Raw genomic sequence first — 56,524 nt, forward strand, 5'->3', positions numbered from 1 at the left:
GCTCACCTATTTGTAAAATCTAAGTGACTTTAAACACAATAAAAACAGCACTATGTAGTTGGATACGACAGACATTACATTTTCTAATTGCATAGCTTTTGCACATAGATTTTCTTGATGGATGATGCGATGAGATATAAATAATTTAGAAAAATTCTGTTCTCCCATTTTTTGTTTGAATAAGGAAATTACTCGCTTATTTTTTCCTGTCATTGCTGCCACAACACTTCAGAAAATAATATTCAATTTAAACTAGACGAATTACATCGAAAAATATTTATTTATAATTTCTTTTAAACATCTCGCGGGCCGGATAGAAACTTTTCGCGGGCCGTAGCTGGCCCGCGGGCCGGGGGTTGCCCACCGTTGCCCTAGACCATCACTGACGTGCAATTAACTGATTGCCCCTGGAAGTCGGCTTTTACAGAAACACAGCTTCCCTATCATCAAATGTCGGTGCACGCCACTGTAACGTAATAATATTTTTGTAAATTTCAATGAAAAATAATACAACATACATTATAATATACAATTATATTATATATAATTGTTTTTATTATAACTTTATAATGAAAACAATGCATATTTACGATGTATTTATTATGTATTTACTTTAATTTATATATCTTTAAGTTTAGCAATTAAGATGCAACTAACTTAAGCATCTGCATTGCTTTCATTAATTATAATGAAAATTTTATTATTAATATATCCGAGGGAGAGTCAAAAAAGAGTGAGAATAAATTTATTAGGCAAGATTCAGGTTGACATGGCTTTTTACGAAGTAGCCTTCATCCAGTTGTATACACTTGACCCGGCATGTCTGCCAGTCCTGGAAGATGTATACTGGAACCCATCTTTTGAAATCATCTTTAAAATGTCCGTTCATGAGCCGAAACACTAGCCCCGATGCTCCGATTTCAGATGAGAGAACCAAAAAAAAATCACACAGAACAAGGTCCGGACTGTATAGAAGGTGTGGAACTCATTCGATGTTCGATGGTTTGATACACATTTCCCATGGCCAAAGAAGGCCAAAGTTGTTCGGTCTGTGAGAAAAATAATGGTGATTTCCTTTTTAGACTACAGTGGAATGGTTTAACAACATAAAATGCTCCTACATTCGGCGGTTACTGGGTATTGTCACGTGACAGTTTTGAAGATCCCGTCTAAACACATCCGATGAAAAAACCTTGAGCTGCATCCATCTGATTAGCATCTACACCACAATAATGCAAGCCTTCACATTCCAACGTTACTGCACTGACAAAACATCGAATGTTTGCTTCACACTCTCTACAGCCCGAACCTTGCTCCGTGTGACATCTTTTGTTCTCTCGTCTGAAATTGGAGAGGTGGGACCAATTTCGGCTCATCAAAGTCTGTTCTGAAGAAGGAGGCGGTTCTGAAGACGTCAAAAGACGGTTCTAGCATGTCTTCCAGGACCGGCAGACATATAGGGCCAAGTGCATACAAGTCAGTGGAGACTACTTTGGAAAATGTCATATCAACTTGAATCCTACCTAATATATTTTGTGAGTATTAAATTCATTCTCACTCTTTTTTTGACTCGTCTCATTTAATTCAAATAATATGAATTAGAATACATTAAATATGTATTTTAATTTATATTATATTTCATTGCAATCTACAAGCACATTTTTAATCGTAAATTTATTACACTTGCAGTAGCTTAAAAGCTTAAGAGCTTAATGCACAGCACTGAAGAGGTGTCACTGCACTTATACTAAATTATTTCTTTATCTTTCTATAATTAAATTCAGCTTGTTTAAACAATTTTTTTTTTAATTGCTTACAAGTATACGAAATGTAGGTTACTTTCTGTTATCAAAAATATGATTGAATTAAGAATCCAATCAACTTATCCTCACTTTATGAACTAAAAATACGAATATAGGACGCAGTAAAAAGTAAAATAAGAGTATTAAACTTATACAAACAAATTAATTTTTTATTATTTATATTATAATACCTTACACCGTATAGAACCAATCACATATTCAGAAATAGCATTTCCATCATGCAAGTTTGAATATTTCTTTACATTATTTAGTGAAAGAATTGTGAATTATTAAGATTCATGTGAAAATTTTAGAAAATCTCATCTGACATCAGTTCCGCCCTTACAGAGGACAAAGTCATATTATAATTTTATATTTTTCTAAGTTACCAAAGAATTGTAAGGGATTAGTTGCCAACAAGTCTAGATTAATAATTAATCTGAATTAATAATAACTAATTTTGATTAAAAAATAAAATGTTATACAGTCGAACCTTCAATAACTAACAGCTCTAAACAGTGACCATTTTTTCAAGAACTTTTTTGTACAAAAAATGCATACAAAATAACTTCCAAACAATGGTCATTCTTTTATGTTCCCCGTCGGTTTGTTCAGAGGTTTAACTGTATTTAGTTATTGGAACATTTATTGAAATTATTCTAATATTTCTGAATAGAATAAAAAGTAGAGCAAAATATTAATTAATAATGATTATTATAAGTTAATAATTTTAATGCTAATCATACTTTTCCTAATTTTTTCCATCGCTTTTAATATGAATATAGACTAGTTAATAATCTTAATGATTAAAAGGGAAAACCAAAACCTACCTTATATTCTATCCCAGAGATTGAAAAAAAACCTCCTCGTATAACATCACGTAAGCAATTTTGTAAAAACAATAATCATTTGTGCGTGCGTGTATAAACTGACCGATCAATTGTATTTTTGATCCCACAGATCAGAAAAATACCAAAACGAAAGTTTTTAGAAAAAACAATGCTGTAAGGGGATTACACTTTTCGAATAAGATTATAAACTAGGCGTAATTTGTTTACCAGATTCCTGAAAAATGTAAATTTAATACTCAAATCGAATATATCCAAAGACACGTGCTTTGAGTGTAAAAAATATTATTTAACAATATAAAAATTCTACCATAAATGTTTTAAATTGATACGAATTTTAAATTAAATTAATAATGTTTTATTTTTAAGGTAACGTTTTCGGCATCTTGATGTTTCAATAATAATAAAAATATCGGTAATAATGGTATGATTTTATGGTTAGTTCACGAATTATCGAGTTTAACAAAGACTGAAGCTCATACAAAGCGTTCGAACAGAAATGTACTTTACATGTAGTTACTATTTAATATTCATTTTGTATTATTTTATATTACTAAAAATTAGAATTTGTACTACAGATCAAAATTACGGATCTAAAGCATAATATTTCAGTTTAGCTAAACACCAGTTTAAAGTACAAAAATTTGTTTATAGTAATGGCAGTTTAATAATAACACTTTGTTATCTCAAGTCCTCTATTCCGTGAAGCATTACAAATTATAATACATATATTCAAAATTTTATACATTAAGGCATACGGAAGAAGAAAGAAAAAACTGGCAAGGGCTCCTGAGCGACTTTCCCGACACTTATAATTTACAAAGTTAAATTTGTGTGGTTCGCCATCTGTTACGAAATTATATTTAAAAGTATTTCTATATTATTAATTATTATAAAAAGGAAAAATACTTATTTTAAGGTAGGAGTTAGTTTATAAACAAATTGTAAGTGGTGATAAGTAAAACGTTCATTAAGTCTAACACCATTTGAGATACGACAGGTGAGTCTCCTCCGTCTCGCCAATTCTTGATTTTTAACCGCTTAAATTTAATAGTATCAATGCCCCATATATAGGAATTAACCTGCCTAGTTTCAAAATTTTTGGTTCATTCAGTCCTGAGATATAATGCAAAATAGATGCACAGAAACACACACACGCAAATAATTTTGTAAGAGGCTTTTTTAAATGTTTTTAGATAAAAAAGCCATATTTAAAACACTTATTCTAACATTAAAATAATTGTTAATATATATGTAAATTATATAGCCTATATATTTTTTAATTTGCCATTTTTTACTTCTGTCTCTTGATAATTAATAAAATATTAAAAGAAATTCAGTTTAATAATAATTTAATAAAATATATCATACATTAAAATTTTATTCGATGTTCGATCCGAAAATATAATTTATTAATTATTATCGAAGATGACTTTCCAAGAAAACCTTCCAGCCACACCCTTAACAAAAGGGGAAAAAACACATCATAACATAAAAACAATCTTAATGAGGTTTTTTAATATTACATTGTCACTAATTATTAAGCATTGTCAAATTTTTTCTGGAATTCGTAAATATTAAATGAGTAAAATTTAAATAGTTGCGCAACACAATTTCATTAAATAGCTTACTATACAGGGTATAAGTCCGTGTGCAATTTAAAAAATTTTTAACTTTATTAGTATTTGTGAAACTTAATAAAATAAAACAATAAAAAATATAGATTTTCTAAGTTTCCACATGTCCAACATCATTAGTAATTCAAAGAATTTTGTAGTTCTCTAAAGTTTAAAGTTTCGAAAAATTGTTAAATTAGTGTTTTGAAGAGTTACTAAATAATTTTACTACTTAAAACTAGGTACAGTACATTAAACTTTCTAATACTTTTTACAGATTTTTTCTATCACAAATACTAATAAAATTATAAATTTTTAAATTGTACACGGACTTTATGGACACCCTGTATTTTGCTTTAGACGTACAGCACGTTAGACGTTGCTTTTAACGTTTCTCGATTTAACGTTTATTCTGATTATACGTTTATTTTTAATTGCCCTTACTTTATATTACTCTGTAAAAACCAAACCCCTGTTCTAAGTTTGCCTCAATTTTAAGCCGAAAACGCTAAATATGGGTTCCGCTGTACTTCGTTTCACATTAAGTTAGATGACTTTTATCATCGATTTTGCATCGTTTTCGAAATATCCGCCTCACTCTCATTATAATTTCATTAGTAAACGCTCTCGAAATGATTTAATATAAACTCTATATACATAATGTTAGGATCGCATAAATATAAATATTCACTATGTGAATATAACGATTTCTTTACATAAAACTTGTGGGGATGTTGGGATGGCCCCACCCGACACACGTATCATTACAGTGCAATCACACACACATATATCATGATTAAGTTTTACAGTTTGTTATGTTTATATGGTTTCGGGGTGGAGAGAATGGTGGGGTGAAGCCGTCAGCTAAAACGTCATTAAAGTGCAATGTCAAAATTTTCTTATAAGTTCTATTTACAACCTATATGTGTTTATTACGTACGTATACATATATACACGTGTATATATAAATGCATGACATTCGTGTTAGATGCTGGGCAAGTTGTACTTGATTTGCTAGATCTAAAGTTTGTAAACTATTACTTAGAGTTCTAAAAGCGTAATTAGTGACAGAGAAGTGCGGGTATGCGACAGTGATTTTTATCTGCCAATGATACTTGATTTCAATACATGAATCTGTATACAGTATTTAATAATTTTTGTGGTGTATTTTGGTGTATGATTAACAATAACTATATTAATAAGATCCGTTGTTTAAATAATCAGTTTAATCTGTTGTGAATAGTTGTCATATCTACGGGAATTTCTCTATTTTAAAAATTTGAGTTTCCCCCCTCTAAAATGTACTGTACATTCAAATGTTTTAGAGAAAACATAACTTTACGTTGCTTAGAACTTTTAGAAAGCTGTAAGTATATAGAAAGTTTAATTTTAACAAAATAATTTTTTCCTTCTTTCAATTATCTTCGTTGAGAAAAGAATTTGCTACCTGTTATGACATGCAGTTTATTTTATTGTCTCCTCATTGTTCATTAATAAGTATTGTGTTCTTTTTAAATGTATTTCCTATACATTTTTCTTGCTATTTTTCGAACGTTATGTTCTCGTTTATTTTATTAAATACGGGAGCACATCAAATTTTCATCCGTCTACCAAAATAATTATATAAAGACTTATTTGTAAGTAGGTTATCTTTAATTAAATGTTTTAAAATCGAAAGCGAGAACCTTCATAGTTTTTCTATGTAACTATTTGTTTATTAAATTAATTTAAGAATACTGCCTGTTTTGAGTGACTCAGCAACATATATTTAAATATAGAATACTGTATTAAACTAATATTTCTTTATATGAAGAATAAAAGTTCTTAATTTTAATGCAAGTTTTCTATTAAGTATCTGTTATCAAAATAATATATATAACGTATATTTTTATCGATTAATAATTAAGTCTTTAGGCCCGAATTATGTTTTATTTTTTAAAGCAAAACTCGCTGATGATGAACTTTGTCCTACTCTGATATTAGCAAAGATATTAGGCCTACATCTACATTTTCTATAGTTTTCGCCTTTCAAATTTCAATTTCGTAGGTTGGAAAAATTAGTTTTACCTAATTTTTAAAAATAATAGTCACTAATTTAAGTATTTTTGTTGTAAAATAATCCACAAAACGAAAGACAATGCGCCTCACTCTCATTATATCATTAGTAAACGTTCTCAGAATAATTTATTATATACTCTATACACAATGTTAGGATTACGTAAATATAAATCTTCATTAAATTAAAATTAATTTATTTTTAAGAAAAAAAAAGAGACAAGGGCTTTACATAAAGTTTGACTTCTCTTTCTGATTTTCCTTCAATGAGGTTTGAGGAAACCAAAGTAAAAAAAGAAAGGAAAAAAAAAATAGTTTTCTTTAAACTGGTTCGCTGATAAGTATATGGGGAATTCATTATATAATTTTCAAAAGGAAAAAATATTTATAATTCATTTTTATAAATTCAATTTATTCAACAGAAAAACGCTGAAATATCGATGGTAGTGCCATCTGTCGATATCTTTTCGGAATATTCTGAACCATTTGAATATACTGTATTGATAATTAAGTCAAAATTCCGTGGTTAATATTAATAAATTAATATGATAAATCACTAAATATAATTTAGTGATTTATCATAAGTATAAGTAATAGTTTAAGTAGATTGCATTGACACAAAACTTATAATTCTGTTAAAGCGGTAGAAATGTATCCAATTATTATCGAGATATAATNAATACTTGTCATCTTTGTCTCCTCCGCCACCACCAACGTACGAATGGACCCTAGACCATCACCGACACACGATTAACTGATTTTCCCTAAAAGTCGGCAAGCTTACAAATTTGACGCAAAAAGCCGTTAAGTTCGTTATCCGAATTTTGTTCGTTATCCGAGACAAAATTTTTGCAAAATAATAGTTCGTTAACTGATTTGGTCGTTAACCAGGGCGTTCGTTAACCGGGGTTCCACTGTATTCATGTTGTAGCTTATTTTATTAAAAAAATAATACTGTAATAATAAAAAACAATAATAGTGGAAAGATGTTCTCAAACTGTAGAGGTTCTGTTTCGTCTGTATAATGAATCTTTTGAACAACGAATGGCTTAACTTTCCCGGCAACATGTAAAATTGTGTGTTGCGCCATCTGTTATGATATTTTATTTAAAAAACTTTTTATATATATTTTTTATGTACAATATAGAAAAATGCAAAAGCATTTATTTATTGAACAGATACACTGTAAATATACAGAAAGAGAAAATTATGTACAGTACAAAACTTGCATACACAATACGTACAAATATAATAATTTTAAATTGTAAATAAAACGAGCAGTTATTTATTGTGACATCGTCACAATGCCAAGCTGCAATTTTTAATCATATTTTTAATTTGTTTAATTTAAAATACTCTCCACCTCAAATTAGTAGTGTCTTACCCTGTACATCATACTTTTCCTGTTAGCAATAGAGTCATGCCAGTCATCTATCTAACTCTTTTCAGGGGGAAACTTTTTGAATTGAATTAACGTGACTTCCGGTTTGCATCGAAAGTTCGTAGTTAATCGGGCCACCTGCCCCCAATCTTTCCACATCTTGTCTCGGCTTTCATCTATCTAACTGTTCTCGAGATTAATAAGGAAGGAAAGACAACCGGACAGACGACAGTACAGTGGTAATTTATAGTCTACAATGTTTTCAAATTGCAGCCAATTAAAAACTATTAAATATATATATATAATAATTCCGTGGTTAATATTAATAAATTAATATGATAAATCACTAAATATAATTTAGTGATTTATCATAAGTATAAGTAATAGTTTAAGTAGATTGCATTGACACAAAACTTATAATTCTGTTAAAGCGGTAGAAATGTATCCAATTATTATCGAGATATAATTAACAAATTTTCAAATTCATACTTAATTGAAATAAAATATATACAATATAAACGATATATCGTTCACTTTTTGTATGCTTTATCTGTCGATACCTCCAGAGTGTTTATTGCTGCTTGTCATTAAATGTCATATATTATACAAGGTATGAAAACAAATTAGAAAAGTTGTTTTTTCCCCTAATTTTTACGAATTGCTTTCAGATAAATTTAATAAAAATATATTTGAATTAATGTTGAGTTGATATTAAAATACCATATTCAGTTTCTATTCATATNTGACTTATAAGAATTTAATAGTAATTACATTGATGGTTTAAATTATGAAATTTATCAGAATGTCTCATTTCAAATTATTAAAAATATATTTTATTAGGTTGATAAACACGAAGATTCGAGGAGGAGAAAAAAAGCAGAAATTGTTGATCATTTTAAAAGGCTATTTCCTGGAGTGGTAAGTAAATGTAAATTTCTAAGTATTATTGATTAATGTAATATAAAGTGTGATTTAAAAAAAAAATGTAAAAAATGTGCAACTTTGAAGAAGGAAACCATTGGGTTGTGTTTATGCTTATGTTTCTAAAAATTGCCTGACTTTGTAATTTTTCTTCAAACTTGGATAGTCATACAAATACACAAAATGTGAAATTTTATGGACATATTACTGTGATTTTAAAAAAGCTGTTTTATGAATGGTTTGAATGATTCTTTAATGGATCTATATCGATTAATTGACGACTTTATTATTATTATTATTATTATTATTTGACTTTGACTACAAACCGAAATGCTTAAAAAATTAAATAATCTGAGAAGGCTAACTTGCTGAGAAATATCCAATGATTTGGAGATTTTTATTTGGCTTAGTTCAAGTAATGATGAAAGGGAAACCCAGTTTGATTAATTTTTCAGCTGTCCAAGTGGCTACATCAGATCCTTTGAGAACATTAATGGTATCAATTAATTTTCCATTTTTGACTGTTTTCTTCTTTGGACACTAAAAGGGCCTTTCTATTCATATCCATTCTGAGTTTGGCCAGGCCCATGTTGGGAGTGGCCAAATAGCAGGGGATGGGGTCCATCATATTCAGGTTGAGTCATGTAAAAAATCTCTGGAGAGTTAATTTTATAGATTTTGTTATAAATACCTGGAATAAACTGCCTCTGCTTCCATCAGACAACTTTTTTATAGTTGCTTTTGAAAGTGGCAGAATGGTAGGAATTGTATTGGAATATAGACATGTGGCTAGCAGAGAGAACTATTTTGAAAATAATTAACTTAAATTTGTATTATATTTAATAAAACTTTTTTAATATGTGTATTCACCATTAGTTTTTGATTACATTTAATATTTATATATTTACTACATGTTCATTTTATAAAATATTCAAAAAATTAAAAAGAAATACAAATATTGACAGAATGCATTAGTTTGTTGTTAATACAGTAGAACTCCGGTTAATGAACGTAATCCGTTCCACGAGTCCGTTCGTTAACTGAATTGTTCAATGACCGAAGCAATTTTTCCCATAGAAAATAATGCAAATACAATTAATCCGTTCTAGCCATCAGTATTTTTGTAATTTTATTTGTAAAATGGGTTATCTTTAATGAAAATATAGGAAAACGTGCTCATAAACAGTCGATCTAGGTTAAATTTTCGGAAAAGGGGAAAGATTTGACGGGTATTAAAACATCACACACGATCGTTAAAGTTTTAAAATGACAGATAGCAGAAACAATAGGCTAAATTATGAGCAAAAGGCTTATAGGTTTATCAACAATCTCTGATCAGAGTCGACGAACAGGTGTCAAATAAACGCCTCGGAACAAACCTCGTGACCTGATCTGGTTTCGGTTTTCACCTGGAGACAAAGAAGAAAACAATCGGGAAGGGAGGAATGGGACACAGGACTAATCGTAAGGTGATATTCAAGGGAAAAATACATAAAAAACCCCGAATCTCAAGGTCAAAATGCAGTTTTCCTAAAAATTCTATGGCGATTAATCTGTGTCGTCTTCATCTGGATTAAGCCTGAAGTCGTGCCCGCTAAAATTTGTGTTGTGTCTCGGACCGCTCAAGTCGTTGCAGCTCTGTCACCTATCATCGCTTCTGTGACCAAGCGAACCCATCTCGTCCGCTCTGGGGCTACGACTGATCAACTTGCACTATCGTAGGACCAGTGATATGTCACTACTCAGTGCCGAGAGAAAATACTGTAGATAAGCCATTTCCAACTACCTCAAATATGTAAGCATCTTCCCGTTCTAATAAATGATTTTTACTGTAAAATACTTGTCATCTTTGTCTCCTCTGCCATCACCAACGTACGAATGGGCCCTAGACCATCACCGACACACGATTAACTGATTTTCCCTAAAAGTCGGCAAGCTTACAAATTTGACACAAAAAGCCGTTAAGTTCGTTATCCGAGACAAAATTTTTGCAAAATAGTTCGTTAACTGATTTGGTCGTTAACCAGGACGATCGTTAACCGGGGTTCCACTGTATTAATAAAGAACTCTCAACTAGATACAAGTATGAAATTATTTGTATATAATGATTATTTCAAAGTAAGAATAAATGTTCAAAATACTTTAAATTGCTCAATTGGTATCCTCTACTTTATGAAAGTTTGTGTAATTAGTGAATCTGCACCAGAATACTTCTGGTGCAGATTCACTGGTTACACTGTACTTACATTTCTACTTTATATAGGCTGTGTATTTATCATATTATTCCTATTATTTCTGTTTTTACCATGTGTTAGAATTATTTTAGGTTTTGTTGGTTATTTGGTATGATTTATAAGTTAATTTTATCTCTGGAAAAACTCAAATTTTCTCATATAAGTTAATCATAAATTGCTTCTTCACTTTATGCTGTTTTGACTTATGAAAGGTTTCATGGGAATACTCTATTTTCAGCGGGAAAACCTATAGTAAGTTTGAGTCCATCTCAATATACAAATTGAAGATTTGTAATGTCAATACAAATATTAATGATATAAATTATTGATGGAATTTATAAATTTATCTTGAAAATAATTTATATTGATAGGATAGATGTAATGTCTAAACTTTGTAAAGTAACAACTATATATTATTCTTACAGATTATTTGTTTAAATATATTAATTATCAATTCATGAATTCATTTTGTCTTGTCTCTTTAATTTTTGACATTTTACAAAATTATCTGTAAGATATTTATTCTTTGTTACTGTATATTTTCCAGTATGATCGACTTGTAAATATGTGTCAACCCATTCATAAACGCTACAACGTTGCCATCACTAAAGTACTCGGGAGGAATATGGAAGCAATTGTCGTGGATACTGAACGTACGGGAAGGTCTTGTATCCAATATTTGAAAGAGCAAATGTTAGAAGCAGAAACATTTCTTCCATTGGATTATATTGATGCCAAACCACTTAAAGAAAGACTCAGGTAAATGCAAGTAGTGATAAACGTGAGAAACAATTCTTATTTTATTTCTGAAAATATACATGCTCAAATATTTTCAGAAATATTCAACAACCAAAAAATGTGAAGTTATTGTACGACGTTCTTCAGTATGATCCACCTGCGATAAAGAGGGCCATTCTTTATGCAACTAACAATGCATTAGTTTGTGAAACTGCAGAAGATGCGTGTAAAGTAGCTTACGAATTAGGCGATGGAAAACGTTATGATGTAAAAGAAATTTATAATTAATTTACAATTTCATTTTTCTATTTCAAATGTCTTTATTTTGTTTAATTATTTTCACATAGGCAGTTGCGCTCGATGGTACTTATTATCAAAAGAATGGATTTATATCTGGTGGTAGCACGTAAGATAAATTGGCATTTATATATTTCTTGCTTTAAAAATTTTATTTTACTTGAAAATAACTTTTAAATGTTTCAGGGATTTAGCAAAAAGAGCAAGGAGATGGGACGAAAAAGCTCTTCATAATCTGAAATACAGAAAAGAGAAACTGACAGAAGAACTAAAGGAAATGATGAAGAAAACTAGAAAAGAATCTGATTTAACCACAATACAATCTCAGATCAGGGGATTGGAAACTCGCTTAAAATATTCTATTACCGATAAAGAAAATACAGTAATTTAATTAATTTTCATATGTGTTTGTTTGAATTAATTAGATACAACAAAGTATTTAAAATTTTGTTCAGGAAAGAAGAGTAATTGCTAATTTAGAAAGAGACATAGCAGCTTTGGAAAAAGAAATCGAAACATTTGATGTAAATATGAACTATATTTTGTATTTAATTTAATTTTATAATAAATATGTTATTCACATTTAAAAATTATAAATAGCCTCGTATTCAAGAAATTCAAGAGAGGATGAAAGAACGAGAAGTAAAAATTCAGGAAGTAAAAGAATCCATGAATACTGTAGAAGACAGAGTTTTTGCTGATTTTTGTACTTCCATCGGAGTTGAAAATATCAGGTGATTGGATTATTTCAGAAAAAATAATAAATCTTGGTATTATCATCATTAAACATTTTATTATAATGTATATTTTGTTCTTCCTAGACAATATGAAGAGAGGGAATTAAGAGCCACACAAGAAAGGGACAAAAGGAGATTAGAGTTTGATAATCAAAAAAATAGAATTATTAATCGTTTAGAATATGAACGTTCCAAAGATACTTTAGGTATTTCAAGTTAAGATTATCTTTATTTTGTAAATTTTGCTAATAGACTTTTATTCATAAAATTGAAATTTTTTAATGTAGAGAATATGCGCAAGTGGACAAAAACAGTGGAAGAAGATGAAGAAGAACTTGTTAAATTGAAAAAAGCTGAAACAACTCAGATGCAAGTACGGATAATTGTTTTGTTACAAATTTTTAAAATTTGTAGTTTGTTTTTACAAAATTTTTGACATAATTCATCATTGATCATTTTTAGTTGATAGACGAAGAAATGCAGAATCTAGAAAGGTTAAAAAATTCAAAAATCAGTAAAAAGACAGATGTAGATGCGATGGAAGATGAAATAACAGAAGTAAGAAAGCGTTTAGCAACCGTTCAGAAAGAAATATCTGCTGCCCAAAAATTAGTCACTGGTTTAGAAACGAGATTGGAACAAAAGAGGGCAGACAGGCACAGTTTACTACAAGCTTGTAAAGTAAATATTTAATTCTATATTCTTTATTATTTAATTAATTTTTAAAAACCTATTGTAAAAATAATACAAACTGATGATTTTTATTTTTACTAGCTCGAAGACATTGTTATTCCTATGCAACAGGGTACAATGGAAGATATTGATCACGAAACTCCGATGCAGACTGACGATACTGAATCAACCGATATTTCTGGAAGTCAAAGCACTCAAAAAATATATGAACGAGAAGCTAAAATTAGAATTGATTATAATGGTCTTTCAGAAGAATATAAGGATGTAAGTATTTGTACAAGTATTGATGCATAATAATAAAATTAATAATTAAATTCCAATGAATTAAAAATATATTTTTTTAGTTGGATTCTCACGATGAGGTCAAACGTGAAGGAGATCGTCTATATAAAGAAATCTCTGACATGCAATCTCATTTACACAGAATTCAAGCTCCTAATATGAAAGCAACAGAAAAGTGAGTAGAAAAAATTAACATTTTATCTTGTCGTCTAATAAAAGTTTTGTAACTAAATATTTTTATGATCTAGTAGTCAGATTTTAGTTTTATCAGATAAATTTTGTTGCTTTTATGATAAAAATAATAAACAAATAGTCTCAACCAAAGTTTGAATTTTTACTCATATATATAAAATGATATTACTTAACAGATAAGTGAAGTTTCATTGGTCTCATTTGCTAACACAAAACAATGACTTTTTTAGTTATGCTTCTAATCAATGGTCCAGTGAAAATGGGACTTCCAGTATATTATATAAAAAAGCCAAAATCTCAAAGAAAATATCAATTATTTTGTATTCTAGTTTAATGCTGGATGTTCATAAAACAAAATGGAACACAACTGTCCATTTTAAATGGCTTCAGCCTTATTTTTGAAGATTATTATTATTAGTGTGTGCTCCACATTGTTTTAAATAATAATGTTTTCTGTTTTACTATAGTCTGTGCAGCAAAAGAGTAGACACAAGTCAGCATGAGCTGGAACTCTGTAAGATGAAAGGGATGGAAGGAGACATGTTGCTACCCCATGGGAATCGAGACATGGATCCAATCTCTGTTGTTTTGCATTTCTAAAACATTTTTATTCTGTATTCATTGCAATTTCACTTTTTTTTTTTTACTACTTACTCTTAATTCTAATGTTAATCATGCATCATCTTTCATTCATCATACCCTTCTGCGTCAGACTGACTCAATTCTACTCTTTTGCCGCACAGACTATGTTAATTATTTTTGTTAAAATTTATTGATATATAGATTAAATAAGTGTAAATAATATAAAAGAAATTGTTGAAAGTAATGAAAATATGTGAGATGATGTAGTAGTGCAGAATGTCACAGGCAGGACTCCTTGCATGTGTGATAAATTTTATAATTAAAATGGAGTGAGAGACTTAACTGCAAACTTGCAACTGTTGCATACTAGATCATATTATTCAAATTATATCTATCTAAGTTTAGAATTTTATCTAAAGTCATTTACTGCCATGTTGACTATGTACAGTGATACCCCGAACTTATGCGATAGGTGGGATCGAGCGATAACCGCGTAAGTTGGAGTATAATTTCGCAATTTGTGTAAAACCCAAGTCGGATGTATGTAAGCTAATAAATATTCTCGTTAATCTTATCTCGTCTTTTGATTCGTTCATGGTTAGAAGAAATCACCACATAGAGTCTCTCAAGTCTCCGTAGATATAACAAACACAGAATAATAACACAAAATAAATTGTGGCTATGTGTCGATTCCACGCGACACGTCTGAACGTGTAAGTCGAACAATAGTGTGGGGAGATTGAGTAATCGAGAGTTGCTTGGCGCTCAAACAAAAGACAAATCGATGAGATTTGAAAATCGCGTAACTCCGGGTTCGTGTAAGTCGAGGTATTACTGTATATATATTTACAGAATATTCACTTGGCCTCAACATATTATTTCCACTTTTAGTTTTATAGTATATATTTAGTTTTAAATACATATAATAAATAATTACAAAAAGGAATAATTTAACAATTACTGATAGTTTATTAAATTTTCATCTGTAGATTGGATGGAGTAAAAGAAAGGTTGAAAGAAACTGATACAGAGTTTGAAAATGCTAGAAAAAGAGCCAAAAAAGCTAAACAAGCATTTGAAAAGGTAAAGAGAGACAGATACGATAAATTTATGAGGTGTTTCGATCATGTCAGCAATAGGATAGATGAAATATACAAGGTAAGAACAGATGTTTTTGATGCATGATCTCTTTCTTCTCTGAGAAATAAATGCATTACTAATGTTTTATTAAATTATCATCAGGCTTTAACTAATAATCAGAGTGCTCAGGCATTTCTGGGTCCAGAAAATCCTGAAGAACCTTACTTGGAAGGAATCAACTATAATTGTGTGGCGCCGGGTAAACGATTTCAGCCAATGAGTAACCTGTCGGGTGGAGAGAAAACGGTAGCAGCATTAGCTCTTCTGTTTGCCATACACAGGTACAGAGGATTGATTTAACTTTGTTTCATTCAATAACATAAATTTACAGTGTTTTTCCTTTTTTCAGTTATCAACCTGCTCCATTCTTTGTTTTAGATGAAATAGATGCAGCTCTGGATAATACTAACATCGGAAAAGTAGGTTTAATTTAATATTATTTAGATAAAATATAAAACATGTAAAATACTCTATTTTTAAATTGAGTCTTAATTGCTATCTATATACAGTCAATTCCACTTAATTGGGACAGTTGGGATTAATCCATTTTGGCCTAATTAAACAAACTAATAATAAATTCTAAAATAAAATATGTAATACATAGGTACTTAATTATTATTTTTTTACCTATTTTAATGCTTTATTAAACTAAGCAGGGAACTCAGTTACAGTTCCCTAATAGTCTTCCAACTTGGTCGAGAGACCTTGAAAAATTGTCTGTGGGGGTGGTCTTTGTCCTGTCACTTTTAAGGGATTGTCTGGTCCAATCCGGAGCAGGGTCAATAGCTCGCATTCAGTCCACCTCAGACAGGATCCAAGTGTGATATGTCCTGCTATGCTCATCTCCAGAAAAACCAAACTGCCCAAGCAAAAGACAAAATTGCTTTGTCTCCGTCAACCATTAGACCTACATGACATTAGTGTATGTAGTGTCTACATATTTTTGGAAGATCCTAAAATATATCAAAAATTGCTAAATTCCTTTTCTGTTACTGTCCCAATTAAGCATTTAAATTATGTATTAGTTTATTAGTTTGGTTTCCTTTCTTTGGGATTTGGCCTAAAAAAAGAGGCTGCCCCAATTAAACAGAATCAACTGTATATAATTTAAAGAGTCTATTGCTCGACTGTTTTGTAGTGTATATTTAGGGATATTAAAATGGACTGCAGCAAAATGAAGTTTTGATTATTTGAATTGAATTCATTTATATTTTTTTAGGTTGCTCGTTTCATTCGAGAACAGACAGAGATATCTTTTCAGTGCATAGTTATATCCTTAAAAGAGGAATTTTATGGTCATGCTGATGCTCTAGTTGGTATTGTTCCTGATGTAAGTTTTCAGTACACAATTATGATAACTTTAAATATATTTGGTAATAAAATTTATTGTTAATTTTTAACAATTCTGATTTACCTTCCTATTGCCTGCCTAAGTTAATTATTCTTTCAACATAGCATGTGGAAATGTTTGAAATTTAAAAATATTCATTAAAACAATTGCAATTTGAAAAAATTCATAATTATGTAATTTGCATATTAAAAACATTTAATATCAGAAAACAAAGGGCATTGCATTATCAATTGTTTAATTTTATAGTTTAAGTAATATTATTATGATTGAACTTCAGCTGCATCATTTATGAGCAGTTGAGCTATGATTAGATTTTCGGAACAAATAAAACACAATATAGAGAAAAAAATTTTAAAGCATGCAATAGGATAAATAAATATCAGAATTGATAAGCAAGAACATAAGATTTATTAACATACGTATAAAAATTTGTGTTTTGGAATGTTATATGCTATACTAACACAGTAGAACTTAATGTAAAAATGTGCCATCAATGGTCCAAACCATATAGTTGTTTGGACCATTAATATTGAGGAGTTACTGTATGTTACTGGTGAGAGCCTTACCAATGATGACCTCCAAGAAATGACAGAACTGGAAAATAGTCATTCTGAAAACAAAGAACCCAAAGAACTTGCTACAGATTTCCTTAGTAAAAGTTTGGTAATGATAACCAAAATCGTTCATCAAACTGTAGCAATGATTCAGATTTTAAAAGGAGTGGAAAAGCAAGACAAGGAGTTTTGGATGCGATCTCCTGCTACTTACATTTGCTTAACGAAGGAAAAAAATGACAGATGACACTAGACAACTTCATCGCAAAAAAATCAAGAATTTCGGTAGAGCCAGACCCTTCATCACAAAAAATAAACTTGACATTTCTGTGTGCATATGTTTGTGTTATTTAACATAAACATATATTATTTAACATATGTATTATTTAACATATTTATTATGTAAATTAATATAAAAATAACTTAAAATTAAAGTAAAATCTGTTGATTTTTGGTTGCATATTCCCGTTTCTTTATTTACTGTGTTAAAATAACCTTGTTTAATGCTGTTTCATTTAGCACTTTGTCGTCTTTGAATGTATCACCAGTTAATGGCTGGAGTATGAGATCATATCCTGGAGCTGCATGACCTCAGTTTGTCAATGTGCACAGTTGCCATATGTGTTAGGCATGGTGTGAGTATCATCCAGCATTGTGTGACACATTGGATGCAGGACCAGTGCATGAGTGCACATACCAGCAGATTTTCCCATCAGAACTTATTTGTCACGGCATGAGATATCTGAAGCCACTTGTCATCATCAACAGGGCGCATCTGTGTCCATCCAAACCATTTGCATCAGGCTACATAAGCACAGCAACCAGCAATTGGGGTACCATTAACCACTCAACACAGGGATGCACACCTGACATGGTGTCATTGTCATTGCAACTGGACTGCTGAATGGCATTGGGTATGTTTACAGATAAGTCCCACTTCTGTCTGTGGAGGAATGATGTCCATGGACAAGTGTTGTGGTATCCCAGGAAATGCTGTGGTAATTCTGATGCTTGGCAAAAAGGTTAGCATTTAGCATTTCCTGGCATCATTCCATGAACCAGGCATCATGTTCAATCAGTGGATAGCCCTGTTGCACATTTCTGGTACTCTGACATCAGACCTGTATGTCATATTGTGGGGCTCATGGTGCAGGCTGCAGCCAACACTGTTTCAGCAAGATAATGTCCAACTGCATGTCACGTGGTGAACTCTCATCAACCTGAAAGAATTCATATCATTCCCTGGTTGGAAGTCTTGCCAGAACTCTCCTTATCTGACATCCATGGGCCCTCATCCAATGTGAGGGACACTGGTGACCACCACTACATACCATAGACATGTGCCACAGTGGATGCAGCTTGGTAAGTGGATGCCTCATCGATATTATGCCTTGCCATATAGCAACCATATTTGTTACTGAATAAACAAGTGTCTGTTGCATATCTTTGTTTTTTCTTTTAATCATTTGCATTTCCTGTCACCTGTACCGGTCCTGCAATGTGTATGTGGCTACATGCATTCGTTCTTGGTGTTGCAATTTCACTTTTGAGGTGTGTAAAATGTATTTCAATCAACATTCAAGATTGATTTAATCAATTATGTATTTTGTGCTGTTTTTTAAAAGCAAAATGTTCATTTTAATTTTTCCTTTAATTTATTATTGTGTTATTAGATAAGTGTCTTTAAAATACTAACATGTAGCTCCTCCGAGCCCAAATAAAAGCAACTACATGACATGGCATAGACTATGAGATGCCTTAGTCACAGATATTTCAATCCAGACACATTCAGTTGCATTTGTTGGATAGTTCTGCAAGGCATTGATGTTTGCATAGTGTCCCATAATTGCCCTATGGGAATCAAGTCTGATGACTGAAGTTTTCCTTGAACCACACTTGTGGGGAATATCATTATCTGCTGTTGGTACAAACCATTGCCATCAGGGAACATGGCAAGCATAAAGGAGTGCAAAACATCTGCCATGAGATTAGTGTACATTGCATCTGTCAAAGTTGACTGCAGTCTCATCAGTGGTCCTTGTTCACACCAACAGAATACACTCCAAGCCAGGACAGAGCCACCACCAGCTTGCACAACACCTTGTCAGCAAGATGGATCCATGGTTTCATGTGGTTGTTGCCACACATGAACATGACCATCAGCTTGAAAGAGCTGAAACTAGATTCATCTGACCACACAACACAGCACTAGTCATCCATTGTCCAATTTCAATATTTTCTGGACCAGGTGAAGCACATTGCCTGATGCCTGGGTGTTAGTAGTGGTACCCAAGCGGATTGATGACTACCAAACCCCAACAAATGAAGTGTATGTTGTACAGTGTGTTAACTGATGATTCAACAAACCCCAGTGTGTTGAAGTCTGATGTGATTTGGTGCACAGTTGTCCTTCCTTGTGCGGTTACTAACCTGGTTAGCTGCCAGCAGTCAAGTTCTTCTATTAACACTGGGTGTTCACACTGCAAGTACTGCTGACGTCTGTCCAGGATATTAGTATTCCCAGTAAACTCTTGAAACTGTTGCACAAGAAAATCCAAGGGCATTGGCCACCTTGCCAATAATGTAACCCATTATTCTTGCTTCAACAATCTGTCCACAATAAAATGGTGATAAATTCTTTACATGCCCATTGCTACTCTAATCAAGTACTCACACAACTGATAAGTATTGTACCTATGACATCACATGCAAAATATTCTGGGTAGAAGGTAACATTGCTTGTGCCACTTGTGTCTAAGTTTTTGGCACATCAGTTTGAATGAAATGAAAATATGGTTTAATTATTCTTTTAATATTCTTAATATAAACATTAAGAAAGAAAAGTGATTGATGATATTTCTGAACTACAAAAATCAGTCTGCTGACTAACTCGTTGCTTTTTTAGACAAGATTTTAATGTAATCATATTTGTTGTTTGTATTGGAAGAAGTAACCATTATTTCAGAAATATCATCATCATCAGTCTCATTATTTTTTCACAGGTAAGAAAAATGAAATATTCCAAAAATAAAAATTAAAAAATTTTATGATGATTATGTGATATATATTTACTTGTTTGCAAAGCTTATTTAAAGTAAATTATGAAAAACTATTAGGAAAAAAATGTCTTGTTATTTAGTTTTGATATGTTTTGCCATTTTATTAATGTTTATTTTTTATTTTAGCCAGGAGAGTGTACAATCAGCAGGGTGATAACTTTGGATCTGACTGAATATCAAGAATGAATGAATTTTTAATATAAAAATAGGTTCAAGAAAAGCCATTATGTTTGGATGTTTTGAGATTAAAATGTTATCGACTAAAATTAAACAGTGGCATGGTTAAATAGTGATACTTTATTGTCACACAAAAAAGAAAAGAAAAAAAACACTGTTCGATATCCATGTTAATTTTTGGTTATTGATATGTAATAATGGAAAGAACAAGTTTGTAAGAGTTGTAATTGGAAATGTTTAAATGTTACAAAAACATATTTTAACATATAAATGCATTATGGGGATTCGACTGCATCCCATCCAAATTGCTGGGGAAAAAATGTAAAGTTGTTAGGAAAATTTTGTTTGCCGAGTGGTTCTCCCTTTCAGCAATCGAAAATAATTACATTATGTAAATAACAATATTTTAAAAAAAATCCACATTTGGACTATTGACATCATAATTTTGCTACATAAATCGGGAATCTAGTTCGTCTGCAGTATTTTCATACAGATGAGTTGTCTTCAAACATCAGTACATGTTAAAAGTGTAGTTCATTTTCCATATCATTGTTCCAGTCAATATTATGTATTCACATTCTTTTAGATTTCCAAAGTTCATCACATTTGTATTTGTCATTGTAGTTTACTTTTTATTCATTGTTTAATTTGTGAATTCTAACAAAAAAGTTCCAATAAATATTTAAATATTCTTTATTAACGGTCTTGTGAATTATTTTAATATTTTGAAACAAAATAAGTTGGAAAATTAACAAAGGCTCAAATATATATAAAGTAGAACATGTGATAAATTACTTCAATTTATATCCATATTTCTTCCTAGAAAGTAAATATTTACTGTAATTCTAATAAATGAAAATAGTATTTATGTAAAATCAACAGTTTTTGTAATAATATACTTACGGATATATTTTCTCGGTTTCTTACATTTGAATAATGTAAAATATTATCTACGTAGTAAAAACAATTATATTATATAAAATAAAAATCTATAATTTTTATTTGTAAAAAACTTACTCTTAACGTAAGAACAGTTTCTTCCTAATTCTGTTTTTGAAGATGTTACCTTCAATAGTTTGACAAGAGAAGAGAATGGCAAAGCAGGACTGTTCGGATTGCTTATTTCCAAAGATTCGAAATTGTTTTTTTGTTGGAAATTCCTTTCTGCTGATGTGCTTGTTTTACTAGAATTGTTTCTTTGTGTCACACGATCAACCGACACGTCTGTTATATTGTTTTTGAATAGCTTCTTGGAGCTACAGTTAAAACAGTTAGGTGTTTGTAAAAAAGATGATTTTTTTGAACAACGTTTGCAATCTGAAATTATTGACTGTTGGCAATATCTTCCAATGTTTCGTGAATTTTGAAATCCATTTCTTTTTATGCATCTTATAATTGATTTTGTTTCTCCAGTTTTACATTGTCCAGTTTTACCATAAACAGTGTTTTGCTCTAAATTAACTGTTGATTTTTTCTTATTTTTCTTTTGAATTCTTTTCGAAAATCTTTTCGATTTTTTAGTTTTTGTGTTCCGTAAAGGATTCTGATTCTTCGTTTCATAAACGTTATTTTTACATTCCTAAAAAAATTAAATAATGAATTTAATACATCTGTACATGCAAGTTTTGATCATGTTTTAAAAAATAGGTCTGTATGAAATTAATAAATTTTTTAAAAATGTATAAAAAGAATTGGAATTGGACTTCACTTTAAGAATAACACACATTCGCTATATTTTTCAGATTCAAAAGGAGATTTCTTTATTTTCAATTTAAATCTAATGGTGTTAATGTAAAATAATATAAATTACTTTTATCATTGAAATATTCATCTACATGAAGTAAAAAAACAAAAAATATATTTTGAAAGAACTATGCGAAGAAATTCCTCACATGAATAATAAAGCGAATAAGTTAGTATCTCAGCAGCAATGATCGAATTTATTGCAAGACTTTTTTTTATATAGAAACATTTTATGTTTGAATTAATTACGTATTACTGAATCTTCGAAGATCCAGTAATACGTATTTAATTCGTACAATTGCACTCGTGCAATTGATTGTCTGTTTATCTTGTTAGCCACAGAAGCTTAGTTTATCGTACTTTTTCATTTGAAAACAAAATTATTCACCGAAATCTGTTAAGTTACAAAATGAATGCCCATCTTTATGAAAACATTGAAATGAAAGCAGCTATATTTGTATCTGACATTTCTCACATCTAGAAACTAAATGTGAAAAAATCTAGCAGAATCTCAAAACCAGATGTCCAGCAATTATAACCTTCAGTAAGGTAAAGCATTTCTTCACTAGTGCAAGAGTTAATTTTCTCTAATTTTTCCATGTTTCCAATTAAATGTTTACAGTCTTTTAAATCAATGGTTCTTAACCTTTTTATACTCGCGGCCCACCAAATATTTCATAATTTTTTGTGACCCCCATTTTTTAATAATTATATTTGTTAAATTATCTATAATAAATTGATTTTTTTATTCTTGCTTTGTTTTTTTATATAATAAATGTAAAACATAACTTTATTAATTCATTATCTATTTAAATAACATTCAAACTTCACAATTAAACAAAAACTCATTAACTTTTAACAAAAAATAAAATAAGAAACATTTAAAAATTCATAGAAAAAGCAAAAAATATTCGAAAATAATTTAATGAGATTTCTGCTGCTGAATATCCTCAACTAATTTGTTAACTCTTGGTTCAATTGTTTGTAATGCTATTCGCATGCAGGCATCTAATCGCAATGGATTGCGTTTTTTTTTTTTTTTTTTTTTTTTTTTTTTTTTTTTTTTTTTTTTTTTTTTTTTTTTTTTTTTTTTTTTTTTTTTTTTTTTTTTTTTTTTTTTTTTTTTTTTTTTTTTTTTTTTTTTTTTTTTTTTTTTTTTTTTTTTTTTTTTTTTTTTTTTTTTTTTTTTTTTTTTTTTTTTTTTTTTTTTTTTTTTTTTTTTTTTTTTTTTTTTTTTTTTTTTTTTTTTTTTTTTTTTTTTTTTTTTTTTTTTTTTTTTTTTTTTTTTTTTTTTTTTTTTTTTTTTTTTTTTTTTTTTTTTTTTTTTTTTTTTTTTTTTTTTTTTTTTTTTTTTTTTTTTTTTTTTTTTTTTTTTTTTTTTTTTTTTTTTTTTTTTTTTTTTTTTTTTTTTTTTTTTTTTTTTTTTTTTTTTTTTTTTTTTTTTTTTTTTTTTTTTTTTTTTTTTTTTTTTTTTTTTTTTTTTTTTTTTTTTTTTTTTTTTTTTTTTTTTTTTTTTTTTTTTTTTTTTTTTTTTTTTTTTTTTTTTTTTTTTTTTTTTTTTTTTTTTTTTTTTTTTTTTTTTTTTTTTTTTTTTTTTTTTTTTTTTTTTTTTTTTTTTTTTTTTTTTTTTTTTTTTTTTTTTTTTTTTTTTTTTTTTTTTTTTTTTTTTTTTTTTTTTTTTTTTTTTTTTTTTTTTTTTTTTTTTTTTTTTTTTTTTTTTTTTTTTTTTTTTTTTTTTTTTTTTTTTTTTTTTTTTTTTTTTTTTTTTTTTTTTTTTTTTTTTTTTTTTTTTTTTTTTTTTTTTTTTTTTTTTTTTTTTTTTTTTTTTTTTTTTTTTTTTTTTTTTTTTTTTTTTTTTTTTTTTTTTTTTTTTTTTTTTTTTTTTTTTTTTTTTTTTTTTTTTTTTTTTTTTTTTTTTTTTTTTTTTTTTTTTTTTTTTTTTTTTTTTTTTTTTTTTTTTTTTTTTTTTTTTTTTTTTTTTTTTTTTTTTTTTTTTTTTTTTTTTTTTTTTTTTTTTTTTTTTTTTTTTTTTTTTTTTTTTTTTTTTTTTTTTTTTTTTTTTTTTTTTTTTTTTTTTTTTTTTTTTTTTTTTTTTTTTTTTTTTTTTTTTTTTTTTTTTTTTTTTTTTTTTTTTTTTTTTTTTTTTTTTTTTTTTTTTTTTTTTTTTTTTTTTTTTTTTTTTTTTTTTTTTTTTTTTTTTTTTTTTTTTTTTTTTTTTTTTTTTTTTTTTTTTTTTTTTTTTTTTTTTTTTTTTTTTTTTTTTTTTTTTTTTTTTTTTTTTTTTTTTTTTTTTTTTTTTTTTTTTTTTTTTTTTTTTTTTTTTTTTTTTTTTTTTTTTTTTTTTTTTTTTTTTTTTTTTTTTTTTTTTTTTTTTTTTTTTTTTTTTTTTTTTTTTTTTTTTTTTTTTTTTTTTTTTTTTTTTTTTTTTTTTTTTTTTTTTTTTTTTTTTTTTTTTTTTTTTTTTTTTTTTTTTTTTTTTTTTTTTTTTTTTTTTTTTTTTTTTTTTTTTTTTTTTTTTTTTTTTTTTTTTTTTTTTTTTTTTTTTTTTTTTTTTTTTTTTTTTTTTTTTTTTTTTTTTTTTTTTTTTTTTTTTTTTTTTTTTTTTTTTTTTTTTTTTTTTTTTTTTTTTTTTTTTTTTTTTTTTTTTTTTTTTTTTTTTTTTTTTTTTTTTTTTTTTTTTTTTTTTTTTTTTTTTTTTTTTTTTTTTTTTTTTTTTTTTTTTTTTTTTTTTTTTTTTTTTTTTTTTTTTTTTTTTTTTTTTTTTTTTTTTTTTTTTTTTTTTTTTTTTTTTTTTTTTTTTTTTTTTTTTTTTTTTTTTTTTTTTTTTTTTTTTTTTTTTTTTTTTTTTTTTTTTTTTTTTTTTTTTTTTTTTTTTTTTTTTTTTTTTTTTTTTTTTTTTTTTTTTTTTTTTTTTTTTTTTTTTTTTTTTTTTTTTTTTTTTTTTTTTTTTTTTTTTTTTTTTTTTTTTTTTTTTTTTTTTTTTTTTTTTTTTTTTTTTTTTTTTTTTTTTTTTTTTTTTTTTTTTTTTTTTTTTTTTTTTTTTTTTTTTTTTTTTTTTTTTTTTTTTTTTTTTTTTTTTTTTTTTTTTTTTTTTTTTTTTTTTTTTTTTTTTTTTTTTTTTTTTTTTTTTTTTTTTTTTTTTTTTTTTTTTTTTTTTTTTTTTTTTTTTTTTTTTTTTTTTTTTTTTTTTTTTTTTTTTTTTTTTTTTTTTTTTTTTTTTTTTTTTTTTTTTTTTTTTTTTTTTTTTTTTTTNGTAACTTTTCTTTACAAATTACGAACTGATTACGGGAATAAAGCTACTTGAGGGTACCATTTTTGCTTGCTAATTTATAAAAGTCGAAGTCTTCTATTCCAACAACAACCACCAACATTTCGGTCATCTGTACGGCCACGGTCGACATCAGGGACTTGTATTCGTACGGTATCACCAATTTGAGCAGAAAGAAATTTTCTTTTTGAGGTTCGTAACATTTTCGTTGCTCGCAGTAGAAGATTCTCTTTCGCGGCCGCTCTTTTTATAGAAATAACTTCGTGTTGTTCAGTCAGGGCTTGATATGAAGACGTGGTGGGTTGCAGCTCCTGTTAAATATTTTCCTTTGGAATATGGTATTCGTTATGGCCACTGCTCAAATTTTTTTCAAAAGTATTAACAATTTCTTCGCCCTCCACCAAAGCTTATCTGTGCTTGTCGACATACACCGACGATTGTTCGAATGTATAATAATATAACATAATTGTCGACACATACAAAATACGTATTTTGTATGTATCGACATTTACCGGAGAATATCGACATTCTCTAATTTCGGTCTTTCACAGTAACATCTACATGCCTAATAAATTGCCTTGTATGTATATTGGTGTGTTATAACTACCATAGATTGTCATTTCAATTGTTTTATCAGTACGTGTTTATTTTAACTCTCTTCCATAACATCTTAAGAACCAATCATATACCGATAATTTAACTAAACACTAAAGATTATCTATTTTCGTTTTAGTATATATAATTCCTGAATATATTGATATTAAATTAAGGAAGAATTTAAATGCATAGAAAATAATTAAATTTCGTTTCAAGAGATTTAAAAGATTCAATTACATCTAATGTCTAAAAATTGTAAGGTCAAATGTGTCATACACAATCAAAATGTAAATTTATTTTATATAGAATATTTTAAAATAATTTTAATTTTCTCACCTGAATCTTGATTATTTCTTTTAAGTTTTGTGATGTCAACAAAATTTCGTGTTCGGTCTTTTCTAAATATTTGTTTACTAGAAGCAGACATATAAGTTAATTATAAATAGAGATTATTGTTAAATTAATAATGATTTTAAGTATTTACTTCCTTCCATAAATTCAGAGATTTTTTGTTTATTATTTCTGTTTTCATCGACCATTTTTTGCATAATTTCAGAGAGAGTTGATAATTTCAAAGAATGTTCTTTTATATCATGAGAAATTTTTTCTAAGAATACCCTAAACATGAAACAAAGTCAATAAGTTAATGATAAATATATGTTCAGCATAAGCCATTTATTTTAATTATAAATATTCTAAAAAATCAAGATTTCCTATATTTTAATATTTAGAGAAATATGTTTCATTATTCTTGGGAATATTGATTATATATTGATTTTAAAAAATAAAACGATAATATATACAATTTTCTTCTGGTTTTATCTAGAATTACATTTTTCCCCCCTCTAATAACTTGAACAATATAAGCCTGACACAACTATATTAAATAGAATAATAGAATACATAATTGTAATATACATATATGATAATAATTATATGCAACAATGAGTATGATTTAAAAATTCCTCTTAATGCTCATATATATACTGTGTATGATGTATGTATGTAGGATTTTTTTTGGAAAGGAAAAAAAATGAAATACAGTTTTGCATACAAAATATTCGTTTCAATATTATTCAGCTATAAGTGTTATCAGGAAAATATTGATTGATATCGTTATTTTTATTAATACACAGAAACAACTTTTTCAGTTCACATTAGAAAGATTTTCTAACTTGAACTGTTGAAATATCAGGTAAAAATATGAAAATAAGAACAAAATATGGTTCTTAGTAATAATTTAGGAAAGCAGTATCGGTTCATTCTTTTTTATCAGTATATTATTCTGCTAATACATAGTATTAGCCTATACTTAAACAAATTTTTCTGAGATGAAATAAATTTATATCATTAGTAAACGTGACAATTTGAATGAATTCAAGTTTGTACGAATATCTCAAATTAGAACAATTAAATCTCAATAATAGCAAATTTAATTTCTGAAACTAGGACTCGTTACAGAAACTCGGGTCAGAAAACCGATTTTATGAATCTAATTACTAATACTTGGTTAATTCAGTAAATCTCAAACTGAGCGCGCCTCTTTGGAAGACGCGAAGAAATCATTATTATTATTATTTATTTTCAAGTACAATTTTTTTTTCACGCACTCGATATTCCGTCTATTAGTTACAGTATAATATAACATTAAAAACATTCGCAATTTATATATTTATTGTATTAACATTATTACATTGTAAGCTATCGTTATGGTTTTGACCATAATGTAGTCATCACAATATCAAAATTTGATTTCATTTAGCAGTAAATATCTCCGTATTGTTTTGACTTTCTTTTACTCGAGACATTTATCAAAAATCAGTTCGAAAATCTTTGTTTTATTAGAATAAAGTAATCCTAAGATACAATTATGGGTTATTATGATTTTACGAAAATGTAGGGATGCAAGAATATTTTTACAAAAGGAAGTATTTCTTCTAATATTTGAGAACCACTGAGTTAGCTGTCTCCAAATAACTAGAGTGCTCAAAAAATTGATAGTAACACTGTCTAAAAATACTGTATATTTAAATCTACAAGAAAAAACATTTATTGCTAAATAGAGAAATTCGTTTGACATTAATGAGATGATGTCTGTAAAAGCAAATGGTTATATCTCTTGAAAGATACAAAGAAAATAGAATCCTGAATTTAAAAGGTTACGAATAAATTAACAATATATACTTCTACAGCTATTGGAGAAGCTAGAGAAATGGAGACCTCCATGCTTAATTCCCTTTTCTCAGTTATGATCCAAAGATCGTCATATATTCTCGAAAAACTACGTAGTCTAAGAACGGATTGATTCACAACAACAATCTGAAGCCCGATCACTATGGTCATCTCATCGAAAACAATTAAAAAACAAATTTATTTAATAAATATATGAAAAAAATATTTTAATAGCTGAAAGTTTTGTTTCTGAAATTTTAATTGAATTTTGAATTCCAAAACAAGTCATGACGGTAAATGAAAAAAAGCACAAATAAATTTAAATAAATGAGAAGCGGAAATTCGACATACTGTATTTGAAATTTTACTTTGAAAATAATAAATTTGTTATTTTAATTTCAAAATATGTATTTTTTTAATTTAATATTCTTGTGATTATATTGTAAATATTTTATGATATAATATATCATAATACAAAGTTTGGCTGCGTTTACTTAAGAAATATTTCGTATCATAAAGGCTAATTATCTAATCACTAATAAATAATTAGTAATCAGCTGATATTTTAATTAAAAATGCAAATAGAAAAATAATAGCGACAACTTTGCAAAAATTATAAAAATATGATATGAAAAGTATATTATATCACCAAATTTTAGCTCTTTTCTTGGTAGTAAACACTTCTAATAATTATGGAAATTAGATACTTATTATAAATTATAATTGATCACTTTTCATCTTTTTCCTTAGCATCCATTAATAATTTTGAAACGTTTAACATTTCATCTGTATTTTTTCCAAAGTCTTCTATCAATGATGCTTTTCTTGTTGAATTTATGGATGTAGTAATTTGGGACGGTTCCTGAAAATATATATATAGTATATGTATAGGAAATAGGAAATTATTAGCCATTATATAAAATCCTATCATATTACCTCTTTTTCCGACTGTGAGAAATGATCGGAAAATAGTTCTTGAGAACTTCTAACCTGAGAAAAATCAAGAGATTGTAAACCATGTTGACTGAATTCTGATTCTTGAAAATCGCATGAACCAAGAAAATATTTTCTGCAATAAAAAAATACAGTGTATATATACATTTTTTATTAATGTCAATCAATCAATCAAACATTTATTTATTTTGTCTTCCGCTTATACAAAGGGGTTGCAGAACTCGTAGCAACATTATTAAAATACAAACGTTGTTATACATAATTGTAATTAGATAATAAATATAAGTTCAATTAGTAGGACTATGTTAACATGTTTAATGAATAACAAAAAAATTTATAAATTTTATATAACATTACAGAACTTAAATTATAATCGTATAGACAAATCATATTAAAGTCAGTTGTCAAAAGTATACTTTAAGTGTTCAGTAAATTCACAAGATACAAACAAATGATTACTAACATTTTCAAAAAATCTATTAGAGGACAATTGGAGTAAGCTGATATATTAATTCTGTGACCATTTAATACAATAGTATATTTATTTCAGTCGTAATTGCATTATTAAAGATTTAATCTTATAGTTTAAATTTGATAACAGATAATACCGAGGTGTCCATGGGAAAGATAGAGAAATTTCAAAAAAATTACACTTTTGCTCTATATAAAGAATATCTTGAGCCCAATATTTNAACTAAATACGAAAACTTTATCTTTCTTATTTCACTTTTCAATACGATATTCGGTTATACATCAATTTTCTTTTTATTATATTCTGAAGGAAATTTTGCATAATTTCGCGGTCCCCGGCAAACTTATGGACCCCCAGGGGGCCGTTGCCCCCTGTTAAGAAACACTGTTTTAAATGACGATATCCTGCTTACTACTTTTACTTACACTTAGAAAAACTATGTAATGAAAATTAAAAAAAATGACCAGTAGAATATTTTTACAATTATGTAAATAAAACCATGAGTAAAACATTTTTTGTAATTGGGATTATTGATATTTTTGCAGAACATGGAGAATTTACGACTTGATAAACTGATTTTTATCAAAAGAAAGGAATATTACTTTTAAATAATGATTCAAATAAAACTGAATATTTTATATTGATATAAAGCATTTATATTATAATCTCCTATTCTCGCTCAGATTCTTCAACAATATGCAGTCAACACACCTTAATACTGAGAACGCACATTTATTCAGCTAAACAAACGTTTTCAACCCATTTCATGGACCATCATCAGGTTAAAGACGTTCGAATCCAAGCCATTATCGAACACGTTCAAATTTAAATTATATTAGAACATATGTTGAAATTAAATTACGTAACGTCTTTAACCTGATGATGGCCCATGAAATGGGTTGAAAACGTTTGTTTAGCTGAATAAATGTGCGTTCTCAGTATTAAGGTGTGTTGACTGTATATTTATATTATAATCGTGAATGTAAATTTTACGATAATTGTAACATTGGTTAATTATTTCTTAACAATGTTTTTACCTTTTTAATTGTTTCTTGAAGTTTTTTCATTGACTCCTTTATTGTTAATTTAAGTGTATTTTCTATATTTTTTTTCCACGATGACCAATCTTTGGCAAAAACATTAAGATTTTCTTTTAACGAACTAAAAAAATAAACCATGTTTAAATAAAACAGATTTACTGAAATACTTTTTATACTTTGTTACCAAGATAATTGGTTCTGCTGTTCATTTATGGTTGACAGCTGTTTTTCATATTCCTGTTGATACGAAGAGATTGAATTTTCTAACTTTTTAAAGTCATTCTGTTTCGTTTCTTTTATTTCATCCAAAATGTGTTTCTGCAAAAAATAAAATAATGTTAATTTCTTTAAAAATAATTTATTTAAGTTATCGCTCAGATTTTTAAATAAACAAAAACTTATAAAAATTTATCATACACAATATCGTTTTGACGCTGACTTATAAAAGGCCAAAAACGTATATTTGGCTACCTGAAAATTTATACTGATTTTTCAATCAGTATAAATTTCTATTTTTACAATATACTGACAAGAAATCTGCAATTTGAAGATAATATGATTCTACTAAAGACAGAAAAATGAGTATTTTAGAAAAGTTAATTCAAATAATTGTTAATTATATCCGTTAATATATTATCTTGCAAAAGTAATTTTTAAAAAAAGAAGTAAATTTAAATGGATGGAAACATCATTAAGCACGTTAGTAGATAAAATCAATGGTTTACAAAAATTTTAAAAAGGCAACGTTGAAAATCTATCTGAAAAGAACTTTTGACTGGATTACGATTAGCAAAAGAGGGGAAGTATAATAATAAATTTCTTTTAATCTCAACATTTGTGAAAGAAAATCATACATAAAGTTTTGATATCTATGTTACTGTGAATGACCGATATCTGGCGAATGTCAGCATTCTCCGATGAATATCAGCATTCACACAGTGGTTTCGTGTATGCACGAAATATTTGCTAAATATTATTTCTCACTTACGCCGGCAAATGTCGACATTCAGCATGCACTGATGGTGAATGTTAAATAAAAATATTTTTATTACGTTAGGACAAAAATGCAACTGTTTAATATGTCAAAATAGGAGAAAGCTTAAGTAACAGCACATGTAAATAAACTGTTGAACCTAAAACAAACAGTACATTCTAAATCATTAAAGAAAATAATAAATAATAAACTTACACATAAATTATGTGATTAAGGTTATACAATCTTATTTATTGCAACAGCTTAAACTGTTGTGGCACTTTAAATTGCACAAGAGTCCCTTGCTTTTACAATTGCATTTATTCGTGGAACACTTCTTTTTGCAATGACAGCGTGTACAGCCTTGCCTTCCACTTTTCGAATTAGCTGCAGCTGCTTCTCTCAGTGATATTTCTTGAGAAGAAATTTCATCTATGCAATGTAAAGTAACTTTTCTTTACAAATTACGAACTGATTACGGGAATAAAGCTACTTGAGGGTACCATTTTTGCTTGCTAATTTATAAAAGTCGAAGTCTTCTATTCCAACAACAACCACCAACATTTCGGGCATCTGTACGGCCACGGTCGACATCAGGGACTTGTATTCGTACGGTATCACCAATTTGAGCAGAAAGAAATTTTCTTTTTGAGGTTCGTAACATTTTCGTTGCTCGCAGTAGAAGATTCTCTTTCGCGGCCGCTCTTTTTATAGAAATAACTTCGTGTTGTTCAGTCAGGGCTTGATATGAAGACGTGGTGGGTTGCAGCTCCTGTTAAATATTTTCCTTTGGAATATGGTATTCGTTATGGCCACTGCTCAAATTTTTTTCAAAAGTATTAACAATTTCTTCGCCCTCCACCAAAGCTTATCTGTGCTTGTCGACATACACCGACGATTGTTCGAATGTATAATAATATAACATAATTGTCGACACATACAAAATACGTATTTTGTATGTATCGACATTTACCGGAGAATATCGACATTCTCTAATTTCGGTCTTTCACAGTAACATCTACATGCCTAATAAATTGCCTTGTATGTATATTGGTGTGTTATAACTACCATAGATTGTCATTTCAATTGTTTTATCAGTACGTGTTTATTTTAACTCTCTTCCATAACATCTTAAGAACCAATCATATACCGATAATTTAACTAAACACTAAAGATTATCTATTTTCGTTTTAGTATATATAATTCCTGAATATATTGATATTAAATTAAGGAAGAATTTAAATGCATAGAAAATAATTAAATTTCGTTTCAAGAGATTTAAAAGATTCAATTACATCTAATGTCTAAAAATTGTAAGGTCAAATGTGTCATACACAATCAAAATGTAAATTTATTTTATATAGAATATTTTAAAATAATTTTAATTTTCTCACCTGAATCTTGATTATTTCTTTTAAGTTTTGTGATGTCAACAAAATTTCGTGTTCGGTCTTTTCTAAATATTTGTTTACTAGAAGCAGACATATAAGTTAATTATAAATAGAGATTATTGTTAAATTAATAATGATTTTAAGTATTTACTTCCTTCCATAAATTCAGAGATTTTTTGTTTATTATTTCTGTTTTCATCGACCATTTTTTGCATAATTTCAGAGAGAGTTGATAATTTCAAAGAATGTTCTTTTATATCATGAGAAATTTTTTCTAAGAATACCCTAAACATGAAACAAAGTCAATAAGTTAATGATAAATATATGTTCAGCATAAGCCATTTATTTTAATTATAAATATTCTAAAAAATCAAGATTTCCTATATTTTAATATTTAGAGAAATATGTTTCATTATTCTTGGGAATATTGATTATATATTGATTTTAAAAAATAAAACGATAATATATACAATTTTCTTCTGGTTTTATCTAGAATTACATTTTTCCCCCCTCTAATAACTTGAACAATATAAGCCTGACACAACTATATTAAATAGAATAATAGAATACATAATTGTAATATACATATATGATAATAATTATATGCAACAATGAGTATGATTTAAAAATTCCTCTTAATGCTCATATATATACTGTGTATGATGTATGTATGTTTTTTTTTGGAAAGGAAAAAAAATGAAATACAGTTTTGCATACAAAATATTCGTTTCAATATTATTCAGCTATAAGTGTTATCAGGAAAATATTGATTGATATCGTTATTTTTATTAATACACAGAAACAACTTTTTCAGTTCACATTAGAAAGATTTTCTAACTTGAACTGTTGAAATATCAGGTAAAAATATGAAAATAAGAACAAAATATGGTTCTTAGTAATAATTTAGGAAAGCAGTATCGGTTCATTCTTTTTTATCAGTATATTATTCTGCTAATACATAGTATTAGCCTATACTTAAACAAATTTTTCTGAGATGAAATAAATTTATATCATTAGTAAACGTGACAATTTGAATGAATTCAAGTTTGTACGAATATCTCAAATTAGAACAATTAAATCTCAATAATAGCAAATTTAATTTCTGAAACTAGGACTCGTTACAGAAACTCGGGTCAGAAAACCGATTTTATGAATCTAATTACTAATACTTGGTTAATTCAGTAAATCTCAAACTGAGCGCGCCTCTTTGGAAGACGCGAAGAAATCATTATTATTATTATTTATTTTCAAGTACAATTTTTTTTTCACGCACTCGATATTCCGTCTATTAGTTACAGTATAATATAACATTAAAAACATTCGCAATTTATATATTTATTGTATTAACATTATTACATTGTAAGCTATCGTTATGGTTTTGACCATAATGTAGTCATCACAATATCAAAATTTGATTTCATTTAGCAGTAAATATCTCCGTATTGTTTTGACTTTCTTTTACTCGAGACATTTATCAAAAATCAGTTCGAAAATCTTTGTTTTATTAGAATAAAGTAATCCTAAGATACAATTATGGGTTATTATGATTTTACGAAAATGTAGGGATGCAAGAATATTTTTACAAAAGGAAGTATTTCTTCTAATATTTGAGAACCACTGAGTTAGCTGTCTCCAAATAACTAGAGTGCTCAAAAAATTGATAGTAACACTGTCTAAAAATACTGTATATTTAAATCTACAAGAAAAAACATTTATTGCTAAATAGAGAAATTCGTTTGACATTAATGAGATGATGTCTGTAAAAGCAAATGGTTATATCTCTTGAAAGATACAAAGAAAATAGAATCCTGAATTTAAAAGGTTACGAATAAATTAACAATATATACTTCTACAGCTATTGGAGAAGCTAGAGAAATGGAGACCTCCATGCTTAATTCCCTTTTCTCAGTTATGATCCAAAGATCGTCATATATTCTCGAAAAACTACGTAGTCTAAGAACGGATTGATTCACAACAACAATCTGAAGCCCGATCACTATGGTCATCTCATCGAAAACAATTAAAAAACAAATTTATTTAATAAATATATGAAAAAAATATTTTAATAGCTGAAAGTTTTGTTTCTGAAATTTTAATTGAATTTTGAATTCCAAAACAAGTCATGACGGTAAATGAAAAAAAGCACAAATAAATTTAAATAAATGAGAAGCGGAAATTCGACATACTGTATTTGAAATTTTACTTTGAAAATAATAAATTTGTTATTTTAATTTCAAAATATGTATTTTTTTAATTTAATATTCTTGTGATTATATTGTAAATATTTTATGATATAATATATCATAATACAAAGTTTGGCTGCGTTTACTTAAGAAATATTTCGTATCATAAAGGCTAATTATCTAATCACTAATAAATAATTAGTAATCAGCTGATATTTTAATTAAAAATGCAAATAGAAAAATAATAGCGACAACTTTGCAAAAATTATAAAAATATGATATGAAAAGTATATTATATCACCAAATTTTAGCTCTTTTCTTGGTAGTAAACACTTCTAATAATTATGGAAATTAGATACTTATTATAAATTATAATTGATCACTTTTCATCTTTTTCCTTAGCATCCATTAATAATTTTGAAACGTTTAACATTTCATCTGTATTTTTTCCAAAGTCTTCTATCAATGATGCTTTTCTTGTTGAATTTATGGATGTAGTAATTTGGGACGGTTCCTGAAAATATATATATAGTATATGTATAGGAAATAGGAAATTATTAGCCATTATATAAAATCCTATCATATTACCTCTTTTTCCGACTGTGAGAAATGATCGGAAAATAGTTCTTGAGAACTTCTAACCTGAGAAAAATCAAGAGATTGTAAACCATGTTGACTGAATTCTGATTCTTGAAAATCGCATGAACCAAGAAAATATTTTCTGCAATAAAAAAATACAGTGTATATATACATTTTTTATTAATGTCAATCAATCAATCAAACATTTATTTATTTTGTCTTCCGCTTATACAAAGGGGTTGCAGAACTCGTAGCAACATTATTAAAATACAAACGTTGTTATACATAATTGTAATTAGATAATAAATATAAGTTCAATTAGTAGGACTATGTTAACATGTTTAATGAATAACAAAAAAATTTATAAATTTTATATAACATTACAGAACTTAAATTATAATCGTATAGACAAATCATATTAAAGTCAGTTGTCAAAAGTATACTTTAAGTGTTCAGTAAATTCACAAGATACAAACAAATGATTACTAACATTTTCAAAAAATCTATTAGAGGACAATTGGAGTAAGCTGATATATTAATTCTGTGACCATTTAATAAAATAGTATATTTATTTCAGTCGTAATTGCATTATTAAAGATTTAATCTTATAGTTTAAATTTGATAACAGATAATACCGAGGTGTCCATGGGAAAGATAGAGAAATTTCAAAAAAATTACACTTTTGCTCTATATAAAGAATATCTTGAGCCCAATATTTATCTTTTAATAACTGGAAAAGTTCAGCTAAAAAAGTTTTTATCAATAAATTGAGCACAATAAGCAATTGAATAACCTAGATCAGACAATAAATGTTCGACTAAGGAAGGCAAAGTTTATGACGAAAGAATTATTAGTTATTAATTTCAATTTGTTATAGACCAACTTTCTGAAGTCAAATTCTGGTAACTAAAATTTTAAACCAGTTTCTAAAAATGGCCAATGCTAAACGTATAGCCATCGGCGGTCGACCTGTATCTAATGTATCTATTTCAGAAGCGATTCTGGCATTAGAATCACCAAAAATCAAAATATCACCGTCTTCCTTAAGATCAAGAATGAATCTATCAAGATGCTCAATCAATGAATCATGTTTATCTATAGAAATATAGGCCAAGACGATTAAAAGCCTAGAACGATCATTAAACAAAAGTTTATCAAATGTATGTTTAGCGATAATAAAATTATCAGAGAGATGACAAATTTCCAACTTACCAAGCTTCCGAGAAACTATTAACAAACCACTAGATGATCTTCCAGGTCCCTCAGATTTGTGAGCTAGAAATTCAATAAAATAAAATTGAGAATCCAACGTCGAAAGAAGTTTTCCATCGAAAATATCATCCACGATTCAGTTATACCAATAATACGATATGAAAAGACAAAATCAACAAAACTCGTATCAGCAAAATTAGTATATAATAAACCTTGGCTATTCTAAGATAAAACCGTTAACGTAAAAAAATCATCTGAGCAAGAGATAACAAGTAAAGTTTTTAGTTTTCCTCCATTTGATGAGTCGTCAACTTCCCTGGTAATAAAAAAGTTTCAATCTTCATCAACTTTTTTTTGGTAAATCTTCGTCCGATGGCGATAATTATGATTAAGTTTTTAAAAAGTTTTTTAAAAAGTGTAATGGCTGGAACACAAAGTTAATAAATGGCGGTTCCTCTTTTTGGGAAGGACTTCGTCTTCAAAAAACTTACTTCATCAACTAGTTATTCAATAGGTCAAACGTAAAGTTATTTCCATCAATTGTTAAGCAATCAGCTCTCATGAACACAGATTTACCTGTCGCCTTAGCCTCTCGATAAAAAAGGAACAAGATTTCCGAATTCTCGATCTCTAATGTAAATTGTCAAAAGCTTTACCCTAAAGTATTTATCCTTCATATAAGAAATTGATCAGCAAAGTTAATTAGTTAGAAAACATTCTGAAAATTGACCATTTGATGAAAATTGTTTGGCATATAAGCGAAGTCGATAATCTTGCTCAACATGTCTGCTATCAAGATATATTGGGAATAATTGATAGAGCTGTTATACAAAGCTTCAAAGTAAGGATTGCGAGTTACCATAATTAATCGATATATCGAGAATTCTCTTCTGTTTTTAAAATGGCGTCGCAGACCGATTCGTAGTTTTTCATAACGTCTAAGATTTCTATAGATGTATAATAATCAGAACAGCGATGTCTATAAGTTAAGTAACAATTCAGTGAACAAACAAATTAATAATAGAAAATCAATTGTTATTCAATTGAAATTCTTAAAAATGTAGTATGTAAATAGACTAACTAGGTAAAGAAAATTTTAATTTAAAATTAAATTATAGTGTTTAAAATTTGGAAAATATTTAATATTTTAATTTCATTTATAATTTAATTTTTCAAATTCTTTCTTATTATAATAAAAAAGACAACTATACGGTGAATTCTTTTTAACTTTCCGCCTGTGGGTGCTAAGATGGCTTTTCTCCATGCCACCACGCCTACCAGTGGCCGAGTGGATAAAACCACTGAACACTGGTAGTTATCCGGGAGTTCGCGCCTCACCAACGGACTGGCCATGTGAACTTTTCTGAAATCTTTCACAAATCTAATACCTAAATCAAAAGTCAATTTTTCGCATGAAAAGCCCTTCCGGGAGTCACTTCTTTGGCAGATCAATCTCTTGTTGCATTCCGTTAGCCAATGCAATCCAAACCAACCCTTCTCTATCTCTATTTACATATATCTGAAATCACAGTTACGAACCATATTAATTAAAAATTCCAACAACAATGTAAAAGTAATACGAATAAATACCGCATCAAGTTACTTCATATGAATAATTTGTCTTTAGTTTTATCAAGGTCTTGGATCCGAATGTATTCTATTTATATTTTAATTATTTATTATTTAGCATTTATTTAGCCGTACATGTCGACTCCCGTCCCTCGCCACCCGGCTGCCTCATTATTGGCCTAGCCGAATCGATGATGAGCATGGAAAGAAAAGGCTTTTTTGGTGTCTTTAGGACGAAAAGAGTGGAAAAAAATGGGATAGACAATTTTATTGAATATAACTAATTTCCTCTTCTCTCTCTTTCTCTTGAGCCTCCTAAAAGTTAATTGTTATCTGCAATTTTTATGATATTACGCAAACAAATAAATTTACATCATAAATTATCATCTACGCAAATCTAAATATTAAATCCGTAATTTAGATTTTTATTTTAAAGAATCTTTTACAAAATATCTCATTTTTGAAAAAATAAAACATTACTCCTGTATTACGGATAAATTTGTTTAGAAATATATTTAGTACAGTATTATTTTTCTTTTCATAATTGAAAATTATTCGCAAAATATAGAAAATATACTTATCGTTTACTGTTATGTGTTGATTTAAAATATGTTAAAGAAAAATATGAAGAGTATAATTTTGATTTTTTCAAATAAAACTTTTATTTCTAGGTGGAATATAAGCTTCGATATTTGAGATATCTTTAACTACACACGCGTCCAGCGCTGATCTGTTCCTTTGCAACTTTTCGGCTTGAATCCATTATTCCCTTTTGGCATCATAGTATTCCATACTGGATTAATTAATTAAAATCTTCGACAAATTGCCTTATACAAATAAACCAAACCGAAAAAACCCTATGTGGCCAGCCCATTAGCGAGGCGCAAACCCACGACCAACTATCGGTGTTCAGAGGTTTTATCCACTTGGCTACTAATGAGCTTATGTCAAATTGATATAAAAGAGTGAATTTTCCAGATTGAACAAGAGACCTTTACTTTTCGATATGGCCTAGAAACGGATCACGCTCTTTGAAGACGGTTGAATTCAAGACATGTTAATAAGGAAAGTTCCGCAATTCTATTTCCTATTGATTCTTTTTACTACAGAAAAAATTAATGAATAAAAAATTCAATATTAAAAAAACTGATAGATTTTAAATTAGTTTCTTAATTTTTTAAAATATTTTAATATCTTAATAATATTTTTAAGAAACTTAATCTCGGCTGTGAATAAAATATATTCCATACGATTTTGGAAAATAATTCTGTTTTAACAATTTGTTTAATTTGAAAATTGGATTACAGCTATGATGGAATTATCAAATTTAATTTAGTGGATGCGAGTTTAAAATTCAGATAGATGAACATCAAATAAAATAATCTAATTCTATTTAAATAAACGTAGTTTGTTTATATCCAGCCTTTTGAACTGTGAACTATGGAACAGAAAGATTCAATTTGATGATGGATTTTGTAATCATCATAAATAACTTCTTCAAAAATTAGATTTCAATATCAATCATATCAGTTATTTTGACAAATTAATATAAATTTCATAGGAGTATAGGCTCATTCGAATCAAATATCTTTTATATTATCATTCTTTAATGCTAATTAAATACTGTATAATAAAATATTTATATTATAAACATTTCAATATTTCTTAGATTTTCTTAGTTTCAAAATTTTCTTAGATAATCTTAAAATTATGATTTGTAAGTCACAACTAACCATTTTATTATATAAACAACAAATTTGTATGTCAATTTTCATTTTTTAGATTTTTATTAAAATAATACAATTCTTTTTAATATAGAATACCACATCTTATTTTAAATTACAGTAAAAATATTTTAATATAGGCTAATGCCAATTAATAAGGTTAAGAATAACAAAGTTCCGTCTCTGAAAATTCGACATTGTCAGTAACAATTATTTTACTCTTCATCCAAGAAAAGACATTTCCTTCCTTTCTTCCTCCTTTACATTGTCCTGCTTCACGAATTTGATTTGGGCTCAATTCTTCGTCCCAGATATGAACATCTGCAATGTCACCATGCCACGCTTGATTTGCATCATATTTCGAATCGAAATTGTCTTGTTCTTGTCCAATGACTAATATTCCTCCCGATGGCAATGGTGTTTTTGAATAATTTAAATGAGATCTCATAAATGTACAAGGTTGTCCATTTTGATAAACCTTGGCAGTTGCAGTAACACTAAACCAGGATGCACAAAGATAGTACCACTGACCCGGCACCCAATCATAATTACACTTAAATTCTATATAAGGATCACCAATATGAAATCTTATTAATCGACCAGAATGATATTTATTGAGAGTGATAACTATCTGATTATCACTTTTCAATGTGGCATATGATATTACAGTCAACATATCATTATTCATCGAGTAAGGTTTCAACCAAGAACATATAGTAAATTGTTGAAGAGAAGAAAGAGTTTCAGCCATTCGAATGCGAGGATAATTTAAGTTATTTGAAGGATTAAAATGAGCTTTGATGTGAATTCCGGTTATAATGGTGAATTTGCAAGCGGTAATGATTAGAAGGATGATTAAAAGAGACATTTTTCTAAGCGTACTTACCAACAGACTTAAGTCTTTTCGACGTCATCAGATTTTTAAACATACGAAAATCAGATATAACTGACCAGTTCATTTTTCTCACGGGTAGTATCAAAGTACTGTGTGCAAAACATATTACGTAATTTAAATCAAATAAAAAACATTATACGTATAAATAATTTTAAAATAAAATTAATTATTTCTTTTCGGAGTAACTAAAATTATATATACATATGTTATAACATGTATATATTGTATCGATTTAAAGTACTGTACTGTACGTAATAATTCGTATTTTGTTTACTTCGCACACTTAATATTTCATAACTATCTGTAAGAAAAATGAATTGGTCAGTTATATCTGATTTTTATATGTNACATGTAAATAAACTGTTGAACCTAAAACAAACAGTACATTCTAAATCATTAAAGAAAATAATACAATAATAAACTTACACATAAATTATGTGATTAAGGTTATACAATCTTATTTATTGCAACAGCTTAAACTGTTGTGGCACTTTAAATTGCACAAGAGTCCCTTGCTTTTACAATTGCATTTATTCGTGGAACACTTCTTTTTGCAATGACAGCGTGTATAGCCTTGCCTTCCACTTTTCGAATTAGCTGCAGCTGCTTCTCTCAGTGATATTTCTTGGGAAGAAATTTCATCTATGCAATGTAAAGTAGCTTTTCTTTACAAATTACGAACTGATTACGGGAATAAAGCTACTTGAGGGTACCATTTTTGCTTGCTAATTTATAAAAGTCGAAGTCTTCTATTCCAACAACAACCACCAACATTTCGGTCATCTGTACGGCCACGGTCGACATCAGGGACTTGTATTCGTACGGTATCACCAATTTGAGCAGAAAGAAATTTTCTTTTTGAGGTTCGTAACATTTTCGTTGCTCGCAGTAGAAGATTCTCTTTCGCGGCCGCTCTTTTTATAGAAATAACTTCGTGTTGTTCAGTCAGGGCTTGATATGAAGACGTGGTGGGTTGCAGCTCCTGTTAAATATTTTCCTTTGGAATATGGTATTCGTTATGGCCACTGCTCAAATTTTTTTCAAAAGTATTAACAATTTCTTCGCCCTCCACCAAAGCTTATCTGTGCTTGTCGACATACACCGACGATTGTTCGAATGTATAATAATATAACATAATTGTCGACACATACAAAATACGTATTTTGTATGTATCGACATTTACCGGAGAATATCGACATTCTCTAATTTCGGTCTTTCACAGTAACATCTACATGCCTAATAAATTGCCTTGTATGTATATTGGTGTGTTATAACTACCATAGATTGTCATTTCAATTGTTTTATCAGTACGTGTTTATTTTAACTCTCTTCCATAACATCTTAAGAACCAATCATATACCGATAATTTAACTAAACACTAAAGATTATCTATTTTCGTTTTAGTATATATAATTCCTGAATATATTGATATTAAATTAAGGAAGAATTTAAATGCATAGAAAATAATTAAATTTCGTTTCAAGAGATTTAAAAGATTCAATTACATCTAATGTCTAAAAATTGTAAGGTCAAATGTGTCATACACAATCAAAATGTAAATTTATTTTATATAGAATATTTTAAAATAATTTTAATTTTCTCACCTGAATCTTGATTATTTCTTTTAAGTTTTGTGATGTCAACAAAATTTCGTGTTCGGTCTTTTCTAAATATTTGTTTACTAGAAGCAGACATATAAGTTAATTATAAATAGAGATTATTGTTAAATTAATAATGATTTTAAGTATTTACTTCCTTCCATAAATTCAGAGATTTTTTGTTTATTATTTCTGTTTTCATCGACCATTTTTTGCATAATTTCAGAGAGAGTTGATAATTTCAAAGAATGTTCTTTTATATCATGAGAAATTTTTTCTAAGAATACCCTAAACATGAAACAAAGTCAATAAGTTAATGATAAATATATGTTCAGCATAAGCCATTTATTTTAATTATAAATATTCTAAAAAATCAAGATTTCCTATATTTTAATATTTAGAGAAATATGTTTCATTATTCTTGGGAATATTGATTATATATTGATTTTAAAAAATAAAACGATAATATATACAATTTTCTTCTGGTTTTATCTAGAATTACATTTTTCCCCCCTCTAATAACTTGAACAATATAAGCCTGACACAACTATATTAAATAGAATAATAGAATACATAATTGTAATATACATATATGATAATAATTATATGCAACAATGAGTATGATTTAAAAATTCCTCTTAATGCTCATATATATACTGTGTATGATGTATGTATGTTTTTTTTTGGAAAGGAAAAAAAATGAAATACAGTTTTGCATACAAAATATTCGTTTCAATATTATTCAGCTATAAGTGTTATCAGGAAAATATTGATTGATATCGTTATTTTTATTAATACACAGAAACAACTTTTTCAGTTCACATTAGAAAGATTTTCTAACTTGAACTGTTGAAATATCAGGTAAAAATATGAAAATAAGAACAAAATATGGTTCTTAGTAATAATTTAGGAAAGCAGTATCGGTTCATTCTTTTTTATCAGTATATTATTCTGCTAATACATAGTATTAGCCTATACTTAAACAAATTTTTCTGAGATGAAATAAATTTATATCATTAGTAAACGTGACAATTTGAATGAATTCAAGTTTGTACGAATATCTCAAATTAGAACAATTAAATCTCAATAATAGCAAATTTAATTTCTGAAACTAGGACTCGTTACAGAAACTCGGGTCAGAAAACCGATTTTATGAATCTAATTACTAATACTTGGTTAATTCAGTAAATCTCAAACTGAGCGCGCCTCTTTGGAAGACGCGAAGAAATCATTATTATTATTATTTATTTTCAAGTACAATTTTTTTTTCACGCACTCGATATTCCGTCTATTAGTTACAGTATAATATAACATTAAAAACATTCGCAATTTATATATTTATTGTATTAACATTATTACATTGTAAGCTATCGTTATGGTTTTGACCATAATGTAGTCATCACAATATCAAAATTTGATTTCATTTAGCAGTAAATATCTCCGTATTGTTTTGACTTTCTTTTACTCGAGACATTTATCAAAAATCAGTTCGAAAATCTTTGTTTTATTAGAATAAAGTAATCCTAAGATACAATTATGGGTTATTATGATTTTACGAAAATGTAGGGATGCAAGAATATTTTTACAAAAGGAAGTATTTCTTCTAATATTTGAGAACCACTGAGTTAGCTGTCTCCAAATAACTAGAGTGCTCAAAAAATTGATAGTAACACTGTCTAAAAATACTGTATATTTAAATCTACAAGAAAAAACATTTATTGCTAAATAGAGAAATTCGTTTGACATTAATGAGATGATGTCTGTAAAAGCAAATGGTTATATCTCTTGAAAGATACAAAGAAAATAGAATCCTGAATTTAAAAGGTTACGAATAAATTAACAATATATACTTCTACAGCTATTGGAGAAGCTAGAGAAATGGAGACCTCCATGCTTAATTCCCTTTTCTCAGTTATGATCCAAAGATCGTCATATATTCTCGAAAAACTACGTAGTCTAAGAACGGATTGATTCACAACAACAATCTGAAGCCCGATCACTATGGTCATCTCATCGAAAACAATTAAAAAACAAATTTATTTAATAAATATATGAAAAAAATATTTTAATAGCTGAAAGTTTTGTTTCTGAAATTTTAATTGAATTTTGAATTCCAAAACAAGTCATGACGGTAAATGAAAAAAAGCACAAATAAATTTAAATAAATGAGAAGCGGAAATTCGACATACTGTATTTGAAATTTTACTTTGAAAATAATAAATTTGTTATTTTAATTTCAAAATATGTATTTTTTTAATTTAATATTCTTGTGATTATATTGTAAATATTTTATGATATAATATATCATAATACAAAGTTTGGCTGCGTTTACTTAAGAAATATTTCGTATCATAAAGGCTAATTAATCACTAATAAATAATTAGTAATCAGCTGATATTTTAATTAAAAATGCAAATAGAAAAATAATAGCGACAACTTTGCAAAAATTATAAAAATATGATATGAAAAGTATATTATATCACCAAATTTTAGCTCTTTTCTTGGTAGTAAACACTTCTAATAATTATGGAAATTAGATACTTATTATAAATTATAATTGATCACTTTTCATCTTTTTCCTTAGCATCCATTAATAATTTTGAAACGTTTAACATTTCATCTGTATTTTTTCCAAAGTCTTCTATCAATGATGCTTTTCTTGTTGAATTTATGGATGTAGTAATTTGGGACGGTTCCTGAAAATATATATATAGTATATGTATAGGAAATAGGAAATTATTAGCCATTATATAAAATCCTATCATATTACCTCTTTTTCCGACTGTGAGAAATGATCGGAAAATAGTTCTTGAGAACTTCTAACCTGAGAAAAATCAAGAGATTGTAAACCATGTTGACTGAATTCTGATTCTTGAAAATCGCATGAACCAAGAAAATATTTTCTGCAATAAAAAAATACAGTGTATATATACATTTTTTATTAATGTCAATCAATCAATCAAACATTTATTTATTTTGTCTTCCGCTTATACAAAGGGGTTGCAGAACTCGTAGCAACATTATTAAAATACAAACGTTGTTATACATAATTGTAATTAGATAATAAATATAAGTTCAATTAGTAGGACTATGTTAACATGTTTAATGAATAACAAAAAAATTTATAAATTTTATATAACATTACAGAACTTAAATTATAATCGTATAGACAAATCATATTAAAGTCAGTTGTCAAAAGTATCCTTTAAGTGTTCAGTAAATTCACAAGATACAAACAAATGATTACTAACATTTTCAAAAAATCTATTAGAGGACAATTGGAGTAAGCTGATATATTAATTCTGTGACCATTTAATAAAATAGTATATTTATTTCAGTCGTAATTGCATTATTAAAGATTTAATCTTATAGTTTAAATTTGATAACAGATAATACCGAGGTGTCCATGGGAAAGATAGAGAAATTTCAAAAAAATTACACTTTTGCTCTATATAAAGAATATCTTGAGCCCAATATTTATCTTTTAATAACTGGAAAAGTTCAGCTAAAAAAGTTTTTATCAATAAATTGAGCACAATAAGCAATTGAATAACCTAGATCAGACAATAAATGTTCGACTAAGGAAGGCAAAGTTTATGACGAAAGAATTATTAGTTATTAATTTCAATTTGTTATAGACCAACTTTCTGAAGTCAAATTCTGGTAACTAAAATTTTAAACCAGTATCTAAAAATGGCCAATGCTAAACGTATAGCCATCGGCGGTCGACCTGTATCTAATGTATCTATTTCAGAAGCGATTCTGGCATTAGAATCACCAAAAATCAAAATATCACCGTCTTCCTTAAGATCAAGAATGAATCTATCAAGATGCTCAATCAATGAATCATGTTTATCTATAGAAATATAGGCCAAGACGATTAAAAGCCTAGAACGATCATTAAACAAAAGTTTATCAAATGTATGTTTAGCGATAATAAAATTATCAGAGAGATGACAAATTTCCAACTTACCAAGCTTCCGGGAAAACTATTAACAAACCACTAGATGATCTTCCAGGTCCCTCAGATTTGTGAGCTAGAAATTCAATAAAATAAAATTGAGAATCCAACGTCGAAAGAAGTTTTCCATCGAAAATATCATCCACGATTCAGTTATACCAATAATACGATATGAAAAGACAAAATCAACAAAACTCGTATCAGCAAAATTAGTATATAATAAACCTTGGCTATTCTAAGATAAAACCGTTAACGTAAAAAAATCATCTGAGCAAGAGATAACAAGTAAAGTTTTTAGTTTTCCTCCATTTGATGAGTCGTCAACTTCCCTGGTAATAAAAAAGTTTCAATCTTCATCAACTTTTTTTTGGTAAATCTTCGTCCGATGGCGATAATTATGATTAAGTTTTTAAAAAGTTTTTTAAAAAGTGTAATGGCTGGAACACAAAGTTAATAAATGGCGGTTCCTCTTTTTGGGAAGGACTTTGTCTTCAAAAAACTTACTTCATCAACTAGTTATTCAATAGGTCAAACGTAAAGTTATTTCCATCAATTGTTAAGCAATCAGCTCTCATGAACACAGATTTACCTGTCGCCTTAGCCTCTCGATAAAAAAGGAACAAGATTTCCGAATTCTCGATCTCTAATGTAAATTGTCAAAAGCTTTACCCTAAAGTATTTATCCTTCATATAAGAAATTGATCAGCAAAGTTAATTAGTTAGAAAACATTCTGAAAATTGACCATTTGATGAAAATTGTTTGGCATATAAGCGAAGTCGATAATCTTGCTCAACATGTCTGCTATCAAGATATATTGGGAATAATTGATAGAGCTCTTATACAAAGCTTCAAAGTAAGGATTGCGAGTTACCATAATTAATCGATATATCGAGAATTCTCTTCTGTTTTTAAAATGGCGTCGCAGACCGATTCGTAGTTTTTCATAACGTCTAAGATTTCTATAGATGTATAATAATCAGAACAGCGATGTCTATAAGTTAAGTAACAATTCAGTGAACAAACAAATTAATAATAGAAAATCAATTGTTATTCAATTGAAATTCTTAAAAATGTAGTATGTAAATAGACTAACTAGGTAAAGAAAATTTTAATTTAAAATTAAATTATAGTGTTTAAAATTTGGAAAATATTTAATATTTTAATTTCATTTATAATTTAATTTTTCAAATTCTTTCTTATTATAATAAAAAAGACAACTATACGGTGAATTCTTTTTAACTTTCCGCCTGTGGGTGCTAAGATGGCTTTTCTCCATGCCACCACGCCTACCAGTGGCCGAGTGGATAAAACCACTGAACACTGGTAGTTATCCGGGAGTTCGCGCCTCACCAACGGACTGGCCATGTGAACTTTTCTGAAATCTTTCACAAATCTAATACCTAAATCAAAAGTCAATTTTTCGCATGAAAAGCCCTTCCGGGAGTCACTTCTTTGGCAGATCAATCTCTTGTTGCATTCCGTTAGCCAATGCAATCCAAACCAACCCTTCTCTATCTCTATTTACATATATCTGAAATCACAGTTACGAACCATATTAATTAAAAATTCCAACAACAATGTAAAAGTAATACGAATAAATACCGCATCAAGTTACTTCATATGAATAATTTGTCTTTAGTTTTATCAAGGTCTTGGATCCGAATGTATTCTATTTATATTTTAATTATTTATTATTTAGCATTTATTTAGCCGTACATGTCGACTCCCGTCCCTCGCCACCCGGCTGCCTCATTATTGGCCTAGCCGAATCGATGATGAGCATGGAAAGAAAAGGCTTTTTTGGTGTCTTTAGGACGAAAAGAGTGGAAAAAAATGGGATAGACAATTTTATTGAATATAACTAATTTCCTCTTCTCTCTCTTTCTCTTGAGCCTCCTAAAAGTTAATTGTTATCTGCAATTTTTATGATATTACGCAAACAAATAAATTTACATCATAAATTATCATCTACGCAAATCTAAATATTAAATCCGTAATTTAGATTTTTATTTTAAAGAATCTTTTACAAAATATCTCATTTTTGAAAAAATAAAACATTACTCCTGTATTACGGATAAATTTGTTTAGAAATATATTTAGTACAGTATTATTTTTCTTTTCATAATTGAAAATTATTCGCAAAATATAGAAAATATACTTATCGTTTACTGTTATGTGTTGATTTAAAATATGTTAAAGAAAAATATGAAGAGTATAATTTTGATTTTTTCAAATAAAACTTTTATTTCTAGGTGGAATATAAGCTTCGATATTTGAGATATCTTTAACTACACACGCGTCCAGCGCTGATCTGTTCCTTTGCAACTTTTCGGCTTGAATCCATTATTCCCTTTTGGCATCATAGTATTCCATACTGGATTAATTAATTAAAATCTTCGACAAATTGCCTTATACAAATAAACCAAACCGAAAAAACCCTATGTGGCCAGCCCATTAGCGAGGCGCAAACCCACGACCAACTATCGGTGTTCAGAGGTTTTATCCACTTGGCTACTAATGAGCTTATGTCAAATTGATATAAAAGAGTGAATTTTCCAGATTGAACAAGAGACCTTTACTTTTCGATATGGCCTAGAAACGGATCACGCTCTTTGAAGACGGTTGAATTCAAGACATGTTAATAAGGAAAGTTCCGCAATTCTATTTCCTATTGATTCTTTTTACTACAGAAAAAATTAATGAATAAAAAATTCAATATTAAAAAAACTGATAGATTTTAAATTTGTTTCTTAATTTTTTAAAATATTTTAATATCTTAATAATATTTTTAAGAAACTTAATCTCGGCTGTGAATAAAATATATTCCATACGATTTTGGAAAATAATTCTGTTTTAACAATTTGTTTAATTTGAAAATTGGATTACAGCTATGATGGAATTATCAAATTTAATTTAGTGGATGCGAGTTTAAAATTCAGATAGATGAACATCAAATAAAATAATCTAATTCTATTTAAATAAACGTTGTTTGTTTATATCCAGCCTTTTGAACTGTGAACTATGGAACAGAAAGATTCAATTTGATGATGGATTTTGTAATCATCATAAATAACTTCTTCAAAAATTAGATTTCAATATCAATCATATCAGTTATTTTGACAAATTAATATAAATTTCATAGGAGTATAGGCTCATTCGAATCAAATATCTTTTATATTATCATTCTTTAATGCTAATTAAATACTGTATAATAAAATATTTATAAACATTTCAATATTTCTTAGATTTTCTTAGTTTCAAAATTTTCTTAGATAATCTTAAAATTATGATTTGTAAGTCACAACTAACCATTTTATTATATAAACAACAAATTTGTATGTCAATTTTCATTTTTTAGATTTTTATTAAAATAATACAATTCTTTTTAATATAGAATACCACATCTTATTTTAAATTACAGTAAAAATATTTTAATATAGGCTAATGCCAATTAATAAGGTTAAGAATAACAAAGTTCCGTCTCTGAAAATTCGACATTGTCAGTAACAATTATTTTACTCTTCATCCAAGAAAAGACATTTCCTTCCTTTCTTCCTCCTTTACATTGTCCTGCTTCACGAATTTGATTTGGGCTCAATTCTTCGTCCCAGATATGAACATCTGCAATGTCACCATGCCACGCTTGATTTGCATCATATTTCGAATCGAAATTGTCTTGTTCTTGTCCAATGACTAATATTCCTCCCGATGGCAATGGTGTTTTTGAATAATTTAAATGAGATCTCATAAATGTACAAGGTTGTCCATTTTGATAAACCTTGGCAGTTGCAGTAACACTAAACCAGGATGCACAAAGATAGTACCACTGACCCGGCACCCAATCATAATTACACTTAAATTCTATATAAGGATCACCAATATGAAATCTTATTAATCGACCAGAATGATATTTATTGAGAGTGATAACTATCTGATTATCACTTTTCAATGTGGCATATGATATTACAGTCAACATATCATTATTCATCGAGTAAGGTTTCAACCAAGAACATATAGTAAATTGTTGAAGAGAAGAAAGAGTTTCAGCCATTCGAATGCGAGGATAATTTAAGTTATTTGAAGGATTAAAATGAGCTTTGATGTGAATTCCGGTTATAATGGTGAATTTGCAAGCGGGAATGATTAGAAGGATGATTAAAAGAGACATTTTTCTAAGCGTACTTACCAACAGACTTAAGTCTTTTCGACGTCATCAGATTTTTAAACATACGAAAATCAGATATAACTGACCAGTTCATTTTTCTCACGGGTAGTATCAAAGTACTGTGTGCAAAACATATTACGTAATTTAAATCAAATAAAAAATATTATACGTATAAATAATTTTAAAATAAAATTAATTATTTCTTTTCGGAGTAACTAAAATTATATATACATATGTTATAACATGTATATATTGTATCGATTTAAAGTACTGTACTGTACGTAATAATTCGTATTTTGTTTACTTCGCACACTTAATATTTCATAACTATCTGTAAGAAAAATGAATTGGTCAGTTATATCTGATTTTTATATGTTTTAGAGTTATTTAATTTTTACAATTAACACTCGCAGCTAGATGGCCGAAACTTACAAAACCATATAAAATATCCAAAATTTATGAATAGGCCTACATTGTAATGTAGTCTGTTAATATACATATTAATTTTTAAAAAATTTATATTATGAAATATAAAACTGACAGATAATTATATCTGAAATTGTCTATTAAACTGAATACTAAATTTATACAAAAAGGATTTAAAAAAATACTCTTGTTTCATTATCAGTGTACCGTAATCAACCGTAATTACCGTATCTTTGTAATCAATTTAAAGTAATTTCAACTAAGCAAAAGAAACATTCAATTCCAAATTTTCTAAATGAATAAATTTTGAAAAACAAATAAAAATGAAGATAGGCTATAGCTTATTTCAAATTTTTTAGATTATCTAAAACAGTGATGAGCAACCTTCTCTGGATGCGAGTCACATGCATTTTTACTTTCCCTGCTCTGTTATATTGATATATAGCAGAAAGTATGGCGATAGGTTAAAAAAATTACCCCCCAGAATTTTACATTTTTGGACTCGGGACCTTGAAACGTCAAGAAATGAAAATAAAAATCGAGGTTTTTTCTGTATTTATGGATGTTAGTATATGTTTGTGTATGACACGATTTTGTTCACTCTCTTTGAAGCTTATTAACTCCTGTGCTTTTTGTCGAAAATTTATGAAATTTTGCAGGGAGGTTTGTGTATTAGGGGAATTGATGCTATTAAATTTTAGAGATTATAGGTGAACGGCGTGGGGATAAAGAGGGTCGTTTGTCATATCTCGAGCAAGGTCGGACTTAATGACGATTTTACTTGCTATCAGCATTTACAATTTTTTTTACAAAAACCATCCCTACCCTCAAAATTAAGATTTTTATCATTTTATAATACAGTAGAACCTCGATTATCCGGATTGTTCAAAATAAACAAAAATTTTACGAATTTGCTGATTTGCACTTGGCGAATTACGACACTGTTTATGTACGTAACGGAATGCATAACATTTTTGTTTCAACAACGTCTCACCCTGCACAGTGGTCGTAAACTCTTAAATATATTTTGGGTTGTAATAAAAATATAACTTGACATACGTATTTATAAATAATTTATATTCAAATTACATCATTTCTATGACCAAGGGCGGCGTAAGGCATGGGCAACGTGAGCCACCGCCTATGCCTCGCGGTCCGAAGGGCCTCGCACCTCGAAGGTTTATGCATTACTTAAAAGCCGAGAACGCGACGAAAACATTTTACTCGTCATAAAACGATAAATAGTTTGTCAAATTTTTATTCATAAAAATGCAGTTTCAACTGCTTTTTATTTTATAAAATCCGTCTTCTTGAGCCACCAGAAGGCCTTTTAAACAATAGCTAGTCTGTTAGCGCTGGTCAGTAATAGACCAAATTCAATACGAACGTTTGTTTCTTGAAAATTTGATCACGATTTAAATAAAGTATTTATTGTTAATATTACCGATATGTCATCGAAAAGAAAACGTGTTGTATTATCATTAATAGACAAATTAAAGTATTTGTTTCGATTATCCGGATTTTTCCTTATCCGGACTACCTTCATCCCCAATTAGTCCGGATAATCGAGGTTCTACTGTAATTAAAAATATAAAAAGTTTTAAAAATGAAATATCATAACAGATTGCGCCACACGCGGTTTTAAATATTACCGGGAAAGTTAAGCAATTCGTTGCTGGATTTTCTTATACATAAATAGAAATATATAAAGAATATATTAGAAATATATAGAAATATATATAAAATATATATATACATATAAAGATTTTTATGGATTACCATAGCAAGAAAGAATCGTAAATGTCGACGAAATATACTTCTAAAGTATTAATATTTCAAGAAAAATTCCTTATACTGGCCAAGTTACCGAATCCAAAGATTAACTTTCAACTGGATTAATTATGTCATATATGACATTAAAAAACCAAACTAATATATCAAGAAAAATGTGATAACATGACGTGGAGGTATAAAAGGAGTGACTCAATGACAAGGGTCATCGCTAGTTCGAGAGTTCGCCGATCCGGCTTCCTTTTTGACGTGAGTGCTCTATCGCAGACTGCTTCGTCCCTTCCGCCTTTCTCCATCTTTCGATCGCCGTTCCGATCCTGTTGCCGTTCCCGAACCTGACAAGCCGACGAATTCCCTCCAACGATCCAAGACGATCCAGTTCAAAAGACACACCAGAAACAAAAAGAGACTGAGACGTTACCACCTCGTGGCCACCTTTACAAACCATATAAAATATCCAAAATTTATGAATAGGCCTACATTGTAATGTAGTCTGTTAATATACATATTAATTTTTAAAAAATTTATATTATGAAATATAAAACTGACAGATAATTATATCTGAAATTGTCTATTAAACTGAATACTAAATTTATANTTCAATCAACGACACGACAATCAAGCCGCCGATCAAGGTATGTCGCCTCGCACATACCTTGATCGGCATACATAAGCTCTCTATCTCGGCCAGGAATCCGTTAACCTCAGGTGAAGCTATATAGCTATAGACAATTTAACTCGCTATTAGAAAGCTCAACGTAAGTGCAAATGTAAAAAGAAGCATCATCGCATCCATTCGACCATATTCCGAAATTTTCAATGAAAGAAAACAAAAATGTAAACAATTAAAGATGGATACTTTTTTCCGAAAAATGTATGAATTCCAAAAGTTTTTAATAAAAACATTTCACTTTATTTTATGATAAAATACATTTTAAAAATTAAAAATTTATATGTATTTTATATTATATTGTATTAATAAACAATATTATTTGCTTATTTTTCACTTATGTAGAACCTAACCCCATACCTCACTGTAAATATGGGTTCGTTTTACGCCGATTCGATTTGCGCCGGCTTTTGTAGGAACGGAACTGCGGCGTAAACCGAGGGCTACCTGTATTTATTTTTTGGACGACATGACGAGTTTTACGGAGTGTCGAGTTTACTGGACTCTACTTTTATTCGGCCCTTCATCTCTCAGCCATCTCCTCTATGGATTTGGTCGAACTCAGAAGGGGGGTTTAAAAAATGTTTGTAAATGCAGATTTTTTTAGTTGTAATATTTTTTTGATTCACTTAACACATCTTGTGTTAAGTGAATCAAAGAAATTAGAAAACACGGTTTCAGAAAATTAAAAATAGATTATATATACATATGTTATAACATGTATATATTGTATCGATTTAAAGTACTGTACTGTACGTAATAATTCGTATTTTGTTTACTTCGCACACTTAATATTTCATAACTATCTGTAAGAAAAATGAATTGGTCAGTTATATCTGATTTTTATATGTTTTAGAGTTATTTAATTTTTACAATTAACACTCGCAGCTAGATGGCCGAAACTTACAAAACCATATAAAATATCCAAAATTTATGAATAGGCCTACATTGTAATGTAGTCTGTTAATATACATATTAATTTTTAAAAAAATTATATTATGAAATATAAAACTGACAGATAATTATATCTGAAATTGTCTATTAAACTGAATACTAAATTTATACAAAAAGGATTTTAAAAAATACTCTTGTTTCATTATCAGTGTACCGTAATCAACCGTAATTACCGTATCTTTGTAATCAATTTAAAGTAATTTCAACTAAGCAAAAGAAACATTCAATTCCAAATTTTCTAAATGAATAAATTTTGAAAAACAAATAAAAATGAAGATAGGCTATAGCTTATTTCAAATTTTTTAGATTATCTAAAACAGTGATGAGCAACCTTCTCTGGATGCGAGTCACATGCATTTTTACTTTCCCTGCTCTGTTATATTGATATATAGCAGAAAGTATGGCGATAGGTTAAAAAAATTACCCCCCAGAATTTTACATTTTTGGACTCGGGACCTTGAAACGTCAAGAAATGAAAATAAAAATCGAGGTTTTTTCTGTATTTATGGATGTTAGTATATGTTTGTGTATGACACGATTTTGTTCACTCTCTTTGAAGCTTATTAACTCCTGTGCTTTTTGTCGAAAATTTATGAAATTTTGCAGGGAGGTTTGTGTATTAGGGGAATTGATGCTATTAAATTTTAGAGATTATAGGTGAACGGCGTGGGGATAAAGAGGGTCGTTTGTCATATCTCGAGCAAGGTCGGACTTAATGACGATTTTACTTGCTATCAGCATTTACAATTTTTTTACAAAAACCATCCCTACCCTCAAAATTAAGATTTTTATCATTTTATAATACAGTAGAACCTCGATTATCCGGATTGTTCAAAATAAACAAAAATTTTACGAATTTGCTGATTTGCACTTGGCGAATTACGACACTGTTTATGTACGTAACGGAATGCATAACATTTTTGTTTCAACAACGTCTCACCCTGCACAGTGGTCGTAAACTCTTAAATATATTTTGGGTTGTAATAAAAATATAACTTGACATACGTATTTATAAATAATTTATATTCAAATTACATCATTTCTATGACCAAGGGCGGCGTAAGGCATGGGCAACGTGAGCCACCGCCTATGCCTCGCGGTCCGAAGGGCCTCGCACCTCGAAGGTTTATGCATTACTTAAAAGCCGAGAACGCGACGAAAACATTTTACTCGTCATAAAACGATAAATAGTTTGTCAAATTTTTATTCATAAAAATGCAGTTTCAACTGCTTTTTATTTTATAAAATCCGTCTTCTTGAGCCACCAGAAGGCCTTTTAAACAATAGCTAGTCTGTTAGCGCTGGTCAGTAATAGACCAAATTCAATACGAACGTTTGTTTCTTGAAAATTTGATCACGATTTAAATAAAGTATTTATTGTTAATATTACCGATATGTCATCGAAAAGAAAACGTGTTGTATTATCATTAATAGACAAATTAAAGTATTTGTTTCGATTATCCGGATTTTTCCTTATCCGGACTACCTTCATCCCCAATTAGTCCGGATAATCGAGGTTCTACTGTA

General features: G+C 28.1%; 5 protein-coding genes and 1 long non-coding RNA gene across 7 annotated transcripts; 1 reads left to right on the forward strand and 5 right to left on the reverse strand.

The window, feature by feature from the left end:
• Window positions 1–8,491: 8,491 nt before the first annotated feature.
• Window positions 8,492–21,355, forward strand: LOC111626813 (structural maintenance of chromosomes protein 1A-like). The gene is made up of 17 exons (XM_023370322.1): window positions 8,492–8,620; window positions 11,405–11,616; window positions 11,694–11,862; window positions 11,943–12,001; window positions 12,079–12,274; window positions 12,348–12,416; window positions 12,493–12,626; window positions 12,714–12,835; window positions 12,917–13,002; window positions 13,092–13,310; window positions 13,404–13,586; window positions 13,667–13,779; window positions 15,368–15,536; window positions 15,621–15,799; window positions 15,868–15,937; window positions 16,738–16,848; window positions 20,609–21,355. Exons 2-17 carry the CDS (start codon window positions 11,423–11,425, stop codon window positions 20,666–20,668), a joined length of 2,133 nt encoding a protein of 710 aa, XP_023226090.1. The 5' UTR covers window positions 8,492–8,620; window positions 11,405–11,422; the 3' UTR covers window positions 20,669–21,355.
• On the reverse strand, window positions 20,761–37,454 carry LOC111626814. The gene is made up of 11 exons (XM_023370323.1): window positions 37,390–37,454; window positions 37,271–37,306; window positions 36,041–36,094; window positions 35,836–35,966; window positions 33,421–33,554; window positions 33,273–33,349; window positions 31,090–31,223; window positions 30,903–31,026; window positions 21,677–22,238; window positions 21,563–21,609; window positions 20,761–21,478 (listed from the first exon to the last, which is right to left on the reverse strand). The coding sequence occupies exons 4-11, from the start codon at window positions 35,883–35,885 to the stop codon at window positions 21,461–21,463; spliced, it is 1,146 nt and encodes a 381-aa protein (XP_023226091.1). The 5' UTR covers window positions 35,886–35,966; window positions 36,041–36,094; window positions 37,271–37,306; window positions 37,390–37,454; the 3' UTR covers window positions 20,761–21,460.
• LOC111626815 lies at window positions 26,534–29,641 on the reverse strand. Its single transcript, XM_023370324.1, has 4 exons — window positions 29,376–29,641; window positions 29,171–29,301; window positions 26,752–26,885; window positions 26,534–26,680 (listed from the first exon to the last, which is right to left on the reverse strand). The coding sequence occupies exons 1-4, from the start codon at window positions 29,538–29,540 to the stop codon at window positions 26,580–26,582; spliced, it is 531 nt and encodes a 176-aa protein (XP_023226092.1). The 5' UTR covers window positions 29,541–29,641; the 3' UTR covers window positions 26,534–26,579.
• A 3,155-nt stretch (window positions 37,455–40,609) lies between the features above and the next one.
• Window positions 40,610–41,413, reverse strand: LOC111626826 (C-reactive protein 1.4-like). The gene has a single exon (XM_023370344.1). It carries the CDS (start codon window positions 41,402–41,404, stop codon window positions 40,697–40,699), a length of 708 nt encoding a protein of 235 aa, XP_023226112.1. The 5' UTR covers window positions 41,405–41,413; the 3' UTR covers window positions 40,610–40,696.
• A 1,552-nt stretch (window positions 41,414–42,965) lies between these two features.
• On the reverse strand, window positions 42,966–47,775 carry LOC111626817. Of its 2 annotated transcripts, XR_002756939.1 has the most exons (6): window positions 47,580–47,775; window positions 47,003–47,502; window positions 45,800–45,932; window positions 45,595–45,725; window positions 43,184–43,317; window positions 42,966–43,112 (listed from the first exon to the last, which is right to left on the reverse strand). It is a non-coding gene; the product is annotated as an uncharacterized LOC111626817 (long non-coding RNA). The 2 variants fall into 2 exon arrangements; XR_002756938.1 differs by having other exon boundaries at window positions 47,003–47,775.
• Window positions 47,776–50,364: 2,589 nt separating this feature from the next.
• LOC111626816 (C-reactive protein 1.4-like) lies at window positions 50,365–51,190 on the reverse strand. The gene has a single exon (XM_023370325.1). The coding sequence runs from the start codon at window positions 51,157–51,159 to the stop codon at window positions 50,452–50,454; it is 708 nt and encodes a 235-aa protein (XP_023226093.1). The 5' UTR covers window positions 51,160–51,190; the 3' UTR covers window positions 50,365–50,451.
• Window positions 51,191–56,524: the final 5,334 nt, after the last annotated feature.

Source organism: Centruroides sculpturatus, unplaced genomic scaffold, assembly GCF_000671375.1.
Source record: "Centruroides sculpturatus isolate CEXI.00-Female unplaced genomic scaffold, Cexi_2.0 scaffold280, whole genome shotgun sequence".
Lineage (NCBI taxonomy): Eukaryota > Metazoa > Arthropoda > Arachnida > Scorpiones > Buthidae > Centruroides > Centruroides sculpturatus.

Excerpts from the sequence above, each read along its gene's own strand:
- LOC111626813 (XM_023370322.1), top strand. The coding sequence starts at position 11,423 with ATGTGTCAACCCATTCATAAACGCTACAACGTTGCCATCACTAAAGTA. Across the intron at positions 12,275-12,347 it reads TTACCGATAAAGAAAATACA|GAAAGAAGAGTAATTGCTAA; the intron begins GTAATTTAATTA and ends AATTTTGTTCAG. Across the intron at positions 13,780-15,367 it reads AATATGAAAGCAACAGAAAA|ATTGGATGGAGTAAAAGAAA; the intron begins GTGAGTAGAAAA and ends TTTCATCTGTAG.
- LOC111626815 (XM_023370324.1), bottom strand. The coding sequence starts at position 29,540 with ATGTATATATACACTGTATTTTTTTATTGCAGAAAATATTTTCTTGGT. Across the intron at positions 29,302-29,375 it reads TCTCACAGTCGGAAAAAGAG|GAACCGTCCCAAATTACTAC; the intron begins GTAATATGATAG and ends ATATATTTTCAG. Across the intron at positions 26,886-29,170 it reads GCTAAGGAAAAAGATGAAAA|GGTATTCTTAGAAAAAATTT; the intron begins GTGATCAATTAT and ends TTTCATGTTTAG.
- LOC111626814 (XM_023370323.1), bottom strand. The coding sequence starts at position 35,885 with ATGTTAAACGTTTCAAAATTATTAATGGATGCTAAGGAAAAAGATGAA. Across the intron at positions 31,224-33,272 it reads AAGAAATAATCAAGATTCAG|AAACACATTTTGGATGAAAT; the intron begins GTGAGAAAATTA and ends TATTTTTTGCAG. Across the intron at positions 31,027-31,089 it reads CAGCAGAACCAATTATCTTG|TTCGTTAAAAGAAAATCTTA; the intron begins GTAACAAAGTAT and ends TTATTTTTTTAG.
- LOC111626826 (XM_023370344.1), bottom strand. The coding sequence starts at position 41,404 with ATGTCTCTTTTAATCATCCTTCTAATCATTACCGCTTGCAAATTCACC.
- LOC111626816 (XM_023370325.1), bottom strand. The coding sequence starts at position 51,159 with ATGTCTCTTTTAATCATCCTTCTAATCATTCCCGCTTGCAAATTCACC.